General features: G+C 39.4%; 3 protein-coding genes across 11 annotated transcripts in view; 2 read left to right on the plus strand and 1 right to left on the minus strand.

Moving 5' to 3' along the window:
* Nucleotides 1-177, plus strand: part of POLK (DNA polymerase kappa) — a 31395-nt gene extending 31218 nt beyond the window's left edge. For all 7 annotated transcript variants that reach the window (XM_037373329.1, XM_037373332.1, XM_037373334.1 and 4 more), the window contains one exon: nt 1-177. This exon is cut by the window's left edge and continues 1664 nt beyond it. The gene's annotated coding sequence lies outside the window, so the exon portion shown is untranslated.
* Nucleotides 178-2752: 2575 nt separating this feature from the next.
* Nucleotides 2753-31555, plus strand: ANKDD1B (ankyrin repeat and death domain containing 1B). 2 transcript variants are annotated; one of them, XM_037373599.1, is made up of 15 exons: nt 2753-2911; nt 6447-6550; nt 8597-8695; nt 13192-13290; nt 13379-13483; nt 14062-14160; nt 16593-16691; nt 18521-18619; nt 19535-19633; nt 21156-21254; nt 22295-22393; nt 25123-25218; nt 28771-28969; nt 29655-29786; nt 30109-31555. In XM_037373599.1, exons 1-15 carry the CDS (start codon nt 2824-2826, stop codon nt 30165-30167), a joined length of 1575 nt encoding a protein of 524 aa, XP_037229496.1. In that variant the 5' UTR covers nt 2753-2823; the 3' UTR covers nt 30168-31555. The 2 variants fall into 2 exon arrangements, with proteins under 2 accessions (XP_037229496.1, XP_037229497.1); XM_037373600.1 differs by lacking the exon at nt 6447-6550 and having other exon boundaries at nt 2763-2911.
* On the minus strand, nt 31535-59991 carry POC5 (POC5 centriolar protein). Of its 2 annotated transcripts, none has more exons than XM_037373598.1 (12): nt 59932-59991; nt 56839-56934; nt 52281-52428; nt 45172-45356; nt 44614-44790; nt 41878-41982; nt 40426-40605; nt 39135-39297; nt 35697-35773; nt 34814-34927; nt 33743-33919; nt 31535-31973 (listed from the first exon to the last, which is right to left on the minus strand). In XM_037373598.1, exons 2-12 carry the CDS (start codon nt 56920-56922, stop codon nt 31824-31826), a joined length of 1560 nt encoding a protein of 519 aa, XP_037229495.1. In that variant the 5' UTR covers nt 56923-56934; nt 59932-59991; the 3' UTR covers nt 31535-31823. The 2 variants fall into 2 exon arrangements, with proteins under 2 accessions (XP_037229495.1, XP_037229494.1); XM_037373597.1 differs by having other exon boundaries at nt 35697-35815.
* Between the last annotated feature and the right edge of the window lie 12098 nt (nt 59992-72089).

The following is a 72089-nucleotide window of genomic DNA, read 5'->3' on the forward strand; positions in this document are numbered from 1 at the left end:
CCAGGACATTCAGCATGAGCTGTTCTGTTGACAGAGGTGGGAGCTGGAAACTTTTGGTAGGAAAGACATAAAAGCAACTCAAGGAACTTAAGCTGCCAGTGCTGTTTAGAAAGTGAACACCTGTCCCTTTAATAGTTCATATTTGTCTGATTAAATAAAGTGTAGAATCTTAAGTACTACCTTGTCATTTTGTGTATTTTTTTAAAATGTCTATTTTTACATATGCATTGCTTAGAAAAAAGTAGAAGTAAACTATTGCAAGTGCTTGAACAAATGAGGTTAGTTTGGCTTAGCCTTGGAAGCTGTCTTACCATCTGTTTAAAAAAAATAAGTGCCATAGAGTTATCTGAGTGTCATAAAGTTGTGGAGTATGTTAATGAGGAAATAAAATTCACAGTAAGAATCTAAAGCCAGAAATTTCTGTCTTTTGAGATGTGTTTAAAAATACATCTTTTGGAAAGGTGATTTTGTGTGTTTACAGAAAGTTCACAGTGAGATTATTTTAAATTTTTTCATGTAAATTATTTACTGCAATGCAAACCAGAAGCCTTTATTCCCCTGTTCCTTATGGTTTCTTATACCACATTTTTTACTATTTTTATCTGAAGGCCTTCAATACAGAGTTAATTATTGTCATAAACTTCTGTGACATGATTTTTCATCTCTGTTCTTGTGGAGAAGACTGTAAGCAATGTTATTGTTTTGCATTTTTCCTAGCGTGTGTGTGCATCATATAATTGACCTTAACTTAAAATCAATTAACATCTGTAGATTTCTTTATACCTGTGTTTAACTTAATCTATAAATTATTTCCTTTGTGTGAGCTATTCTGTATTAATATCTGGATTCTGCATCTCAACTGTTAAGTTTCTGCATTGGTCTTTTCTGCAGGTCGCTGGGGCCATTTGAAAGAGTCAAGATCATGAGAAGTGGTTAAGAGAATGTGGTTAACTTGCTATTTGTGAAGTTTGAGCACACACAGTGTAGTTGTAATGGCAAAGTTAGTTAAGAGGCATGGGATATGCTGTGAAATAGTATTGTGTGATAGTAATTAGAACTGGAAACTAACAGCTGGTGTTTCCAGTCTGTATGTAAAATTCTGATCCTGGTTTAAAGATTGAAACTCTTAACTTGTGCTCTGTATGAGGCTGAAAGCTATTCTTCCTTTTGTGCAAGCCACAGTTGTCGGTTGTCTCTCATTTTGAAAAGGAGCATTAATGTTGCAAACAATGGGTCTGTATTACTAGTCTGGTCACCATACACAAAACTCCTCCTCTTAAGAAACTGCTGGAACATTTGACTCACAGGAAGCAAGTAAAAGTGAAACCTCTGTGATTCAGCTATGGCTAAATCAGTTACTTGTTCTTCTCACTCTGGGTTTATTTTCACAGGGTGTTTTTCAGCTGAGTAACATTCATGTACTGGAAATACAGTTGATGAAACTGTCATAGCAGACCAAGGTGTATCAAGTGTGAAGATTCTTATATATCACAGCCTGACTGTATCAAAAATGTTTAAAGGAGAACTGTGAAATCTCATGTATGATAAGCAGAATCTGAGCAAATGGATTTGTATCCAGATTTGCTCAATTTACAGTTCTTGAGTCCTTCAGATCAAATTTACCATGGACATGTATGGTATTAATAATCTTGGAAGTTAAGACAACTGTGTAATTTAATCAAAAATTAAAAGTTATAGTGAAGGAACTCAAATATGTCTTCAGTTGTGTAAGGCTGAATACTGATAGTCCTGCATTCTTGAAGCAACTTCCAATACTTATTTTGAAGTACTAGCAATATCAAAGGCTGTTTTTAAAGTAAAATTTGGCATAGTCACTTTAAACAATTTTTATGCCTTGTCTCAGAAAACCATTGTCTGTATGAAATGAAATATCAGTGCTGGCTTAAGTAGACCAGAGTAACAGTAGACCTCAGAATAAATTGAGAAATAGGTAGATTAGATGGATCAGAGTACATCAGTTCACAAAAACTGAACCTTTTGGGATGTGTGTATTGATTTTGACTGGACTTTGACAAAAGCAAATGAAAGAACCGTCTACCTGAAAATAAAGAGTCCTGTGACTGCATGAATACTGCTTCTGCATGTGTGCATTTCTGCCCAAATTTATAGCAGAAACACCTCAGTCTCTCAGATCCCAAGGCTATGTCAAGCTTGCAGAGGCACAGGAACAGTCACCCCCTCCAGTCCAGTGAGCACTGGTTGATAGCAGGGAGGACAACTCCCAAGAGGCATTTCCCCCAAAAATGGCTTTTAACTTGCAGGGAGAGCTCCATGACTGCCTTGTAATTAGTAACAAAGCCATGGCCCTGGGGTCCTGTGTAAGCTGTGCTGCCTCTGTGTGTCTGTACATGTGGCATTGCTTTTTGAAATTACCTTGCTTGTGCGAAGATTTGGGAAGCACTTCAGGAGCAAACTGGACTACCTTTTTGTCTCCTGTGTGCGCTCGTCGGCGCAAGTTTTTTTGCTATTTGCACGTAGGGCTACTAGCTGCTGGAGAAGACCTGAGTGGGCTTGTGTAAGGATGACTGTTTGCCGCTTAGCTAGTATCAAGAAACGCTGTGTATTTAGTTCCTGGTTTCTTTTAAAATAAAATCCTAAAGCTGCTCCATAGCTCTCCAAAGCCGAGTGCTGGGGGGGTGCTGCTGGGTGCCTGCAGGGTGTGCTGGGCCTGCCTGGGTGCGCCCGGCCAGCTCAGCCCCGCCAACGCCAACCGGTTTGTCAGGGCCAGCGCGGGGCACCTCCCTCCTGGCCCCGGGGGGGGCCCCTTCCCTTGGGTGAGGAGGAAGAGGAGCCAGGGCAGCGATGAAGGGGCTGAGCCACCTGCTCCGCGCCCGGGAGGATGCTGCGCGGGGAGCTGCAGCGGCCAGCCACGAAGCCAGCCACGACAGCCGTGAGTGCAGGGGGGTCAGAGGCGAGAGCCCAGCGGGCTGCTGGCGGCCTTGGGCCCCTTGCTGCGGGTGGCGTGCCAGGCCCTGTCGGGGCTGCCTGGATGGTGGGGCGCATGTAAACCCCCTTTTTGCCTCAACCAAAGACCAAAATGAATGGTGTGAAGAGAAAAGGAGGAGGTTTAAGCATGAGCCGCTTTATGTGTAGCGGAAGACATCGTCAAAGATGTGGATGTGGGGTTGGGAGGTGGGGTTTGGCATGTCTGTCTTCCAGGGCACAGGTCCTGCAGGCTGCCCAGCGCCCTGCTCTAACTTCACCCCTGAAGCCGTCCCAGGGGCTTCGCTGGCATCCCACGTCCCTGGGGCTAAGAGCCTTCCAACAGCTTCACAACCGATGCGGGCTCCCCCCAGTCTCGGGGGGGCACCCAGAAATCGGCAGACCTGCTGGCCTGCTGGTGCTCAGCAGCGTGACTGCCAGTGAAGCGATCTCCAACTTTCATCCCACAAACCGGTCTGTGAAAGAGCAGCCTGCTCTGGCATGGGCTGCAATTAGTGGGAGCGGGTTGTTTGTGGAAACTGAGCCGATGACTGTTAAACCCTGCCACTGCCCTGTCCTGTGATTGCAGCGTGACAGCCAGGAGCCATTCCCCTGGGCCCTGCTTCCAGGCTGGCAAAGAGGGCAGATAAACTAATAAGATAACACGGTGGGACTCAATAGGTAGTTTTTCCCATTCTTTGAATTGGAAAATTGTTATCTTAGAAAAACATTCTTATGACTTAACAAAATACCTACTTCTCCCTAGTCATTGTATTTCCAGTAACAAACAAGAAGTGTAGGGAAAACACTGAAAATGTTACCAAACCTTTAAATACATGATTTGATTTTTAGAAACAATAGAGTAGAAACAAAAAAAATTGTTGTCATTTGAATCTGAATATTTTTATTATTTCTGTATTTTATCTCCTTGTAACTCTTCATTCAATTCAAATTCCTGGTATTTTTCCATGTGTTTTTTGAGGCAATAACAGATTCCATCTTGGGGATGCCACGACAGGAAATTAGAAATAAGGATGGGAGGGAGGTGGAAAGATTTCCGTCGGCTATGAGTACTGAAACCTCTGGTACACTTCCTTACTTCTTTGGAAGTCACTGTTACTTGTGGTTTCACTGAAAGGCAGACTGAGGGCACTAAAATAAGGTGTAAATATGAGGAAAGAAATATTGAAGGTACCTCAAAGCTTGAGTTTCTGTTGAGGAAGACTTTCTGTTTTCAGGTCAACAAAGTGGTTTACTTTGCATCCTTTTACTTCCTTGCCCTTCCAAAAGAAAGAGAAATGTTGAAATGTTCAATACACTACAGACAGGGCTCTCTACAAAGGAAATAAGTGATAAAATTACTACTTCTAGTTAGCTCAAAAGAAAAATTGAATATAACTATTTTATAATTATATAGTTATGATACAGCCTGCAGGGCAATAAGCCAGACATTTTGTATGAAACCAAAGAAAATAACCCCCCAAAAAAACCTGACAGCAACGAATTTGTAATCATTTGCTGCTGTTACGTGAAAGTAGAGTGACTGCTAATAATGCCAGGAGTGCCAGATCCTGGACACCCCAGCTTGGATAGAAAGCTTCCATAAATCTGTAGTCTGACAGCTCTATATCCTGTAATGTCATGTATGAAAAAAACATTTTGCAAGAGCAGTGAAAGGTTGTGCAGCAAGTCAGTCCCTCAGTATATCTGGATTGCCGCTGTTCTTAACTCCTGAATTAAGAGGTGTTAAGAGAGAGAGATTTGTAAGGAACATCATGCCCAGAGTAACAGATGTTTTTTTAACAGCATACAGCCAATTCATGACTTCTGGGCAGGAGAGAAAAGAGCATGTATTTATTGTCAGAACTACAACAAAACTGTCCTTGCCGATGCAGATGCAGTAAAGAAACATCATTTTCTCTTGTTCCTTGAATGCAGTGCAAATAAATTTTTGGGATTGGTCCTGAATGTCCTGAGATGCAACAGCATTTATCTTTGCATCCTCGGGTAGGATGCATGTGTGAGTGTTCATCAGCAGTCAGTAGGAATGAATGTGGCCTAATTGCAGCTGACCGGTGCCCTATGTTTTGTTACCACGCTTGCCACACGTTTGCCTTGAGCAAGATATCCTGCAGCCATGGGTTTACCGTGTTTGAAATCAAAGTAGCGGGAAGAGCTCTGCTAGATACTTCCTTAGGGTGTGGACTATGAAAACTATGAGTGAGGCATTTATTCTGGAAAGATCCCTGTTCGCAACAGATTTAGCTGTCAGCCACACTCCTTGTCACAGATGTATTTTTATTTGCAACTGCTTTGGTTTTGGTTTTGGGGGTTTTTTGGCTGTGCCCCCATGTTGTAAAACAAGCAAATCGTATCGTGTCATTTTCAGATAATTGTGGGAGGATGCTTCTGTAGTTTGAGGTGCTTGGATAATATCATAGCAAAACTAGAAACTGCTTTGCAAGTGTTCAGTTCCATTTCTATCTTAATTTGTACAGTACAACTGTGATTACTCCCACTGAGATTGTAATAATGGGTAATATGTAAAATGCGATTAAGTGAATCCCATACTGATTTTTCTTAGTATGCTCTGCAGCCATACTGCTTCAGGCTGTATTCTCATTATGTGTTAATGAACTTAAATGTAATGCAATAGGATCAACTTGCATGACAGGCCTCTAAGGAGCAGATGCTTGCTGCAGTTTCTCGTTCAGCACAGAGAATGCTGTCCGCTTTGGTGATATCATTGGACAAGTGGCTTTTCAGGCCAAAATATTCTAGACAGAAGATACCTAAGTGATTAATTTTTGAAGTATGATAGGCTAGGAAATTAAAATATCTAATAATATTTTTGCAACTGATTTAACTGTTACACTAATTTCTTTAAGGGATTAATTAAATGTTATGGTAGAGAAATAACTCTGACCTCTAAGTTAGCTAAAACACCAGACACTGGGATTTTACTTTTGAAAATTACTGCGTACAGCAGCTACTTCAGTTCACCAAACAGATGCTAATTACTGGGTTGAGATATTTAAGGAAGGTCCCAAATTAATGGTCATACCATTTGGTTACTGCTATACATTTTTATGTTTTTTGGTAGTGTGTTCTGTTTTAAAACAGAGTAACTTTTCAAAGAATAGGAAATAAAGACTGCAGTTTGTACCATTCACTGCTATGCCTATAAAATACTTTGGGACCCATTTAGATAGTGAAATTTTCATAAATGAACCCTTGTTCATGTGAGCATTGCAAGTAGGGGTATTCCCCGCTGTGAAAAGTCTGCCTCCATTTGCACTTAAAAGTTGAAACTAGAAATGTCAGCCAATGTCTCTAGTGGAGAAAAATGTAATCCTGTAACAGTTCTATGATGAGAAGGAATTGATTCTCATAACATATGAATTCAGGACAAATAACAGAAAGTAAGAACAGTATCGTCATCCTTTAAGTTGGTTATGGCTATTTTTTTAGTAATACAATTTTTTCATCACATTTTTCCACAGTATTGCCAGATGAGAGAGAATTTCAATATGCTGCTAAAATGAACAATTTGGAAACCATGGAAAAGCTGTTTAAAAAGAACGTTAACATAAATGCTGTAGATTCTGTGAGTATGAAGCATCTGACAGATCATTGATCTGAAATGGGACTCCTCGGGGGCTTGCATGGTGGAATCCCAGTATGTTAGCCCCGTCAGCTGCAAGGTGGTGAGGCTGTGGGGAGTCCCTTCTAGGACATGATTAAGAAACATTTCACACATCCAGTATGGACTGTGGGATTTGTGCAACATAACTTGCAGGTCTTGGTCTTTGCATTTAGCCACTAGTCTGTCCACCATATTGGGAACTAAGGACTACTGAATTGTCCCTGCTCTAATATTTGCTCTGTGATCTTGGGTGACTAATTTCTTAAGTTCCCCATCTTTTCGTATAGGAGGACTTAACCTCACAGTCACTTTGAGAATGAATTTACACTGCTAGCATTACAGATTTAAAGGGTGAAGTGTTACCATTCGGTTTGTGTGGAACCACAGGAGCTTTCTACCACATCTTCTGGCACCAGGCTGAGATCGGAGTTCAGGTTTACCCTTGATAGATCAAAATGCATCTTAAGCTGACATCAAATCTAGGCCTAAAATCCGAGGATGTGTAATACACAGTAACAAAATACAGTGCTGTGTTCCACGTGAAGGTTGCTTCAACAGCAATGGAGCGGTTGTGGTGTTAATCTAGGTATTGTGGAGAGCAGTTTGCCTTCAGTGGCTACATATGAATCATCTACCCATGAACATCTGATGTTACTTAATCATGGTTCTAAAAAAACCTTGCTTCCCATGCTTACATCTGTTTTTTTCCCCACTGTGGACTTGAGATAGTACAGGTATATTCCTTGGTTTGTTTTTGAAAAAGATAGGGAGACAAAAATTTCTTTTGAGTAAATTTCTCTTGAACAATGAGAGTGTTGTCATCTGACTTAAGAATAATTCTTGCTTCCTTATTATTTCCAGAATTCAGGAAATTAAACTAAATACTTTTCCAGTCCAGCAGTTTGAATTTTTACTGTCATACTTAGATCAGACATATAGTATAATAGTATAAGGAATTTACTAGCATAGATACATGTGTTGTGCATTGATTAATCCTTCTAGTGGGGATGTAGCTTATACTGGCAAAACCATTCTTTTGTTCATATTGATCATCCCTACCTTTGTACTCCCAAGCCAAATAAGCCAGGCTGCCAAAGGTAAGTTTTGTTGGTAGAACTATTTCTGTGCAAGAGGCTTTTTCTGGCATAAATGCACGTCATAAATCCCACCTTTTCATGCTTCTAACACATATAGCAGTAAATTTAAACTTAGACATGAATAAGTCAGCTGATGTGCATAGAAGCATAAGAGAACAAGTCCAAACTGACTTTTAAAGTTAATTGGTTAAATCACTTACGTATTTTTGTATGGAACCTCTCAGTGAATTATGTTAAAACCAGTTACGTTCACCTTAACTGGAAGTAAAACTCTCTCCACTAAAGTTTAATTCAATTTAACCAATCCCTTTTAAATTCACACCATTAATTACTTTAATGAAAAATTAATCAAGTGTTCCTGGTAAGTGTTGAGCCTATTCACCTGTGTAAAATTACTCACTGCAAGGTGGAAGCTTTCATTTACATAGTAAATGACTCAGTCTGGGAAGGTGACTAATACTGCGTGAGGGAGGAATCTTGTAGTGCATTATAGAGATACAGTCAAAAGCAAATCTAACTGCTTAAGTCTAATCCTCAGCTTTGCAAATCAAAGCATATAATAAAATAATAAACATGGATGCTTCTTGAACTGTATGCATTTCCTCTAGACAGACAGTATATGATTACTTAATCCCATTTTGACTTTTCAGTGAGTTTCAGTGAAGGGATGATGCTACGCAGAGTGACGAAATCATTCTGGTTCTTTAAGAAATCTTTAAGATCAATGTTTAAATCTTATTGAAGGAGCAAAAATGCAGATAAGAACAAGCATGGCTGTTGAAGGAAAAATATGCAATCGTATATATTTTAACAAATACAATTGTTAATAAAGAATTCAGAAATCCTGATCACCTGCAGAAGGAAAAGAATTGCATTATGGACCTGACAGCCAAAGCTTTGCTTATTTCAGCTGAAGCGCACTGCATTCCATTTTGCTGTTGCCAGAAGTCATACATCAGCAGTGGATTTTCTTCTCTGTCACAAAGCTAGACTTGATATGGCAGATCAGGTAAGCTGGTTTACATGTTTTGATTCACACAGTATAGGAACACCTTAGGGGAAAAGTAAAAAAAGATATTTGCCTTATGCTCCCAGTTTTGCAAAGTTAAGTGCTTGCTGTAAATGCTTCGGTTTGTCTTAAGACTGCACACATTTATATGAAAAAAGCATTGTTAAAAGAAAAATGCTTTGCCCAGAGCTCTGGCTACATTGAATACTTGAGTGAGCACAAGGGTGGTTGAAGCCACTTGTGCAAATAAGCTGTCTGTGGTAGCTGTGTATTAATCATTGGCCACTTCATATGAAAGCAATTGGTGAAAGTAAAAATGAACCCTCCTGTTCTTTCCTTCCATTTTTATGTGTGTAGCGTAATGCAAAACTGTCAGCTACTTTGCAGCCTCCAAGATATTAAGAGTTTAGCAGTGTGTGACTGATTTGACTGGGTCAGATGGTGATCCACAGTGCAAAATTTGATTTAGATATTAAAACCATATGCATGGTATGTTATTAATAAACAGGATATTCAAACTAGGAGGTTTCCAGTGACCTGAGTAATGAAAATAGATGAATCATTTACCTTTTTCCCCTTTGTTTGCTTCTTTCTCCTTAACCACCATATGTGGCAGTATTTAAATTAAGACACACAAATTCCAGGTTGTGAGGGGTGGAGAGAGAAAGTTTCCTTGTTTTCATATTGTGTTGGAATGAAAATACGATGAGAGAGATCTGCCAGTTCCAATTACCAGCAGTTCCTGTATTTGGGCATGTTCTTGCAGTGTAGGTAACTATCTCCTCGTTAGTGCTGCTTGAGTTGCTCTGAAATGTTCTCCCAATCTGCCCTGTCAATGAATACCTCACGTGCCACTTTGAAAAAATATGGCTGTCTTTCTGGACCCTACCAGCTCCTAAGCAAGTCTTACACTGCTATAAGCAACATTTCCCTTTTGTCTGACAAGCTCAAAGATGTTGCCTGCATGAAGTACTCTAAAATGATTAGTCTATGATATAAATGCTAATAAGCTAATTCTGCAAGAAGTGGAGAGTGTTCTTTAAGTAGTATTGCCGTCTATAACAACAGTAAGAAATGGATCTCTGGATATCTTACAGAGTATCACTGGGTATAGTGTTAATATATTTATTCTGTAACTATAGTAAATTATTCTTTATAACAAATTATTTTTCAATGGCTATCGTCCAGATTTATTGAGGCAATAAGGTGACTAAAACATTTTGTGGGTCCTTTAATTACCCTAATAGGGTAATTAAATAAATACTTGATGGAAGAGAATAAAAATGATGCAGCCAGACTTTTCTCAATGGTGTCCAGTCACAGGGAAAGAGGCAACGGGCACATATTGAAGTACGGGAAGGTTCACTTAAACATAAGAAAAAACTTTTTTACTCTGAGGGTGATAAAGCACTGTTGCTTATTATCAGTATTAGCAATGATACACAATTACATTACTGCAAATAAATCTTATACTACTAAGCTGAAATTCTGTCACCTGTCCTGCATTTCATATCCAGGCACAAATTTACCCCTTCTTATCTGCCCTGCTATCCCAACTTTATCAGACGTGGACCTGACAGGAAGACCAGCAGGAGACTATATCAGGGGAGCTTGTGTCTGCAGGTCACCTCCACCAGTGTCAGCAGGAGTCCACAATGGCAAGATTGTGGACATCACAAGATCCTTCCCTTTTTTGCTTTTCATATGATTTTATACCTTATTTGTCCCTCCCCTCTTTTTTTCCCCCCTCAAACTCACCTTTTTGCTACCTTTGTGCCTCTTTTTTGCCTCCCAGACTCCTCCTTGTCAAACAGCCCCCCCACAGAATCACACAGAGTGGCTGAGGTGAGAACCTCTGGAGATGACCTAATCTAGCCTTCTGCTCAGAGTGTGGTCATGACAAGCAGATTGCTCAGAGCTATGTCCGGTGGTGTTCTGATTATCTCCAAGGATGCAGACTTCATAACCTCTCTGGGCAATCTATTCCAGTGCTTTATCACCCTCAGAGTAAAAAAGTTTTTTCTTATGTTTAAGTGAACCTTCCCGTACTTCAATATGTGCCCGTTGCCTCTTTCCCTGTGACTGGACACCATTGAGAAAAGTCTGGCTGCATCATTTTTATTCTCTTCCATCAAGTATTTATAAACAATTACAAGATCCACCTCAGCCTTCTTTGCCTAAACACTCGAAGGTCTCTTGGGCTCTCCTCACATGTCTCTTAATCATCTTTGTGTCCCTTTACTGGACTATGTGCAGTATGTCCCTGTCTGTTCTCTACTGGGAAGCCCAGAACTGGGCATGGTACTGCAGGTGGACTCACCAGTGAGCAGGGGGAAGGATCACCTCCCTTGACCAGGTGGCAGTGCTCTTCCTAATGCAGCCCAGGATACCAATTTCCTTGTGTGCTCAAGGGCACATTGCTGTGAGACATGTCCAATTTAGTGTCCGCCTGAAGTCCCAGGTCTGTCTCTGCCAAGCTGTTTTCCAGGCAGTTGGCCCCCAGGCAGTACTGATGCCTGGGGTTGTGCCTTCCCTAGTACTTCACATTTCCCTTTGTTGAATTCCTTGAGGTCCTTGCTAGCCCATTTCTACAGCCTGTAGAGGTCCCTCTGGATGGCAGCACACCAATGTGGTCCATGAGCCACTTCTCCCAATTTAATATAATCTGTAAATTTGATGGGGCACTCTGCCCCATCATTCAGGTCATTAATGAAGATGTTAAACAGTACTGGACCCGAGATCAATGCCCAGCATGCATTGCTAGCGACTGGTCTCCAGCTGGACAGCTGCCTTTCAGTACACCTTGGCATATCCATTTGTTTACGCCTGTACTTTGACAGTTTGTCTACAAGAATGTCATAGGGGGCAGTGTCAAAACTGTTAGGAAAGTTGAGATCAGCATTCACTTCTGTCCCCCCATCTACCAGGCTAGTCTTCTCCTTGTATAAGGCTATCAAGTCTAGTTACTTTTTCTCCTGGGTCATAGTTGGGAAGGTTTTTCAGAGCAGACTTTTGAGCCACAGTCACAAATTTTGCCCAGATTCAGCTTTATTCTTGTAGCCTGTGCATCAGACGCATGTTCTGTATCGCTCCGCACTGTTTTCCAGCGCTATTTCTCCTTGCTGTGCCCAGTTTGGGCAATTTCTGCCTCAGTACAGGAAAGACATTGATAAGCTGCTGTGAGTCTGGTGCAGAGCCCCTAGGATGGTTAGGACTGCGGCACATGGTGTATGAGGAGGTGCTGAGAGGGATGGATCTGCTCAGTCTTGAGAGGAGAATGGTAAGGGGCAGAACTTATGGCTGTCCACAGCTGCATAAGGGGAGAACGTAGAACAGGCAGAGACAGCTTCTTGTCAGAGGTGCACAGTGATAGGACAAGAGGCAACGGACACAAATTGCAGCACAGGAAGTCCCAATTAGGTACAATGAGAAAAAAAAATCATTGTCAGAGTGGATAAATACTGGAACAGATTTTCCAGAGAGTCTGTGGACTCTCGATCTTTAGGCTGTTCAAAAGTTGAAAGGAGAAGGTCCTGAGCAACCGGATCTAGTGGGACAGGCTTTGAGCAGGAGGCTGTAGAAGTGTGACCTCCAAAAGCCTCTTCCACCCTGAACGTTGTGTTATTCAGTGAAAAGTTAGGGAGAAGTAATCCTGAAGTGCCTGTCACAGCAAGCATCCTGCTATCCAAAGTGTTATACCAACATGCATAAAACCTCCACTAGAGATGGGAGTCAACCTATTTATTCCTCATTTACACAGGAGAAACTGGGGAAGGGTTAAGGAAGTGCCTTGATCCCCCTTGCTTCCTTTAGGTTCCTTTGACTCATCACTTAGGCCAGATGCTTTTTACACAGCACTTAGCACAATGAGCCATGATTTAGGATGGTGCACCTGGACAAAGTACACACAAATTGAGGAAGAGGTATGGAGAAGCTAGAGACATCTGTGGCCATGACAGAAGACACTGGCTGGAAGTTCTTTATCTCTATTCCATTTGGCTATAAGAACTTAACAACAGTGTTCTTTTTTCCTATAAGAAGAACTTTTTACAGAATTTGACAGAAGAAAAGAGAACCTTAAAAGGAAGACTAACTGGAAAATTATGGTGACTCATGGAAAGACAGTCATTACGAATCGTCACCTGAAATTTCATCCACCACACCCAGCACTTAACTATCTATGTAGTTTCTGGAGAGGGGGAATGACTTTCGGGTAGTATTTAATCATCCCATCTTAAAACAGGATCAGTCCTTCTCTGGAGATTCCAGGCCTTCTGCCAAGAAGAGGGGCAGCCTGAACGTCTAGCTAGGTCTTGATGCATGACATTTAGCTTAATTTAAGTGAGATCCCACTCACACTGCCAGGTGTTAATACTGATTTTCTAAGAGCCTGCAGAGCAGAACCCACTCATACACTGAATTAATCAAAGAAATTTAAAGAAGTTTGGCATGAGGTATTTTGGTGATAATTTCTGCCTTTATCACTTTATTTGAAGCATGGCCTGACAGTGATTCATCTAGCAGCTTGGACTGGAAATCTAGATATAATGCGAAAATTAATTAAAGCGGGTGCTGATCAAAAGGCTAAGAATGAGGTTTGTTGACAAATTTTTACCAACTCTAAACATATTTATAATGGAAAAAATCAAACATATTCTTAGAGGGTTGCTTATGTTTTTTCAGGAAGGAATGAACGTACTGCACTTCGCAGCTCAGAACAACAGTGTTAAAATAGTTGATTATTTTCTGCAGGATCTTCACCTGAATGACTTGAACAAGCCTGATGGGGTACAGTATGCTTCTGTTTACTTCTTTGGTGTAATGAGGCATCTGTTGTGGGCAAAACAATCTTGACTTGGGGAAATTAAATGAATTATAATTTATTGCCAGTTACACAAAATTTCAATACTGATTCGGTATGGAGAAACATGTAAGACAAGAAGTCAGACAAGCACTTAGGGAAAACACCTTTCCTCCCTCTTCGCCTGTCTCAGTTGAACTCCAGACACATCTTCCCTGCTCCCGTTGCCTTTGCTGCACATGATGCTCAGTCCCACTGGGGAGGTGACGGCAGGCAGAGGCGGCTGAGGTCAGTCCACAGTGGTTACCATTTCTGAACAGTTTGCAAATATATTCTTCAGCATACGCAAGACATATAATCTGTTTCCTTACCCTACTTGAATAATGCATCCTTTTTTTATATTCTTACTATTATTGTGTATATCTACTTTTTTGTTAATCTACTTAGATATATGATAGATAAATTTTTATGCAGAATACACATATGCATGCCATATACCTAGTAACTGGAAGCAAAGTATTTTTACTTTCAAAAACACTGTGTTCCTTTCATGATTGTTTTCTAGAAAGGTAAAAAGCCATTTCTTCTGGCAGCTGAAAAAGGCCATGTTGACATGATAAACAATTTGATTACTCTGAAGCTGTTTACACCTGAAAAAGATAAGGTAAATGTTTCTATTTCTTAGAAGTGCAACTGAAAATGTGTTTATGAAAGATTACTTTGTTTCACTGTAGTTACTACACAACCAAGTACTGTGAATAAACTGTACAGATGTCACAGTGCTTGTAGTGATAAATACTGGACCAACAAATATACAAGGATAATGATTTTGCAGTAATCAAGGGGAGACAGTGGGATATCTGGTCTTCTTGCTAGGAGGCTTTTCCATACGTATTCGTAGTTCACATAAAGCAAGACTACATATGCTGTCTGCTGGGAGAAGTGGGGAAGTCTTGTGATTAAGGTGTCAGTCTCTGTACTGGGAGATTGTATTTCCCAGTTTTTCACCCTGCTCAGCTGTGTATGTGTGTGTCACTGCTAAGTCCCGCATGAGTAATTTTTCAGGGTGTTTAAATACTTCAGGATACAAATAAACACCTAGGGGGATTTTTCAGAAGTGCTTTAACACTTCAATCTGATTGACTGACTGTGCTTTTGACACCGCATTTTAAGGTATCTAAATAGCTTTCAAAGTCTGCCCTTAAATTTCCTTACTCCTTACTTGACTGTATGTGGAGTGAGCAAGTTGGTATTTCTCTGAACCTGTGAGGCACTGCAAGGATAAATATATTAAAAACTGTGAAATGGTCAGACACTGCATTTATAGAAACATGTAAGCACGCACCCAGGAAGTGACTCTGTTTTCTTGGTATTCTGGTAATAGTTTAAAAGTTGCAGTGCAACTGAGAGCTCTGCTGTGCTAAACAGTTTATCAGCAGAAGTTAAAAGACAGTGTTGTCCCAGACATCTAGCACTCTGAAGCTATGATATCTAACAGCAGTCTAACAGCAACAATGGGAGGCAAATGCTGTGATCATACAGAGTAAGCAGGTAAGAAGCCAGGACAGAAACTCATCTGCTGGATCACTAAAAGCAACCACAGCATATCCGTCATTTCTAAAAGGGATTTGAATTTTCACCCATTTGCCCAGCACACACCACCCCAGTGCTGTGAATGAAAAGCTCTTTTGGACTCCCATTTCTCTGAGGTTTAGGATTCTTCTCCTAATTTACAGCTTCTGTTTGTTTTTAGCCTGTTTTGTACTGTTTCTTGTGCCAGCATTATCTTTTAGCTCAAAACCCACTGCTCTTCCTGAACCTGCTCTTTGTTTTTATTTGCTTGCTGGTGTGTTGTTGGTTTTTTTATTGGGTTTTTTTTCCCCTTAATTAGCTAGTGAGAAATTGTGCAGATGGTGAAAGAGATTGGGAATTGCCATGTTGGCATGATGTACTGAGGCCTGAGCAATAGGCCTTGAGCCAAAGTTGACCTCTAGATGAACCCACCACCTGAACATTATATGTAGTTAGTATCCAATCATAGCGAAATATGCATGGTCATTAGTGAAATATGTATGATCCTTAGCGAAAGATGTAACTTAGATAAAATATAATCATTAGCAAAGATATAGTGCATCCTTCCTTGCTCAGAGGCAAGTGGTCAAGGATATGAAACCAGATATATGGTCTTGTTTGGAAACCAGCGGTTAAAATCAAGTAGATAAAGGAAACTCCCTTGGTTCCTCCCTGAGCCCTGGCCAGGCTTTGGTGGGATCTAAGAGGAAAGTGAAACCAGATGTTTCCACATTTGAAATTATGTGAGCTTGTTTATTCATCAACATAAAAGCTGGACCTTCTTATGACTTCGGAGACCTCACCTACGAGTGGATGCACTGCACAGGACCTCCCAATTGCTAGGAAAGGTTCTCCAAATCCTCACTGTAACTGGGGCTCCCAAGTGAGTGTGGGTCTGCGTGATGGTAAAGTATCAGGGCAATTGGTGATGTATCTTTCTTAACCACTATAGTCTGTCATGTGCAGTAGCCATTAGGTGCATTACTGTGGCTTGATTTATTCTTGCTATATTATTTAACTTAACTGTTATATTGCTTTAAACTTAAGTAAAGGTCAACTCGCTTCTTTAACTAGGTGTCTGTGTCCTTTGTGCTGACCCCATCTATTGGCAAAACGTGGCATCAAAGCTACTACAAATTTCTATATACTTACTATGTTTTGACCATTAATCTTTAGGTGATCCTGGGGGCTTGGTGTAGTCCCCTTCCCTGTAGAAGCACGCAAAGTTTTCTTCTGATTCATTCTTTAGGAGTTAGAATTTTTGATCTTTTCACTGGTCATACACTGCAGTTTTCAGCATATAAAACAACCAACTAGACCAGCAATGTCATGTCTGAATACATGTGAAAAAGACCTCTTTTGGATTAAACTTAACCTTGGAACATGCTGTGTGGATCTGCCTCCTTCTCCTTGTATGCAGAAGAGAGATGTATGTGAAAGACCAAAGGCTTTGTGTTGGTTTTACTTGATGTTTTGACTTTATTCTGGGTTTTAAAGTAACTTATTTGACATTTTGATTTCAAGGAGGGGAACACAGCACTGCATCTAGCAGCCAAGAATGGTCACAGTGAAGTTGTAGAAATCCTGCTTAAACAGTGGGAGGAAATAAATGACATAAATCAGGTAAGGACACAGAAATTACTGAAAGTGGTAAAGTTAGCGATTGTAAAAATCAACTCCCCCAAAAACATTTTAAAGGAATAAACATTGCATTGAGTAAACTTAACTAGTTCTGCTTTTCTATGTGCCTTCATATATATGCTTTTCTATGTACCTTTGCATCCTGTTTCGTTGTCCCTTCTCCAGCAAATGCAGGTCCATTAACTCCTTCAATGTCCCTTCATCTGTCCTCTGCTCCTCACACAACAGCCTCCTCTCCATCTCATATGCCCTTAGTAACTACTGGTAGAAGGAAATAGAGGATGACCTAATCTCCACCTTGCTTCCTGTCCTCCATTTGTGGCCATGTGATCCCATTCTTTTTACCATCTCTGGTGCTTTTCAAGATATCCACTGAGCCAGTTCAGCATGCATACCCAGCACATACCACTGCAGGCACCTCAGCAAAGAGGTCTCGGATTTGTATCCTGTTCATCTGATCTCAATTGACTGCCCAGAACTGGCTGCAGACATGCCTACCCACATTTTCTTTCCTGGGTGAGCTTAGCCGGCATATTCATGAACTGCATATTAGCTGTGGAGGTTGTATCCCTGAGATGATGCACTCATGAGCTTAATTTTCAGGCTTAAAGTAGGGGTGGAGGAAGGAGATACACTCTAACCGCTCAACTCAGCATTCCTGATTTGCAAAGGGTCCTTGAGCCTTCTGCTTCTTCTGTGGGGAGCTGGAACGAGCCAGGCAAGTTAATTCACTTCGTTGCCCCCTGTGGGAACCTGCCATGTGGTTGATGGACTGTCCTGCTGGCCCAGTGGGCGAAATGAGTGAAGGACATCTGCTCCTACCCAAGTCACTCCTCTTCCTTAATCAGGTTCTGATTAAGATCCTGATCCTTAATAAGAGAGATTTTATGCAATTTATTTCCAGCTATGCAAGCTTTGAGGCACACAAGCTTCTTTGAAATGTGAGGACCTTGTGTTTCCAATCTTTGTCCAACAATGTTGCTTCTGCACACAAAGTTTGTACTGCTTGTGCCTCTGCCTTGCCGTGACCCATGGTGTGACCTTCCTGTCCAGCTGAAGATGTTCTGATCTGTGGATAAATGCGTTTCTCTTTCCCCAGCATAAGCAAAGTACTAAGATATGTGAAGTTTACCAGGAAAATGGTGGCTGGAGTTTAAGCAAACAAAAATCAGGATTTACTGATGCTTCTGTGAATGCTGAAACACTAATTTTCAGTAAACCTTTTTGTATTTTAGGAGTTCAGAAGCAGAGATTAGGTCATTGTGCAGCTGATGTAACTTTAAAGACTTGCTGTGGAGACATGGAAAATTTTTTCAGGGGGAGGAGATTTGAAATAAATATGCAACATGATTATTTCTGCTAAAAGTGCTCCTTATAACTAGCACTAGAATTGGGAATTTGTCAGAAATGCATGACATTGGACTGACAGCAATTAGTACTTATGGTATGTGCAAACATGCTAGCCATGTTGCCTGGTGTTGAATGGCAGCAATTGCTACCCACTCTTTGTTTCTGTGCTGGTTGCTAGCAATCTTCTTTGAAAAGAGCATGATTACTATTTATGAAATAGTTATCTGTATTGTAAACTGTACTGTACATCTGTCCATATAAATGTTATCTGTCACTTAGGTGTTGGTGAATTGCTATTTCTTTTAAGTGTTAATTTAGGAGCATTCCTGTTGTGCTCTCTTGAGACTGTCTCCCCTTTTCTGTTGAGCTGGATGAGTCTGATCAAGCTAATCTGTTTTGTGTCACAGCCTTATAGTCACATGGCTTAAATTGGAACAGACATTTTCTCTCTGTTGGTCTAGAACGGAGAAACTCCATTTTACTTGTCTGTTGAAGGAGGTCATGAAAAATGTGTTGAACTCTTACTGGAAGCAGGGAGTGACATCAATGTTTTAACTCAAGTATGTACACATTAACCCTCCAGCACACAGGTATTGGGACATCTTGGGCTGTAGGAAGGACCTTATCTTCTCTTTTCTGTGTGTACTAACAGTGTATTTGCTCTGCTTATTTTCATGAAATGGTAAATATATATAACTATAATAATAGTTAATAAAATAGAACTGGGAATATAGAAATTTCTAACAGAATAAAACCGATTTGGAAGAAATATAGCATAGATTTATTTGACAGAGTACTGCGGTGGAGCTGTTTTATTTACTGTATGTCCAGTATGTAGTAAAACATACAACTAAGAAACTTAACCAACTAGAGTAACTGAAAATCCTCCTTTCTGGCAGTGTATATGACTGAACTGATGACAAACCTGTTCTCCACATCTGGACTGCAGTCTGGCTCACATCTGTTGAATGGCCTTGGCTTGCCTGCTGCAATAAGTTTATGATTCCAGCAGACCGAGAGCTTGTTTGTTTTAGCAGAATTATTGAGTGAAAATATTCTATTGATTTACTTCTAAAAGTTTGTTAATGCGACTGTACTTGCTTGTTAAAGTTCAAACTGAACTAAAAGTCTAGAAGACATGTTGGCATTGTCGTTGTCCATGGTGCAGGATAGCTGACAATGCTGATTTATCTTTTTCTTCAGACTGACTGAGAAGGACTGTAGAATATTGGTGGTTTTAGCATGTTTGTTGTGATGTGGTAAAAATAGGAAGTTCCTTTAGTGTTTACAAAATCACATCATGCTAACTGCTGGTCCACCTCAATTTATATCATTTTATCAAAGGGTATTTTTTGGAGGGGAGGGCTAATAACACAAGTTTAAATGAAAGATTACCCTGTATTGATAGCTCCCTTTAGTACTGTTTTCCCAGCAACAAAAATGTAAGTTTTTGCTGTCTATACCCTTTCTTTCAGAACAATAGTAGTGCTTTGCAGATTGCAGTTCAGAACGGACATCTATCCTTGGTTACTTTTCTTATTGATAAGAACATTGACCTGATTCCTAAACCCGAGGTGAGTGTGTATCAGTAGAACTGTCCTGATGTGGATTCAGTCTGTCCTGTCTTTTATGGCCTTCCTTGGGAACTGAGACAGCTGAAGAGATTGTCTAGTTCCTTAAATGTTTTTACTATACACATTATTATGTGGTTTATGGATGTTGGTTAGCAAGATGTATGGACCAACAGAGACAAGGTCCTGTGGCACAAACCCAGTGAGTGCCTGGGCAGACTGGTGCAGTGCAGTGTGAAGGTGGCCAGGCTAAGCCAAGGACCAGGTGACAGGAGAAGTTGAGCATTACCCTGCTTGAACTAAGCAATAATGCAGGCCTCCCTGTGTGCCATGGGAAAAGAGTTAACATTTGTAGCTGATTTTGAATAAGGTAATCAAAAGGTAAATAAACACTTCAGTGCTTTTACCCTGTGCATTCAAAGCATATGCCTTCAAAGTCTGCATGCCACCATTCTTTGGGGTTTAAAAAGAAAGAGGTATTCCTAACTTTCAAATATTGTCTCAATTTAGCTATTACAGTTTTTGTTATGTCTGAGATTTTCTGTGAATAGGAAGTTATGCTCCACTTCTACAGTACAGGATGAAAACAGAAAGTGGGCTTTGTGATGTGCGCCATGATCACTGGCCTGTTGTGTAATGTTACCAGTGAAGAACAATTTTTTATGTGCTTGAAATGATCAAGCTGTTGTGTTGCTTGTTCTCATTGGCTTTCTGTAACAGAAGCCACTCACAAAGTTGTAACTTACATTTTGGAAACATTTCCAGTACAGCATTGCATAAGAGCTTGCTTTATTTTTCTGTAGCCCTGAAAAAATGGCTGTGGTTTATAAAGACACTAATGAACTGGTGTCAGGCACCTGGGAATGACACTGGTATGGAATTATTCTTTAGCTGTATTTAACAAGAAACTGATGACTCACAGGTTCAACATACAAAGCGATCTTGCCAATCTAATGGTTGGATCGTGACGGGGGTTGGATCGGTGCCCCAGTTATTTTAACAAACAATCACTCATATAAAAAACCATCATTTCTTTCTAGCTGTAATTTGTTTTTTGTAAATATGACAGCAAGTCAATTTAGTATGAAGAATATTTCCAGCAATAATATGTGACAAGATATTATTCCTGGAAAGTAGATTTGGACATCTTTTACCCAATACAGAATTAATCTGTCTCCAGCCTATTCAACTAAGGGCAAAGCCAATTTTCTGAGGGAACAGAAACATTACCCTAAGCTCTCTATTGTTGGCCAAGGGAAGGCAGCACATCCCAGCTATGATACGTGCCCCGTGCACTCAGCATTCTCAGGTTTCTCGGCTGTATTTGTTTACCTGCTGCTGTAGGTGTTGCAGGAGCAGGCTACCATCTCTGGCATAACTCCGCACCTCAGGGTGTGTCTTCTGCAGTCTTGAACCTCTGCTAGAGCTTATCACCTTTGCAAGGGCAGTTTTAACAAGAACCTTTCTTGTTCAAATGAACCAATACCGTACCCAAGTATAATCGTTTATTGTTTTCCCTCAACAGCAGAAGAATTCCCCTCTCCATTTAGCAGTCATCAATAATCATCTACCAGCAGTAAAAAGCCTCTTGGATGCCAGTCATGATATAAACTCCTTAAATCATGTAAGAAAGACTGGGAATTAGCATAACTGGTAAAGAGGAGATTATGCGGATTTTGCTTGAAATGTTCTTTTTTTTCCTTCTGAGCTCAGGGTACAAGAAAATAGGAAGGAAGAAGCAGTTCCCTCCTTATATTTTTGCGTGTGTGCGTATGTATTATGGTACTTGCTGTGCTAGTATTGTTTGAGCAAGATAACAAATTCCATAAATGGCAACATATCTTATTTGCTGCTGCATGCACCCTTAGATGACTGGAAGTTCTTATTCTAATATTCTGTAGAAGGATAAATAAATCAATAGGTGCAGCTGTGTAGAGATCACACAACTCTCATTTCAGACCCAAAGATGAGACTTGAAGCTGAATGTTGCTTTAGTTGTACTGCTTGTTAATGGTTTGGGTTTGTTTCATGCTTCCCCCACCACCTTTTTGTGTGTGAGTGTGTGTGTATGCGCACGCACGCGTGTTAATGTTCACTGAGACCATCATGGAGCAAGTACACTCCCGCTACATATTATCACTTTGTGGCAGTGCTGGCTAAGAAACCCTGTTGTGGACATGGCACAAGGTACTGCTGAAAAAATGACAGATATCCAGTTATCTTTGCATGAATTTCTGCAGGGAAAATGTTACTCAAGAGGTTAGTATGGGTGGGGACTGGCAGTCACATGGAGCACTCTGTCTGAAACACCTTGCTTTAAGAGGGAAAGAGAGACGTCATTAGGTTACAGTACACTAGAGGGGTATGAGAGCAACTTTTCCCTGAGCCAGCTGGTTTTCCAGCTCCTGCCTGGTTTTCCTGTGGAAAACATCCCACATGCTCTCTTGTTTGCCTGAAACAGAACTGGCAGGTAGGCCACTCAAAAGTTAGCTGATTTAATTCTGTTCAGTGTTCTTTTGCCAATACCATCTTGTGAATATTCTCCAGATTCAGATTGTAAACATTCTGCTTCCAAGAGAGAGTTTGGCATACTGTATTTATTTGTTGTCACTAATTCCAGAGGGAGGATGGCTTTCTGTATTTATTTGGTGTCATTAATTCCAGAGGCAGGAAACCCCTCTACATCTGGCAGCTGATCTTGGCAATGTGGAGCTGGTGGAAGTGCTGCTGAAGGCAGGCTGCGATCTCAAGTCTGTGGATAAGGTAGATTGACTTCCTCACACCTGCAAGTATTATGTGATTTTATTTTTTGTTTTATAACCTTCTTCCCAGAGAAGCAGGAAGCACTTGTTGCCAGGTAAAGCTGTTAGTTGTTACAAAGGAAATCTCCTTTTAACATTGCCACATCTGCAGCCTGCAGAGATCTGAAATGGTTTTAGTGAAGAGCCGTAAAAATTCCAGGCTCCGTTGTTTGCAGGGTAAACCCTGCTGCCAGAGACCTCTAATGGAAAAAAAGGACTAGGCTCACAGAGTGGAAAACAGCCTGTGGCTGTTGTAACTGTGCACCCGCAGCCAGGTTCACTGCCAGGAGAGGCGCGGGTACTGCCAGATTCACTAATTGCAGTGATGGTGAGTTTGTCCTTTAGTACTTTGGGCCATCTGGAAATGATGGTCCTGTGTCCCTGAGAAGCTGTCCCAGATCCGTTTAGGTAGGTGCTTAGATCCTGTTGCTGATGTTCAGCCTGGAAGGACTAAGGCAAAAATGGCAATGGCTGGAAGAACTACTAAAGCAAAGAGTCTCTGGGGAAGTGCTTTTGAAAGGACAGCATACCAAATCCAGTTTGCGCAAATGTTCCTAAATTACTGCAAGGCTGAGCTTCCCCGTTTTACGCTGTTACCACTATACTGATTTTCTGTATGATTGAATGGACAGATCTGACGTTTATCATAAGCAAAATCTAGGTCTTTACTAATTCTGAAAAGTTACTTTTATGTACAAAATTGTCCCAATGAGAACTAAAGCTTTATGGACTAGGATCATCTTTTTTTCCCTAGCCTGGTGTGAGGCTCGGGACTCTGAGTGTGTGTGACACAGTGTATGTGTTTTGGGAGGCTGAGGTAAGATGCTACATTGCAGTTAAACCTTCCCCTTCAGAGTCATGCTTACAGCGGCTGGAGAGCTGCAGTCTCATATGGGTTAACACGGACTGAAAACTTGTTCTCCTTAGACAGTGCCTTAGCCATTGGAAAATTGTCTCTACTTATTTGTATTCCAAGGGCAGGCACAGAAATTTATTTCTTATTGCCTGTTTTGACCTTAAGCACCTGCAAGTCTTTGGGCTGGGTAGTGCCCTGGTATTACAGTAGTGTTGACAGAGTCCTGGGCACATTATGAGAATATGGCTCTGAGCCAGCCCACGTTCTGTCACTTTTCTGCAATGGTTTTATTTCTTGGAGTAGTTTTTCCCTTGCCCGTTTGCTGGATGACCCCTGAGGCCACGCTACTGCTGGGAACATTTGCAAGTACAGACCTCTTTGAACTGAGTTGGTGCCAAGATGCAAAAAATGTTCCCATCCTTACTGAACAGCAGGCAGGAGAAAGGAGAGCCTGCTGCAATTGCTGAGTTTTCCTGGCATCTGTGCTCTGGCAATAAGAGCCTCCTCAGTCTCCAGAGCATGTCCTAAATCTGCACGAGTTGCAAGCTGTTATAGCTCAGGGATTGGTCTCTCAGGAGATCTTCCTTCCTCCAATCCGCAGAAACAATTGTCATCAGTTGTGATTGATAGTGCACAGAGTGCTCCCTGTGTGCAAGACTGCCGTGCTACATGTGCACGCAAGAATCCAGCAGTGTTTGCACTAGCACAGGAGGCTGGCAACACCTCCTTTTCCCACTCCCTCCATCTCCCTGTGAAATGCAGAACATCTTTCCAGATGTTGGACCCAATAAGCTCTTGTGGTCTCTGGACTCTTCACATACAAAGTAGGTCTACGCTATAAAGCTTCTTTGAAATGTAAATTCCTTGGCTTCCAATGTGATGCTTTTCTAAAGCAGGCTAGAATGATCTTGAGCAGAGCCAGGAGCTAGAGCTCCAATGGTATATCTTAGGGAACTTTAAAATAGCTGGAGAGTTGAAATGCCTTGTATTTTAATTACTGAACTTTCTGATTAAGAGAGTGGCTTCTTTTAGGTCTAATTTTCTAGAACGCCTAGCTTGATATCCCTGAATATTTAAATCTGAGGTGATTCCACTCAGTACAAATCTGCTGAAAATAGACAATTGCAGAAAAAACCCTGCAGAGCCAAAGAGGTGCCCATGCATCGAAGTGCTGATAGCAGAGACAGGTTCAGATAGACTGAGCAGTCTTCTGCAGCTGGAATTAAAGCAATGGTTTTTAATTCCTTTGACTGCCTGTACTACCTGGCAAACATCAACTTCAGTTGCGCTCACTTCAGTTGTCATGAGAAACTCAGTCCCACACTCTCCTTTCATTCTGTGAGACAGCTTCTCTTACCGTCCATAACAAGATGCAGTTTTGCCCTTAAAAGTTGTCCCTTTCCAGCTTTGCCTGCCTACCCATCTGAAATGCCAGTTTAACAATAACACGCCAATGGACTGTATTTGTGGTAGTTTTCAGCCTGTTTGAAACAGGGGCTTGCACGAACTTGGAAGCCGTTACTGGAGAGGGCAAGCTAGTATGGAGTAGAGAGCAGCCCGAGTGCTGGAGGTTTCTGAAAGCAATTGTACCTCACCAGAAATTCTTTAGCGGGGAGTTCAGTGCAGGGGGAAAAATGACCGCCTCTGGGCTGGGGGGATACAGCTCGTACAAAGCATAGAACTTTGTAGCTACCTTGAAGCCATAAATCCACAGTAATAAATTTTCTTGGAAATAAGGGATAGGGCTCTGTGAATGAAACTCCTGCTTTTTTTTTATGATATACATATCATCATACATATGAGATAATGTTCTGATTCACTCTCTCTGCTTTCAGAATGGAAAAACTGCACTAGCTGTAGCATCAAGGAGCAATCATGCCCTTATTGTAGATATGATCATTAAAGCAGAAAGGTACTATGCCATGAAACAGGTAAGATACATCTTTCATTACAATGAGGAGAACTATAAGGGAAAAGCCAATTCTGATCTTGAAATGCCTTTTGCCTGAGGTGGTTTATTTTGGCAGGTTGCGAGACTGGCTTTGAGAAATTGGGGTTAGAACTGGGAACAGCAAGGTCTCTACCCCATAAAAGTTTTATTTCTGACTAGCTGTTAAGCTGTCAGTAGATCTTACCAGTTTCCTGCATCATGCTCTACACACAGAAATAAAGGGGTGGGGAGAGTTTCTAACCCAAATTAAAACTGTGCCATCAGCATCAGGTCTCAGATGACCTGAATCCACACCTGTGTACTCTGGTACAGCAAAATATGTGGAGGAGCACAGGTGTCCATCACTCCTTGACTAGCAAGCGCTTAGCTGCTTTGGCAGGAGCTCCCTCCTCTGTTCTATGTGTGTTAATTATAAAATACAATCAATGAAACGGGAAAGAATCAGGCAACAAGTGTGAAGGACATGGCCTAGATTGACCTCAGATTGTCTGAATTTCTAACCATTTTCCCCTAGTTATTTAAACATAGGCTGCTTAGTGATGGCCCTCCCTAAAGGGCTGAGAGGCAGATGTATTAAAGTGTAGGTGACAATTATTTTGGCCTGTGTTAATTATCCTGAATCACTTATGAATCTGTACATGCTTTATAGGCAGTAAGTGTCTGAGCAAGAAAAGCTGAGCTTAGTACCTCTTAAATTCAAAGGAATATTTGGAGCTGGGCTGCTGGTGAGGCCGTGCCCAGAGACACGCCTTGAAACTCAGACCAAGCCCAAATGGGTCTTGAAAATTCAGGACATCTCATGTCACGAGGGACATTCAGAATTCTAAGAAAGTTTATTTATTCCACCAATGACAGTTGTAGTAGAAAGCCACAAAGCACCTGCTGTACCTACACACTTGAAGAAAGGGAGGTATTTCATAGGATGGTGAAGATTAATTTTAAGGCATATTAATGCTCCACAAGTCAGTCCTGTATTAGCTTGCTCAGTTTTTCTTGTTTGGAGCCATAGGTTTATGTGGGCTCCCTGAGAATTGATTAAATTTGCTGGGTTTTGACACAATACAGTGTAAAATCTCCACACTCTCAAATAAACTGCAGGTTGGTCCTAGTGAGGCAGTGAAAGACATCTCTTATAGCATCCACCAAAAAAACTGCAAGAAGGGAGATGCTGATACAATTTATTTATGTAGAGCAAGTACTTCTGTGAGCACCAGAGCTAGCAAACCGGGGCAAAAGGAATTCACTTGACTGTCAGCTCTTGTGTCTCCTTGCTGAGCTGCCACACAGACCTGTGAGGTCATTCTCATGCCTGCTTCCTGCTAGGGAGTGTTTAACAGGTTAGCCAAGCGCCTCCGGGGGCGGTGCAAGCGTACTCGTCCTGCCCGAGAGCAGACACATAAATTAGCTGGTTTTACTGCCCCACTCCAGCCCTGCGTGTCCAAATACATGAAGCTTAATGTTAGAGGGAATTGTGCTGGTAAATCACATATCTACATTAATTATAATGAAAAACACCTCTACGAACTCCTTGCGTTGTGCATGTTTGATCTGCATCAGTTCAACTCGAGTTGTCAGGTATGTTATTGATTCTTTTGGCTTAAAGGAGAATCAGAAGTGAAGTCATGTGTTGCCAGAGAAGACATGACAAGTTAGACAGCAGCAGTGAGCCCATAATGCTCCTAACCTCTTGGCATTGTTTACTGAATTGCCTGAGGAGAAGAAAAGGTGTTTAAGTAGATAGTTTTTTTGCAAGAGTTCCACAGATGCTGGGAAATGGAAATATAAGTGTTTACATTCCATTACCTAAAGCTAAGAGCACAGTCTTTAGGAGCAGCTTAGATCTTACAGTTATGGAATATGATGCTCAGATGGTGTTACCATATATGAAATTACAGCATTTTTTAACCATTTTTGTAAGAACTCAATTGTAAGAACTGTCATTTTGTTACATTGAGCTGACTTTTCATCTGTGACAAGGCTTTAGTTACAAAAAGGAAATGTCATGTTGCTGTGAGGAAGTGTATGATACCAATGTGTGAGTGCCTTGTTCTCTCTGTTTGCCCTTTTTTCTATTTACTGCTTCCACCCAACCCTTCCCTATCATTGCCCAGGCTCCAGGCTGTTTTTGACTGGATTTGAGGGCTGCTGTTACTGTTCCACCCAGCCATTGCCTAGACACACAATTAGCAGCAAAGAGAAGCTGTGCTGCTGCAAAGGGAGGAGAAATAAGTCTGGGGTTTTTTGTTTGCTTGTGGTTTTTGTTTTCGTTTTTGGAGGAGGTGAGGGGTTTTAACCTCAGAAGAGAAACACTGAACTGGGGAGATTCTGAAGCTGTCCTGTAGAATGTCCTAAACCTAAACCTTGCATGTGTCAGGAAGCATGAAATAAAGTCTGCACCACAAAAATGGAATCAAACATAAATGACAATGCTTAGTTACCGAACTAAGATCTTTTTTTTCTTGCACAACTCTCATAAAGTTAGGAAATAACCCTGTTGTATTTTTCTGAATTTAATCTGGAATGAAGTATTTTATATTTTGTACTTTTAAAAAATGTGGCATGCTGCCATTTCCTTTTTTGCTTAGTATCTGCTTTGTAATCCTGCATCAACTTCCTGAAGACATTTTTCACTTTGGAGACTGATTTGAAACAGGACTAGCAAGTAAACAAAATTAAATATAAAAGTAGTTTGAGCTTACCTACATTACGATTGAGGCTTTTTCCTGGGCACTGCTTAGCTAGGGGTGAAATCACTGATAGGCATGGCTTTTGCAGAGGTGCTCAAACAAGAAGCAACCCCATCACTCCTGTTCCAGGTGAGCCATGCACATGGTAGCAACATCACTTCTAATCTGTAGGGTAAAATGCTTGCAGTTTTGGTTTCTATCTGATTTTGCTTATGCAGGCAATAAGACTAGATCCAGGTTCAACACACGTGCTTATTGGTGCTTAGACACTTTGCTGAACTGGGTTCCACATACTAAACCCTATGGCTCATGCTGCCATCAAATGACCTGGTAGCACCCGCTTCAGCCAAGTGGAGCTGACGGAGCAGAGGTGGTGACAGCTTGAGCAAGTGCCATGCCAATTGTGCCTAGACTCTTCTCAGAGAGATGTTAGGACTTTGAGGAGCAAAAGGAAAGCGTTAAGAGCTGTGGCTGAATCCCAGCCATGTTCAAAATGTGACATATAAAGTAGACAGAGCCCAGGAGCACTGCAGTGGTGGCGTAGTACTTGCAGTTACTTGCTGCTGTATATCATGTGCCAAAGAAAGTGGTTTATTTTGCATTTAACTTAGTAAGGTATAGCAATAGACACAGGAAGGCTTTGTTTCTGTTCTGTTATTCAGACTCTAATAGCATCATCCAGACTGAGTTCAAAAGAGTTCTACTAGCCAAACATGGTTCCTTTACCTGCACTGAGCAAACCACCTGTCAGTAGCTACATATGACTGTACAGGACAGTGTTGACGGCTCACTAAGCAAAGGTTCCCAGCTTTGTTACAAAATTTATCATCTGCTTTCTTCTTTAGGAACATCTAGCTTGTAGTGATGATGGGTCAGACTTTGGCTTGTCCTTCAAGCAAGATCATAGTGCACAGACCAAACAAATCCGTTCCTCCCTTTGGAATCTAGCATACAACCAGTTAAAACCCCAGGAATGGAAAAAACTAGCCCAGTTCTGGAAGTTCACAGATGAACAAATTAAAGCCATTGAAGAACAATGGACAGGTAACAATATCTGGATGGCTAGACATAGTATTTGAACTATAAAAACCACAAGGCAGAGTTGCTTTTTAAACTAATGTGAGTATCACAGATACATGCTGGCCATACTGCTCTTATTCACATTATGAAAAAGAGCAATGAATGGATACAAACTTTGTCCCTGGTTCCTGGGAAGTGGTCCTGTAGAAGTAGAGGCCACTTCTGTTCTCCCTCTTGGCCTGGAGTAACCTTCATCTTTGGAAATCAAAAACAAGAGCAGTAAGCAGCACGGAGGGTCTTGTGGGTCATGCTGCAAGTGAGGACCTGGGGAACCGTGTGACTCAGGAAGACCTTGTTCATGCTTTGTCTTCACAGCTGCCATTAAACAGCAGTTGCTGGTTTCAGACATCTCAAGTGCTGAGAAAGCAATCATTTTATAGCATGCATTGTACTTGTTTACTACTGCTCCATGGTATATTTCCACAGGTTGAGAAAAAATGAAAGGAAAAAATTAATTTTAAGATGTATTAGCTTTTTTTCTCCCTTTACAGTAGCCTGAGGATAAAATTAGTATTTTTTTTTTAACCTTTATAAGGAAATAAGAGTATAAAGTAGGTTTTAAAACATCTTGAAACTCTCAGAAGGGTAAAAGCACAAAATACGCTGTTTCCAGCATGTGGAACAGACAAATGCTTTGTGTATTGCATAGGGAAAAAAAGTTATAAGGAACACGGAAACAGAATGTTGCTCATCTGGTTACATGGTATATCGCTGGCTCATCAGAATCCTGTCAAGCATATCTACGAAGAGCTGGTGGAAGCAGGATTTCCGCCTTTAGCTGGTAAGTTGTTGTAGAGCAGTTTATCTTCTGCAAGATTGCAGTGTGGTGCTGAGGTCCCTGCTGGTGCTGGGAAGGTGCAACTGTGGCAGAGCTGGAAGACACTTTCTTTCTGGGACTCTGCCCTTGCTGGGGGGTGAGGTTGCTTGAGGAAGAGCATTTAAGGGAGACTTGAGATAAAGGACAATAAAAAACGTGCAAGCTTTGCTTCCCTCCTTTGTCCTTTAAACATAGCTAAAATGTGGCTGGCCATTCTCCATTAGAATAGTCTGACCTTGTAAAAAGCAAAGTACATCAAGCACGTACTTTTCCTTTTACTTTACAGAGAAGATCAGAGCTGCAAGTAGCACTGACATGGTCTCCAGAAAATGTGCAATTTCATGAGTTCATAAATAAAACATGGCATATATGATGGAATTACCTGCCAAACAGAAACTGATTTTCAAATACAAATAACATCTTCCCTGGAAAAAAACACCTGTTTTGAAACTGTATGATTTTTTCAAGCCAGAAGAACTTGCACCCTTGAAACACTGGTTAGTTCGTTCTCGTCTGTTTGCTATACAATATTTTAAATAATTTAAAAGTGAATGGCTGGCTGGTAATTTATGACAATACCGCTAAGCTAGACCCATTCCCCTACAATTTCTACATCTGGCTTAACGCCGATACACTGATTCTATATTGGAACTGCAAATTAAGGTATTTTGTGTTTGACATGAAATGTAAATGAGATGTTTTCTACCTGAAAGTAAACTTAATTTACTAAATGAAAATTATAAATAAACACTTCCAAAAATAGGTTGGCACCTGGCCTCATTTGGGATTCAGGTTTTTATAAAGTCTTGCTAGGATTATAGTGTTCCTGTCTGAACAGGTCTTTTCTCTTGTTTAATCAGTGTTAGGATTAGGACAAGTCTTTTTCTTCAGCATTTGATTTATGTAGTGAAAATGCACAAAAATTTCATGTCTAAAATAACGTGTGGCTGCAGAATTTTGTATCAAGGCATTACCTTATATACATACTCAGAACAGAGCATTTGCTCTTTAATAAACACATCTAGCAATTATTTACCTATTTCTTGTTCATGTCTTGAATTAATATTTGGTAGTGTCTTGCTGAATATTTTTAAAGGTTTTCTCACTACTAAATAAATTTCATGTCTAAATATATTTCATATACTAAATATATTTCACGTAGTCTTCTCTGTAACAAAACGGCAACAATTTTATCATGTAATGCAAGAATTGAATTGTCTTGTCTGTCTCTACAGAGCTAGCATTCTCCTGCAATCAATATTATTGTTTGTACTAAAAAGTTGATGATCTGATTCTTAGTCTGAAGTCTTATCCCCAACTGCCCTCTTATGTGCAACCTGTTTTGACAGGGCTGCTGATCATCACAGGAACATGAAGAACAGACTGCTAAATCCTCAGGTTTTGGAATTAGGGATCTAAGATCACAAATTCTTAAGATGCTGATAGGTATGCAAGATTAGCTTAGAAAATGAGAATGTTTAACAATTTGATGGACTCAGTACCTTAGCTGGCTTAAGTCACACCCTGAGTGTGAAGGATACCACCCTGTTATTCTTCATTTAAGAATGCTGTTATAGGATATAATTAAAATGCATGTCAACTACACCTAGTTGCATAAGCAACCGAAAGCATATGTATCAAAAATAAATGTAATTTTAACTTGAAAGTAGATGTAACACTGGGACAAGACAAACTGACTCAGAAAAAAAAAATAAATCACATTCTATCCTTTATTTAGAAGTGTGTAAAAGACTCCTTAAATAAAAAGTGTTTATCTTAATCAGTTCTCAAATGGTTTGGAGGTAGAATAAGATTTCAAATTCTTTTTTCCCCTCCTGCTGTTTACTATAAAAGCACTTTTACTTTAAAAAAAGTCTTTTTTTTAGAAAAGGGTTAAAGCATGATACATACTTTAGGCCTTGCTACATCAAACCCGAAAAGACTGGGAAGAAGTTTAAGTTGTACTTTGATAAAAACCCCACTGGTGAGAAAAATATTCACTCAGTCAACAACTTTTATTGACTGAACACTGGTATCAGTTTGGCCCTGAAGCATTCGCCCAGCTTGTCCTGCAGGTCTCACAGTGGTAGAACCAGAAGAATGGAGCACAGTTCGAGGATATTTAGCAGCAGTTGCTTGGGATACAGTTTGCTGAAAAGTAACCAGATACATCAAAACGCTTAACAGTTAAAAAAAAAAATCCCCATTAAAATAGCTCTAAGTGAGCTATAGCTTAAACAGAAAGATTTGCAATCTGAACTGAAATACACTTCTCCAACAAACAAACCCCAAACCTTGGTTACTTTAAGACAATGACAGTAATTTTTTTCCTTCCTTATCTGTAATATACTTTTCAGAATATAAAGTGCTAAACTTCCAGTTAACTGGGTACCCTGAGCTTTTATCACCTCAAGCTTATTGCAAAGTTGGTTTGCTTGGTTTGTTTTTGGGTTTTTTTGTTTGTTTTTGTTTTTTTTACAAACTGTTCGGAGTTTTCCCCTGTAGTGCTAACTTAATCATGCCAGCTTTCCTTTTGAAGTTCAGTATTTGCTACGAGGAAATCTCTGAAAAGTCCCTGGTCTCTAAAAGGAAAAGGTTTGCATTTATTTAACAATGAATTTTTCTCCCCAAAACCTAGCCACCTTACCGCCATAAACAGTAGTCATTCTGCTTTTAATCAAGGTAAACTCTCTCCCCTGTCAAATTAATTCAAAAGAAATACTTCAATCTGATCAACTTCCACTTAGGCTTTTATTTGCAGAAAGAGTATATGGAATATATCTCTGGGACTGTCACATTTATTATTTTCCGAAGTCAGTTTTTTTTGTACAGTAGTTCAGGTACTTTATTTGTCATGCTAGTCACACAATCTGAATCCAGAAATTGTCTTATGAAAGAAAGAAATTTCATTAAGAAATCTGTCTTAATGAAAGAATTTCCACACCAAACCTCTAACCCCCTAAGGACATACAATTTAAATATGAATTTCTGCTTAGGAGCCCAAATTCTTGAAAGCTATGTGCAGCCTGTCACAGGGCTCTGACTCACCACAGGAAATGAGTGAAAGCAGAAATTCCTCACACAGACAGCTACCAGTAACTCCAGCTCAAATTAAAGGAGCTGATGTAGGTCTGCTTGTTCCAGCAGTATCTCTGAAGAGAAACTGGACTTTCAGATAGCGCAAACTCAGATCCTACTTTACAGGTTAAAATAGTGGGGAAAAAATTATTAATAAAAAAAAAATCTTCAACTGTCCCATACACCTCCAGTTACAACCATTTTTTGCTCAGACTGGTCTAGACAATTGCTACACTTTTAGACCATGTAGGTCACTGTTTACAGTCTTCTTGTATGTTGCTTTCATACCTTATTAATGCACTTCCTTCAGTATTTTCTTCAGGATGAACGGGGGGACTAGGACTCAAAATACAACAGGCAGCAGGCTTGATGAAATTAATTGCCTCTGGACAAGGGTTTTACTTTCCCCAACCCCAATAATTTGCTACCCTCAGCCTGTCAGGCTAATTTATATCTCTGCCACCTCTGGTTCAGTCACTATTCCTGCTATACACCATGAAGCTTGTCTTTAAACTGTGGTTGCACAGTGATGACACCAAACACTGCTGTACCAGCTTCTCTTAAGAGGAAGACTTACGGAAGAGCTGGCCAAGAGAGAGACAGCCAAGACTACTATACTTATGAAATAATTACTACAGAAACAAGACAAATAGATTGAAGCGGCAATATTTACTTTCTCTCCTCACTAGCACTTTCTACCCAGCCCAAAGACAGTACTGTTATTTTAAACAGGCCTCAAGACTGAGCCTTGTGTAATACCTCTTCACGATGGCTGTTTTTCTTTAAACTACTACCAGATGTGCTGTAGTAAGAATACTGTTACAAACTTAACTCTGACTTACCTGAGTGACTGGATGATGTTTTTCAACAATGACAGAACTCACGGGTGGAACAACTCCCATCACTGCTAAACTACCACAAATTCTGGGTTTTTGTCCCATATCAGCTCGGCCTGTGATTCGAGCAGTGATTGTTCTTCCTGCTTTCTGTTGAGCAGATGTTATTACTTTTGCCGTGGGCTACAAATAAATTAAATATTAGTTGGTAAAAAGTTCTAAACATAGTATTTACAGTGGTTTAGATATGTCTGCTTAGATATGTCAGCCCTGTGCCTAAGTGGAACATGGAATGTTGCAGGTAATCCAGTTATGTTATACAGGACTGAACTGGCTCCATCTAGTTGCAATCTAGTTTATTCCACCTTTTTCCACATAAAGATGAGACAGCATTTCAAGCAAGCGACTTCTATCCTGAAGGGAGTATGGCTAATTTAACAAAAAATCAAGCAGCATGGATAGCTTAGTTTTGCTCACTGGCTGCATACTTGAGTGACAGCTGCAGGCACTTCTGTCACCCTGGAAAGTCTTTCTAGCAATGACAGAGCAGATACAAAAAAGCTTCCATGCAGTAAAATGCTGAATCTTTTTCTGACAGCTGGTAGCAAACTGTATCAGATGGGAAAAAGAAAGGAGAGCAATGCAGAAGACAGCGGAGAAAAGTAAAAGGCCAGTTTAGTAACAAATACAGCAGAGGGGATGAGAGAGACATTTCAAACAGCAGGATGCTAAGGCAAAGCATATTCTTTCCAGAACAAAATGTTACCAAGTGAAACATCAATTGTTCCTGTTGTGCTACACGTTAAGTGTACGTGCACTCCTCTGTTCTTCATTTTGTCACACCTCCCCCTCCCCCTGCAAAAACAATTTAAAATTTTTCCTAACATAAATGGGTTTCTGTAACATTAATGAGCATTTGAAGCTAGTGTCTTCACACTGTGATGTAAACTCTATGGCAGTTTCCTCAACTACATACTTGTTTTGCTCTGAAAAACATGGAAATAATGACACCCAAACTAATATTTGTTATAATTATGCCTTAAAATAAAAAAAAGAAAGTTAATTTTATCATGTTACCAGTTTCTGAGTTGACACCACACCAGATGCTGTAGTTGTGCTAGTGACAATTACTGGAGAGTCAGAATCTAGCCTGGTCTGGTAAGTGCTTGCGTGACCCAGGTGGCTAGAAAACTGTGAATAAAACCAGAATTTACAAAGAATGAGAAAACTTTCTAGAAAACAGTTTTACTCTTCAGATAGATACTCTTCTTTAGACTATTCCAATTACCCTTCTAAATGTACCTTCTTTGCAGATATTTTAGGTCTAGTTTTACTGTTCTCTGGCTAATTTAAAAATACTTGTTTAAAAATTGTAGAAACATATGAATAACATTTGATAGTATCAGAATGGAAAATCAGGACAGCGGCAAGCACAGCTCCCCCGTTGTAACCTGTACTCTAGTGTGAAACTGGTTTACAGTGGCAATGTCTTCAGGATGACTCTAGGGCAGGTGCAGAACATCCAAGGTACCAGGCAATAATCTGGCTAAGTTGACACAACCGAGCCAGCTTTCTTCTTTTCAGACTATATTAAGCTCAGGGTTTGTTTTTTTTTTTGTTTTGTTTTTTTAAACCCAAAAACCTTCTAACAGCTTTTCTTCCAGAAAGAATCTTAGAGAGAAAACTCTTCTTATACTGACCTTTTCTTCATTAGTTTAACACATTTTCACTAAAGTAAAAAGCAGAGCTTAATGAAAGCATAGTGAGACACAGCAGCTGTGCCTCAGTCACTTCACTTACACCATGCAGTCTGAACACGTCCATAGGTTTCTTTTTACACTTAGACTGTCTTAAAATTTCTTCAATTCACAGGCTACGGCATTTATTTTTATAAAGCTCCAACCAATGAAGTTCATTTTTGTCACCAGCAAACACAGTTCTGTTCCAGCTACGTGCTTACCATGTCTTCCAGCTGAAGAGTAGTTGCTGGTGGAGGTGGTGGTGATGGAGTATTATATTGCGAAGGAGGTAGCCTTCCTGCAACAATGGTACTGTTATCATTTCTCCTACTTCCTACATCTATTATTAGAAACACAAAGTAATGGGATCAGCACATAATCTAGCAAACCCTAAGGGGAAAAAAAAAAAGAGATAAGCACAGTAACAGCTTTATTATTCCTTTGGGATTTCTGTATAGTCTAATTGAAAGGATCTGCCTGTTCTTTATAGGGGGTATGTTTGTGTACACACATATATATATATATATAAATATATATACACACATAAACATTCCTGTACTTGACCCTTCTTTTCAGATACTTGGAAATAATATTTTCCAAGGGGCTTGTTTCTGTGTTATGTCTCAAAATCCCTGTGGCACTTGTCACATACTTGTAGTGCAAAGAACTGAGGTTCTCTGTACTGCTTGACAATAGTAACTCCACTGTGCAAGAGCTGCTTTTACTCTACGGGACAAGATCCAGTTCAGGTGGAGAGCAGCAAAACACAGAAATGCCATACTGGACCTCTGCAAGGGTGTAAGATCCTTAAGGGGGCTCACTGTCAATAACGTAAAATGTTATTTTAACTTTCCTGAGAACATACTGCGATTTCAAAGACACAGATCACGCTCAGCAGCACCTCCTCTCCATGTACAATAGCTGGACACTGGCCACATCCTGGCTGTAGGGCTGGGATGATCTCCAGGTGCCCTACAGCTCTCATCACCCCTGCATAAGCTGGGTAAGCCTGAGCTTGTGCAAAATCCATCCAGGATTTTTTTGTCTTGCTATGCAGACAGCCTGGGGATGTCACATCTGCAGACTAAAGCCCAGTATCTTTTCCAAGCAGTTTCAGCCTTTTCCTTTTGAATACAAACTTCCTTAAAGGAAGCAGAGACATATTCTTATTTATGTCCCTATTTCTGAAGCAGATGGTAGCAGTTCCAGGACAAGGGAACTTAGCTCATTCCAGGGACTAGAGAGACACCATGTGGTAGCTTGTTGTTTTTTCTCTTGAAGCATGCAGGGAAAATACAAGGAAGGTAGTTCAAGTCGGTGCATTTACTCAAAGATTTCAAGAGTGCCAGAAATATGCATTCTGTACATACGTATGTGTGTACACACACATTAAGCTTCAGCACAGACAGGACCAATGCATAGTTACATACCAATCAGATCTGATGTATGTTACTTAGAAAAGCAGTGTTAGGTTTTTTAAAGTAAAGTTACGAATTCTTGTGGCTTCAATGTTCCTTTAAATACATAAAGAGGTTAACAATAATGTTAATATAATAAAAGTTGTTAAAAAACAACCAACCATGTGTTAGTAAATCAGCCAGATAGATTTTAGACCATCAGCATTGGCTACAAATGTTACAGACCCATTAAGCTTGTGATACATGCACACTATAATACAGATTATAATGTAGGTTATTAAAGTATGTTATCTGTACATCGTATACACACTAAATGATTAAATGTACATTATAATAACTTTGTAAATCTGTAAAAAGGTCAAATTCTGCTTTTATTCCCAATGACAGTAGGAGGCACTGCAGTGTTCCTATAAACATGTAGTCGCTGACCGACTGGCACACGAAGTTCTAGAGATTACAAGACTAGAACAAATCACAATAAGCATCTAATCTGACGTTTGAAGTCCTCTGATGTCCTGATTGCTGTTCTGTTACACCTGAGGAAGAATGGTAATAAGCAGTTGTACAACCATATTAAATTATTATGTAATTCACTTCCTGAAATGCACCACCTGGCTGTAGCCAGAAATAGTGTGCCTGGGGCAGGGGAGAAGGTGGTATGAGAGGCAGTGGAAGAAGATGGCGAGCATGGGACCAAGAGCAACAGAGAATATGAGACGTTATGAAGCCTGATGAGGACTACACCGACCACAGAAAATTAAAAAAGCATGATGCTGGACACCCAAAAAGTTAGGTACTGCCACCCCAGCTGTCCAGCGTAGCCAAATCTCTAGGAACTGTGCCCGTGTAGTGTATAAGCTCCTGTCTCATGGTAACAATCAAGCAAAAACATTGGTCCGTGAGTCCCAGTGGTTGGTTACAGCAGCTCTAGAGCTCGGTTTTCTTCACTTCCTACCTACCTACCCTCCTCTTTGCAAGTTTACAGAAACAATGCATACCTATTTCACACCACTCGGTTACCCAACAGTATTAGGTACACCCATTGTCTGTTGTGTATTTTTGGAAAACAATAAACAAACAAATATAAGATAAAGCCTCAGGAGACAGTACTTCTTAATTTATAACACAGTGAAAAATAAAAAGTAGTTGGGCAATGCTCTATAACTTTATTTCCAAACTCAGTATCTTGAAGACGTCATTCATTTTTCACCTTCCCCAAATACCGATCATATTTTCACTTGCACACAGCTACCGCACTTAGCCAATGTCATATTCTAATTTCCTAAGTAACTGCACAAATACCATGTATGTTTAACAGGCTCAGACAGCTGCTCCGGTAAGTACCATCTTACACCTCTTACACCTTCAGGTTTTTATCTCCTCTTCCTACCTACATTTTTGGGGAAGAATTACTCTGAAGTATTTCAGAAACTTCTCGTATAAGGATTGTTAAGTTTAGCAGCTGAAGTTACTTTCCTAAGGCCATTAACAACTGCGCCAGTACAGCTGGTTGTTAAGCTACCTGTACAGCTGTGCCACTCCTGCTGGCACAGCTGTTTTCTCTTTAATGTAGACTGCTGCACCAGCATGATTATGCTCCTACAGCTGTAGACAGTCTCACCCCAATGGGGTTATTTCATTACGTCAGTAAGGGTGGGCAGCTCTTACCTGTGTAGCTGCACAAGTTTTATGAGTGTGCTGCTGATATAATTAGACTGGTGTTTCCTGTTCTGGCACAGAACTCCAACTAAATACAGAACCTGAGAGACTTACTTGCCCTTTTAGCCTTAAAAGGCAAGATTAAAAAAGACGACTCATTGCACACTGAGTAGAGGTGGGTTTTCCAGGATTTCCCCCTCACTTCCCCATAATCAGGGTGCTGACAAAATGCTGGGTAATCTTCCACAGCAACTTAAGAAGTTCACCATCCCCATCTTCCTTGTTCTGCCTTCAGCTGCAGGTTACCACCCTCCCAGCAAGGTGGGATGAAGAGAACATGTTCCATCTTCCAACTACAGCAGTACAAAATTCAGCATCAGAATATTCTCAACTTATTCAACAGGACTTTGTAAAGCAGTATTTGATAAACTCTGTATCGCCACAAGTCCTCATATTAAATTAAAAAAAAAAAAAAAAAAAAGAGAGGGGGAGAATCATTCAAAACAAACAAAAACCCCCAAACCAAGAAAGCCAAGAAAACCCCACACAGACTACCAGGTTAGAGCTGCTTTTTATACTGACCAGGTTCTGTCCTGCTGTCCTTGCCCTGAAACATGGTCATTGCTTCCAGATTCAAAGCACACACACCACGCATAAAAGCTTTCTTCATGGTGTCTTCATACTGTTCTCTTTCACTGTGCAGTCGCAGAACCTCAGCTTTTGTCTGTTCCAAAGTAGCAGTTAGCTGCGAGAATAAGGAAACAGCCTCCTGTACTTCTGAATGCAAACTACAAACATATTCAAACTATGAACATACTCCTCAATTAGCTTCAAAAGTCACTTCCTATGTTTACAAAGATAATGCATTTTCACTTCAAAACGTCTGGTTCACCAGAGATGTGCAGCTACTTGTCATTTCTTTGTACCACCGCACATTTGTACTAGAGCAAACCAAGGACAAGAATGAATTCAAAAGAATTGTCAGAGCTACCTAACCAGCTAAGCAGAAATTTATCTGACAAGTTTTTGTCTTTAGACATCTGGCACAAGCTAGACTTCCGCAGGAACATGGATTGGCTCAACAGAGGAATAAGTGTTCCCAGAAAACTATTGAAGCATAGGGTGAATTGTCATCAGCAAACTCTTTCCTACCTACTGTAAAAAACTAAAAATGCTGAGAAAAGACACCAAGTTACCTTTGAAACTCACGGCTTACTGCTTTTTTTTTTTGCTGGTAAACCACATTGGTAAGCCTGTTGAAATTCTAGGTTTAATGTCTTGTTAAAATAGAGTGTCTTTACAATATATCTTTTAAAACTTTATTTACTGTGTATCAATTCGTATGTTGATAACTTCAACTTAAGCTCTGAAAATTCTTTAACAAGCTTATTTGGCAAGTTGAACGCAAAACTAAACTTAAATTCAGCCTTTAAGAGAACAGCTATTGAAGGAAAAAATATTGTACTCATCATGATCATTCATAGCAATAATGTTCTTCTATTTCCATTGTCTTCTTCAGTAAGACCTCAAAACGGATAGTCAATATTAACAGTGTGCTCTTAGTACACAAACACCACAAATGTTCCCTATTGTTGGGCAAATAGAGATTTGTCTCATTTCAGGAAGAGTCCTATTTACTTCACCTGTGCATGCAGATTAGCAACATTTTGTATCAGATGCAGGAAAAAAAAGATTCCCATCTAGAAACCAGTGGAGATCTTAGATCTCCTCAGATCTTCTTGTGTACTTGGGAGCTCTGTTTTGCTGGGAAGCCCTCGTGTTTTACAAGTCTGCTGAGAAAGAGATACTTTGGAGGGATAGGGGGTGGGGAAGTGAAGGAGAGAAAGAATGAAAGACAGGAACCTTATTTTACCTCGGCAATTTTGGCTTCGTAATCATTGGTGAGCTGAACACAGACATCTTCTGCCCTTAACTGACAGGCTTTTGCTACTTTTTCTTTCCATTTTTCTTCACTAAGAGTGCGCCATGCTGCCCATACTTTCTTCATCAAACCTGTCCGGAATTGTCTGTCTGCTATTCTATTTGAATATTCCTTAGGAAGCAAATATAACAACAAGACATGCAAGTTCAGGTTTCTTAAAAATTTAAGTATTGAAGAGAGTGTGGATGATTGTTTTACAACTTATTACACAGATGACAGTAGGAACGCCTAAATGAGTTACACATGCTGTAGTGAAGTGGTATACAAACATAGCATCAGCAGCCCAATGTTTCTTCCTGCACGTGTCACAGAACATTACTATGGCTCGGTATGAGAAAGCATATTTGTGAACTCCTAGGTTAAAAATCCAGTGTTTTCACTCTTAGATTAATGACACTTAAACAACCACCTCACGTATATGGTGTAACCATGAATGTTTGAAGCAGTTAGGGTATGTGGCACATTTTGATTCACTGCAGGAACCATGTAAAACCTTCAGACACAAAGATTGCAGATGATTAGCATAAAATACCTACATTTGTAATAAATTTAGAATTCAAGATGCTTTAAAAAGGCCTTTAAGACAGTTCTATTATTCTACTCTATTTCAAAATAGTCACCAAACTATGTATTTCAGCATTGCATTAGTTTTTCAGAAATTAATTAGGAAAAATAAAAAGAGCCGAGTAAAAACAAGACTCCAAATTATTAGTAAATTCTAAGATGGGAGGGAAGGGAAAAAGCAAAGGCTATTCTCTGCAAGTCAGCAGTTTTGGATAGAGTCAACACACCTGAGTCTACACAGGAATCTGGCTTCTCCTTTTTAACAGCTTGAAATGGGAAAGGTTTGCAGTCTTGATATGGGATTCTTCTTTTCCATCATACTTCACTGAGTAGACTGTTTATTGTTAGATGCCTGGCACAATACCCAACATTTTGTGTGCAGCTAGCTCTTAGCTACTTCAGGTTTTGGCAACATGAGAAAAGAGGGCAGCAGAAGTTTTATTGTGGAAGTGGCTTTTCCTCCCAAAATGATATTGTATCACATCACTGTTCAAATTATTTTGTTCAAATTTGTTTGAAATTTAGATACAGATTCCCTCGACACCTACTTCAAAACGCAGATACTGTATTTGTTGTGAGCTCATTTGCTGTGAGCTGATCACAGTAATTGGAGCAATCCAAGACAAACATAGGTTTGATTTCCCTCCCTGCCCCGCCCCGAGAGTATTCTGACAGCAGGGTTCTTTTTAGAATTGACATTGTCAAACATCAAAATAAAGACACTGTCATTTCTTCAAACTGTAACAGGAACTGCAGCAACTCTGACCCTTTTGAGTTCAGAGGTTTCATTCTCATTGCATTTTTATTTTGCGCACATACCTCTTGTTTGGTTTTAACATGTTGAATTCGCCACACTGAAAACCTTCTCATCAACTCTATTCTCTCCTTTTGCCTCTCTAATGCTTGGGTCAAGTTATTAATTACCTGCAAAAATATTAGTTAACATTTTTTAATAGCTATGATCTTTGTAAGGTCAAACAGAATATACTTTATGCATCAGTTATTTTTCACTTAAAGTATTTGCTTTTTACAGATGCTTTCTACTGAATCTTCTCCTTACTCTAGCATGCAGGAAACAATAATCAGAATTAAAATCAGAAGTAAAATTCCTGTGGCTTCAACACTCAGAATGTGTCACTTAAACACTTCTACTGTATAGTTTAAGGAAAAGTTCAGCTGAACTGTTATTTCATCCTACATCTGCAGGCTTCTGTGCTACTTCCTCATAATTAAATGTCATTGTAGCACAAGGTCAGAAGAATCACTTATTTCAAAGACAATTTTGGTCAATCAGGAACGTTTATATTAAGTTTGTTTTAGTGCATTATTAATTAATTGAAGTGTAAAGAAATTATTTATCTGCAGAAAGCTTGTTCAACCATCTGAACATAATAAACAAGGTAAAGAGTTGCTAAGAACTAGAAAAAACTGGTTAAGAATTGTTATTCTCTTTAAAAGTTCTCATGAAAGGTATCATATAGGCCTACAGCAATCAAACCATTTGAGAGGCAAGATGGTCTACTGGACAGAGAATGCAACTAAGTACTTTTACCACCAATCTCTAAATATGCTTTAATTAGTATACAGAAACAGCTGAGGTTCCCTGATTAGAAATTAGTCCAGGTGTGATGCAAATTTAATACACAAATCACTGAGTAGTTCTCTATTTTTGCCTGACTTCTTCAGCTAGACTCTGCCACCACTAATGTCTGAGCAACTTCAATGGCCAACAGTGACCAATCTCGGGACTTTCAGGAATGATGTCAAGTTACTTTAACTACTGCATTAGAATTGTGAAGAACAATATTCTGTGATGTTATATACTAACATATCTTAATATATTCTATGGCATATGTTACATGCAATACATTTTGAACATATATCAATTAAATGAACGATACTTAAAAATCTACCCTTAAATCAACAAAGTTATCTAGCAAATAATAAATATCTCCTATTTTCTTCAGTACAGACTTTCACACAACTTGTTTCAGTCCATCTTCTGCATGTTTAATGAAATATTACTGGGCAAAAGCTTAGTTTAACATGTTCAAATTCAAGAAACAAATAAATGCTGCTCTGATGTATTTAAAGTAATTTAAAGATAATCCACCTGTAAATTTTTAAGAATGAGCTCTTCCTAATACTATACTTTAATCTAGTATAAGCTACTTTGTTTAAATATGACTCGTCTTAACTTTTCAGTTCCAGAATTGAATAGTCTCAGCTATATAAGTAACAACAAATACATCTAAAATTAGAAGTAAATTTGCATAAATATCAACTAATCAATAAGCAAATAGAAAGCAAAGGAATACAATAAATTACTTCTGTTGCAAGTGTCATATACTAATATAAAACACCAACAACTGTTGATACACACTAGAAGTCTCAGCCTAAATCATCATTTGTTAATTAGTATATTTTTGCCACTAAAAAGCGTTGGTGAGATTTACAAAGTGAAAACAAGAATCCGCAGTATTTGTAATATTTGTGAGGCTGATAGATATTGTCTTATGCCCTTGTCAGAACACAGCAGTTCTGGTAAATACAGTGATACATGGAAGCACTGACACCTCCCGTTAGGGTGGTGGCAACAATAATTTTCTACTGAAAACAATTTCTCTTAGAAACAGAACTAAAAAATTTAACAAAGAAACAATTTCTTTGGTAGCAGGAAAAAAAAATACTGCTTTCCAAGTATCATCGAGAATTATGGCACATTAAACGTAAGCGTCATACAATGATATCCAACAGAATCTGGTATGTTTGAATGATGTATGCTGAAATAACAATGGCTCTGCACATACTTATTTAGATAAATGATATTATACTAATCCTGTTTTTGTAATGTTACAGTATTTATATTTGCTTGGTCTGTAAGATTAGACTGTTTTCTAAATGGATACAGAACATCATCTTCCCCTGTATTTTAACTACTTCAATGGATGTTTTTTTAAAGAAGGTGGTAAATGGGAATTAAAACCCAAATTCCATTAAGTGTCCTAAAGTACAAGTTAAAAAAATCAGGATTGCAATAAGAAGATTAAATTACATTATGTGATCATAGGGCTGCCAAAACTTTATATCATCTCGTAATTCCAGTTAATTTTGCAGTTGTTGATATTGCTGATAGCAGAAAAGCTTAACTCAAGAGACTCCAAAGGTACAATCTTAAGAATTCTTACAAATGTACAATTCACAAGAACCCCAAAGTAGAGACATTTAGGAGACTGCTGCCCATTTAAAATTAAAGAAAACCAATCCAATCATCGAAAAATTAAAGGCTTTTAAAGTGTAAAAGCTAATGGATTCATCTAAGCCTGTGTGATCTTCGTGAAATAAATAAGGAACAGGAGAGCCTAGATTTAAGAATCAAACAATGCAAAATATACACGCAGCATGTTAAGTTTCCATTGTAAGTATGGAGAACGTAATTAGCAGCATTGATACTTCTACTATACAATCTAAGTACATAAGAGATGCACCCAAAAATTCAGTGTGGATACTTTTAGAAAAGACAGTAACTGTTGAATTATGAAATTGAATTACTACCTCATCTTTCCTTCCAATAGATATTTCATAAGTACGTAGCAACTCCTTCATGTTTTCCATCTCATTGCTCAACTGTCTCACGTGTGCAGCATGTTTCTCTTTTTCTTGCCTCATTTGAAGCTTGTGATGTTCAATCACACTAAGCTTCCATTTTCTCAATTCAGTTAGAACGTTTGTCTGAAAAGTTAAAGAGGTGACAGTAGTGCAATGATTAAAATTATTTTCTGCTCCCTAATCTTTTAATCTTAAAACACATAGCAATTAAGGAGACATGAATATTTACAGTGATGCCTCCATTACACAGGCTGTTTATAAATATTACTGGACATAATGCACTATTGAATAACTGATAATAACTGAACTTCCCTAATGGAGAAAGTTACTCCAAAATTCTTGAAACAAGATGTTGTAGTGCTTATACACAATAGACGACAACAATCAAAAACAAAACCACCACTTCCCAGTGCAATCACACTCAACTTTTGCTGCACTCTCACTTACTCTACAACACACTGATGTCTGTATATGATATTTAAGGATTCCACACAAAATAAATACCTTAAGACTTCCACTCCAGTAATCGAGTATGTTTTCTATTTCAGTTACTTTTTCATCAGGTAAATTCAATTCAGTCACTATGATTTCGTTGATTTCTCTTGGACCACACGTGGACTCTTGTGGAGAAGCCTCTTCTGAAATAACTGTGCTGAGTCGGTCCATATTGGCCTCAGAAAGCTCTTTCACTGATATTAAGACCAAAAATGAAACAGGCAATAAGGATTGATACTGTGGACAGGGTAACTGGTCTGTATTCTGGATGGAAGTTAAAACCTGGATAGAAGCCAGGTATTAAAATAACAAACAAAGAAACAAACGAACTCCCCCATCAAAATCTTAAAATATTTCTGCCATCAGAAACCTCCCTTCCCCAAGTAAAACAAACAACCCAATTCAAATATATGTTTCAAAGATATATGTATATTTAAACCAACAGTCGTATCGTAAACAGTCAAATCAAAACTACCTGCCCCCTTAAAGAACAGAACCTTTTAATTTAATTTTGTTTTAAAGAGGATGATTACAGCAAGTCCCAAAAAAACCCCTAGCATTGCCAGAAACAAAAAGTATCTCTCTTATGTCGATTAACATCTCCAGTCAAAAACGTAAAAACTTTTGCCATTTTCCTTAATGAGACTGTAAACTCCTAAGGCCAGGGGCCTGTTTGCAAGATACAAAGTAAAAAACAGAACAAAATGTTGACAGCAGTGATACCAGAAGTTTAATGTATAACCTTAGTATAAGTATAACCTTATTATAATTATTAGATTGTAATCGAGAAGTCCCTGTGTTAGTATAATTATTAGATTGTAATTGAGAAGATCTAGTATTGTACGGATGAGATTTATGATCCAACTTGAAAAGAAAAATATAGGATGAAAGAAAAGAACTGATTGAATCTCATGGAAACTTAGTAGGTTTTGCCAAGAAACATCATAAAAGGACCAACATAACCGGGTCATGGAGTGTTTAGGAGCCAACAGTGTCTCAGTCGTCACAACAAAACTATGCATGTGCAAAAGAAGGAGGGACTAATGTAAATGAATTCCAGGAAATAATCAAATATGTCTGGATTTTGGGGAAATGTAATGCATATGTATGATTATACAGAATAAAAGCGACATATATTTTAGGACAAGGTGAGCACGTTAGGAGGAGATATCTCCCGTGTTCCTGGTGCTGTAATAAAGAATGCTGCTTTCTGAACTTCAAAAAAAGTCTCAGAAAGTTCATTCGACTGATCTTTCAGTAGCAATGTAACCAGTAAAACCAGGATATTAAAATAGACTGACAACTGTCATAGTCTGACATCATAGTTACAAGTTCATCTCTCCCTTCCCCTTAATCCTATGTACAGATTATCTTAACTCTGCTTGCAGTTTTCTCATTTATCATAGGATGTACCTTCACTGAATCCACCGAGTGTATTTGTTACATGTTTCTATGATCATCTATGTCATTTATCTTGGCCTTTCAGATAGGCCATAATTTTCCAGTTGTATACATATTAATTTCATTCTTACTCCTACTGCTCTCCTGTCACCTCTGTCCCTTCCGCTGTACTACATGATGCATTCAGCTACAGTGCACTCAGGCACCAAGGACATGGAACCATTTGGATATGATAAAGTATAAAAATGTACTTCATTAAATAATTCTGAAATACATTTATTCTGACAAATACCTAGACTGTATTCTTGTTTATAGTAAAGGTAAAGAAATAAGTCATTTTTCCATATGTTTGTTATCCCAATACTATCATTTGGGATTTTTTCTGAGTTCTTCTAGTACCTGACTTTTTCTGCTTTTATTAAGTAAATATGCTCTGACAGACTGTTCTCACGCATGATCTGCTATCAGTGGTCAAAGCTGAGGGTAGAAATTTGTTAAAATGTATAGTTTTTAAAAAGTCTTCTCAGAAGTTTTAATGAATCAATACTGAGGGCTGGTAGCCTGAAGAGAAGGAATTTTCCCACTGTTTGGATACGAGTCATCTTTAGACATCTTTGTACAAATTATTTACTGCTCCAGTCTTACTCATTTTCCAATTTAATCAACTGAACAAGAACAGGAAATTAAGTTTTAGGTTTCAAAGTTAAAAAGCATTTGGACACTGAATCAAACAGTACAGCATGCTTCATTTCAATTATTTTTCTTATTTGACTGGAAGCTTTTAGTGAAGGTATTATATATCATTAAATTAACTGCAATGAATACAGGTTACCAGCAATTAAGACTTCTACCATCGTAGTGGAAACATTCAATTCAGTTTCAAAAACCTGAGGAGGAAGTAAAAATGCCAAACAAGAGAATACTTCACAAACAGAACTTCATTTCAAAAGGCATAACGTGGCATTGGAAACTTGGTTGGTCTCAATACTAACATCACATGGAGAAGGCGAAAAAACACTGCAAGCTTGAGAAGCTCTGCAGAAGATTAAACTTTTGTTTCACAAATGTATAGAACACTACCCTAATAATTTATGGTTTTGTTATTTTAACATAGCAACAGCATGAGAGCCAGACAAGGAAAGGGCAAATGTCAAAGAACCTGATACTTAGTATGAACATGAAGCAATGCCAAAAGAATGGAGCTAAACAAAAAAATTAACAGCCTTCAGCAACAACCTATTGATCTATCCTATCTAATCAGCATCAGAGGTAGAGGACTGAACCTGAACTTGACTACTTTCTCACTGTTCAACTGAAGTCTTACTATTAGTATCATGGAAAAAAACCCAAATATGCAATCACCCTTGCTCAGTACTAGAGGTTATATAGAAGAGTTGGACAGATTTTCATTGAAATAACCTTCTTTTTACAAATTGTTTTAAGCTCTGTCTCAAAGAAATATAAGACTTCTGTTTCCTAGACTGACAGGACATAGAGACATTTTGAACATAAACCTATGTTTTGACACAGCAGCAAAGCACCAGAAGTTTAAAGCGTGTAATTAATAAAGCATGATGGGGCCATATAAACTTTCTTGCCTCAGCCTCTGAGATGATTAAAAGCACCTTCTTTACTGTTTTTAACCAATGTTTTCATTTTGAAAATACAAGACAAGTTGTACTTTGCAAAGTGGTGCCCTTTGCAAAGATAATAAACACCTGAGCATATGTAACTGAGGGGAACGTGTGGCTTCTTGTAATGAGCAATACATAAAACTGTGATGCCAAATTTTGTCACCATCAAGTATAAGCGCATTTCTTTCCTGTGTTACATGCTAATTACCTACAGCTTGCAAATGACTATTCTTATCTGGTAATACCAAGCACAGTAAAAGATAATTTTGTTCAAATATTTCAAAAGAAACAATCAAGGGAATGGAAATTTGTCCTTTCACTTCTATTGCATACTTTTAGACAGCAAAAAGGAATAAACACGTCATAGGCTACACTATTGGCCCCAGAGAGGGGAGGGGTATGGGGAAGAAAAGTACAACCCCTCTCACTAAGAGAGAGACAGCAGACAGTGCTGGCTAAGATCTTCTCTTCAGACAAATATGGTTGAAAATAGAGTATACAGACAACAACCAAAAAAAAAGTGCACAAGTCTAGTGTTTTGATTCTGATCTGCTTTTGTATAAGCACAGTAACACACATCACAAATACTCCCTTACAAAACAATGTTCCACTCAAACTGGGAGACAAAATTCTATGCAGAGAGCACACTGGGGACAACACCTGAACTAGAATTTGCTCTGTAATATAATTCCACATAGCTGGATTTAAAATTTTCCACTTTTAAGTGGAAGTTCTCTTTTAAGAACTACTCAGGCTGAGAAACATTCCCAGCAGCTGACCTGAACCGCTTGCGATTCAAGAGATTTGCAAGTGTATTTGAATCCTTGCAATCTGATAGTGCAATTGATCAACTGCCTGCTACAATGGAGGAAGATTCAGAGGAGATGAGCCCTATGCTCTTGAAGTTCAGGGAAGAATACAGGGAGTGACCAGAGCTGTCGTAAAGAAAGCTGCACTTACCTGAACACAGGGAGGGGCAGAGACTGGCCTTTGTTTTTCATTAAAAGGCCGCACCAGCTGAGTAGATCAACTGGTTGTGTAAGTGGCCTTAGTGAATCAAGAAGTGTGAATGCATCCTGTGCTAGCCAGACAAGCATGCGGAAAGTGTTGGCTCAACCCAACACAGTAAAAAACCTGAGCAACCAGCAAAATGAACTTTCAACTGAGGTGCGGGCTTGAGCTGGCTTTAACCCACATAGTCCTTCCTGGCAACCGGGGACACCCTAAGTCATGATGGTTCTCGTATAGACCAGTAACAGGAACCACGTTGTACTGTGATCTTACTGTCGATTACAATTACTCTATCATGCTCTGACTGTTCACTCAGGTCCTGCTCAGATTTTGGCTAACGCACAGCTCATGCTAAGGCTTGGTGTATCCTGGGAGCAGTGCTATTAGGTCAAGGCAAGAGCAGTGTGTAGGCGGGACATGATGGACAGAAGGGCTAAAGGTCACTACGCAGCCATTATCACCTGCAGCTTGCTGTCTCCTGCCACCCTAATCCTTGCACAGGGACTGTCTGACAGTTCCTTCAGAACAGAAATAGCACAGATCAAACTTCCAAGCTGGAAGGTATAAATAAGTCAGCTTACACAAAAAGCTTTTGAAATGTATCCAGCAGCAGCCAGACTGCCAAGATTTCTGTGCTTTCCGCTGTGATACAGGGGAGTCCTGCACTGTGATGGGGAAGGAAGGATGAGCACTCCCTCTGTCAGCTAGGCAATTCTGCTCATAGGGGCATGAGCTATCAGTTGCAAGTTATGATTGGAGAACTTGTGAGTTAAAAACTTCATGAATTAAGGGATGAATTAGTGAACTTGAATTCGTTAGACTGGTCTGTACAAATGGGATTGAGCCCATGTTCGATGTGTTTGTTTTCCTTCCTACTGAGCTCAGAAAATAAAGTTTAATTCATGGAGTATGCTGACCTGTTAATTTGAGAGATCCAAACAGACCATGACAGGTGCTTGTATTGCAATTTCAATATATTGCTGTATCACTCTGCTAAACCAAAATCCCATTTAACAGCAAATATTCAGACAAGTAAACTGGTACCAGAAGACGAAACCCTTCTCATGAGCATATCTAAAGGAACATAGTCAGACAGTATTGGACTCCTGACAGTAACCACACAATGCTCTTCGGTTGTGGGAATCACAGACAGCTTAAACATTACCTTTAGCTGAATCTACCAGACTGCAATTTTTGGTACCTCAACCTGATATAACAGATAAGGATTTTTTATTCTTCCAATCAAAAAATTTTGTATCATAATTTTTTAAAGCCCAAGCAATTGTTCTCACTGTAGGAGTTGCAGGAATACTTATAACTGTTGTGGAATTTTTCCTACTATGTTTGACTGTTTGAGAATAATTCCATAGTTCAAAATACCAGCGGCTTCTATTGATCTGATTCTTATGCAGCTTGGTACAATTCCCACACAGAACATAACTACACTAGATCAAGTTAATAAAGTTCAATATGTAATACCAAAATGCAAAGGCTGCACTTCAAACTTTTCTGTTGAGAAAAGTTTTTCTAACATCATTCACACTCTTAACTCCAGATCTACTTCCATTACAGAGTATTTTCTCTCTCCAAACTTCCATTCTCATGATTTCAGTGAACTCAGAATCGTACCTTCTAAATTTCTTATGGCAGTCTGATATTCAGAATAACCACCACCCTAATTCTGCATGAAGAGAAGTTATGGATATGATGTCCTTAAGGACTAAGATTCTCCATTAGTTTATAAAAATGATAAAACATTTCTCCTTATGGCATACTGGAAGTAGAGGATTAGTTTGGGTGTCTGAACATACCAAAACTCCACTGCACAGACTCACTGCGGAAGGATACAGAGCATAACCAATACTACCTCCCTCACTTTAATCACATTCCTTATTTTAAGAACCCGTTTATAGATAATTTATTATATGGTATTAACATGAGTTAACTAAAAGATAATTGACAGCTTACAAAGATTTCTTTATATTCAGTGAAAACAACAACACAATTTAAGAGGATAGATTTATTTTTACTCATGGTTCTTTTTCTAATACGAAATTAACAACTTCCAATGACTGCATTGCCCTTTGCAATTCAACTGGTAAATTCCTGCTAGCAGACTGTTATTTAGTTCTGATCAGCATGGCCAAGAGCTCTTGCATACACTAGCCATGAACAACATTTATTTCAAGGTGACAATTAGCACCAGATTTACACAAGCACTTCAAGGCTGCTTAGTCTTTAGCAGTAAAATTATCTACACATTTTATACCCCATGGTCCTCTAAATAGTAGAGATAAAGCCATCCTCGAGGATCACAAAAAACAGGAGTGTAGAAAAAACTGTAGGTAAGTATTTTTATCATGAAATAGCATGATAAAGAATAGAAGTTAATTTAAAACTTAGTTCTTCCTGATTAAGCTAAACTCCCTGGTAAAGAAATAATGCAGGTATGATGGTTTACTATTTCTTCTGAAGCAAAAATTAACAGCTTCCTCAATCTAAATGCTAGTGACAAAAGCAAACAACATATAACCGTAAACATCAGTGTTATTAATGCATCACAAGACAGTCTTAAGTACCAAAGAATAAAATAAAACTAGAATAGTGTGATTGAACTAAAAAGAGCAAGAATGACATTCATGTAGTGACATGATTACTCGTTACACAAAGCCCTTTTAAGGTAACTCTTATTTCCAAATAATAATATTAAAAATACCCATTTATCTACCATGGCAGCACAGGTATGAGCAAAACCAGTTGTGACTTGCCAGATTTTGATGATGTGTACTGTAAGCAAGGGCACCCCTTTTTGCACCATTACACCAACCTCTTTAAACGTCTGCATCACAAAACAGAGAACTGTCAGCACATCAATACTATCATCTGAAAGCAATGTCAGTGAGAATCCTTCACTGAATAGGCCTTCCTATTGCTGTGCAAAATGCAATTGTACTATATATGTGCCACCTGTATTTTTCAAACAGAAGTTGTTAAAAAACTTAAGTCAAAAAAGCTGTATCATTGTTCTTGTAATTGACAGAACAAATCAACAAAGAGCTTTGCACATGGTACCTGGAGTCTTACAGTGAATGGCATCACCTGTTACACCTGAAAATCTTCCACCTGCTCTCAGTTCTGATGCAGATTCTGACCACTTTGAGACACACTGTTCAAACTTTGGAGTCACTACAGCATAACGAAGCAGGTCTCCATATTCATCCTGTCACAAAGCGATGACAAATAAACATAAAAATATAATCACATTTCCAAAAATTTTATATATATATATATGTATAGGAAGGAGTGGAAACAGTTTTCAATAATTTGAGACATTTCTAAGAGGATTTCCCATAGAGTTGCAAGTAAGCTGTTTTCCTACCATGATTATAATAATTTGTCTCTCTCTTGTTTCATGTTCACATTCATTTTGACTACCACTAATATAATGCAATAGTTACACAGAAAGACTTTGATAGATGCCAGATTGGATACTAGAATAGGCACCTGAAAAACATGAACTGTGAAAAAATAATAAATTCTAGATCATGTAAGCTATTAATCACCTGATACTATTTCTAAGCGTTACTGCAAAGAAAAATATTTTTATAGCCATGACAATGATGCTACTGAACTCAGTCACGTTTCATATTCCATAACACTACGATTTCTTTGGTGGGAGTTCTAAAGCCAATCACTAAAAGACATTTGATTATCCATTAATTTCTTTTGATTAGATATAATTATTCTTACCTTATATTATGCATTTTAAAAATTATATAGGTATAGGGAATACATATATAACTAACATAAAAGCTTTCCTGTTAAAAAATTATAAATCAATTTAACTGGTATGTTGCATTATACTATGTACTGAAGTAAGCCAACTAACGAGTTTTTTTAAATCTCTCAAAGAGATTTTCAGGATGGAAGTATTTAGAGTTCAGTGTGTAACTATAGACAATTTGTATTATGGCTACATCATACATTCCAGTAATTAACTAAAAATATTCCAGTAGCAGTTAAATGGTGAAACTGAACAAAGTCACTAATTAAACATTTGGGAAAAAAATGCCAGTTGGAAAGTACTAAGCCAGGCCACTAGCAGTCATTTTTAATTCACTTAATACTATTGTATTAATTCTGTTTGGTATCCTAAGGAGGTCAAGCCTCAGAAATCACTTGTGAATTGGAAAATATTTTTGTTCTTCAAGCTGGGGAAAGTTAGAGTGGAAACAATCAGTTAAAGGTACCAATTACATGTTACATGTTTTTGAATCTACCAGCTGAAAAGGATAGTATTTTAAAGTTTCCAGTGAAACTGTTACATTTATATGGGTTTCAACTCATTTGAAAATTTAACAAGCTAGGTTTTGTACATTTTAGCTGAATTCTAGTTTCCTTTCAAATTTCCATCTCCCATATTCTAACCCATCGTGTTAAAATTAAAAGGCTAAATAATTGTCTGTGAAACTATACAATTACAAATACATAGTGTATCTTTTTGATAGGTTAAAGGAAGTATCACATGCCATGTTAAAGGTATAGTCAGCTGAGAATCAACAAGTTATTAATTTTTCCATATCCCTATCTTTCTGAATTTAGATTTTATCAGATGTCAAAGAAGAAAACAGTTGTCTTCAGGTGAGTTATTGATCCAGGAACTGCATGGAACTGTATAAAATTCCCTGCAGCAAAACTTCAGCAGAGTAAAAAAGCCAATATATTCACCTTAACCTTATCTAAATTAAATGATTGGGTTGAAGACATTTTATCACTTCTCTGTCTTCCTCAAAGTGATCATGTGGCCAAATAGCAACTTAAAACTAATTCTTCCCCCCAAAAATTTTGTTTTCAGTCAGAGCTGATTCAGCTTCTTCCATGATTACCTTACCCAACTCAAGGGACTTAGTAGGTAAGATGTTAGGTGCAAGTAGGTGGTTCATTTTGAGTCACCCAATTTCATCACTAGCACACAGTCCGTCTTACTATAGAGATCCTGAGCACTCAAAATATACATATCAAGTTATAGCAGTATATTTATCTTATCTTTCAAATTCTAACACTAACACCCTAAGGATCCACTACGTCCAAGAATACACACCCTCATGCACCAACAGAAAGTGTCAATTGACAGCATCCCGTGAAAAATTACAATATTACAACACTGTTGGAATGAAGAAAACACAGTATCCCAATTGTAAGCAGAAATTCAGACCTAAGAAAAATAATTCCTGGAGACTGCAATAAGAATATGTAACACAGAGCAATGGAAACATTGAATGATTAGCTGTATCATTGCAATCTTAAATATTCCGCAACAAAGATGCTGCAATTGCAATACAATATTGACAAATACATTTAAAATAAAACCACAGTAAAATTAACAATATATCTTCAGTTTACTTACTATCTTTGTTCTGCTTTTAACAAAACTTTCAAGCCGTTATGTCAGCTACAAAAATTCTGTTAAAGCATAAAACTACAGGAATATAGTTCTAAGGCCTGAAAATCAAAGGAGTTTTGATCATAGAATCATAGAAAGGTGGCTGGATGACCAAGCCCAGAGAGTGGTGGTGAATGGAGTTACATCCAGTTGGTGGCCAGTCACCAGTGGTGTTCCCCAGGGCTCAGTACTGGGGCCAGCTCTGTTCAGTATCTTTATTGACACTCTGGACGAGGGGATCGAGTGCACCCTCAGCAAGTTTGCAGATGGCACCAAGCTGGGCAGGAGCATTGCTCTGCGGGAGGGCAGGAGGCTCTGCAGAGGGGTCTGGACATGCCGGACCGATGGGCCGAGGCCAGCTGGATGAGGTTCAAGAAGGCTCCGTGCCGGGTCCTGCACCTGGGTCACACCAGCCCCACACAGCGCTACAGGCTGGGGCAGAGCGGCTGGAAAGGGCCTGGTGGGAAAGGGCCTGGGGGTGCTGGTCGGCAGCCGGCTGGGCATGAGCCAGCAGTGTGCCCAGGTGGCCGAAAAGACCAAAGGACCTGATGGAATCACCATCCCTGGAAGTGCTCAAAAACATGTAGATGAGGTGCTTAGAGGCATGGTTTAGTGGTGGATTTGGCAGTCCTGGGTTAATGATTGGCCTTGATGATCTCAAATGTCTTTTCCAACCTAAATGATTCTATGATTCTGATTCTACTCCTGATGACAGGAAGTGGAAAGAGAGGTGCTGAACTCTTCTCCCTGGGATCCAGTTACAGGACGCACTGTAAAGGTTCAAAGCTGTGCCAGGGGAGGTTTAGACTGGACATGAGGAAACATTTCTTTACTGAGAGGGCAGTCAAACACTGCAATAGGCTTCCCGGAGATGTGGTTGATGCCCCAACCCTGTCAGTGTTTAAGAGCTATTTGGATCACATCCTTAATAATATGCTTCGACTTCTGGTCAGCTCTGACTTGTTCAGGGAGTTGGACTAGATGATTGTTGTAGGTCACTTCCACCTGGCTATTCCATTATAGACATGTTCTCAGTTGGAAAGCAGTCATTAATTTAGTTTATCATTCTCTAAAAGGTGGCCTTAGAACCTCCTTGATAATCAACCAGATCATAAAAGAAAACTGGTTTTTCAAAATATGTCACACAATGCCTTCATCCCATTTTCCAACTATAAAAGGCACTGGAAACACAGATTAATTACTATCGCTGAACAAAGATTAAGAAAACTTATCTATGAGATATGATCACAAATAGAGAAGTGTATGAACTGCAGAAATGAATTATTCATGAACAGGTAGTTTAAAAGGGCAAAATCAATCCAAATGAATCAAAACCCCCTTAATTTAACAGTGCTTCTGCTGTGTATGACCATTCCACCAGGTGACAAAAGTGGAGATACATTTCTACAGGGCAATTAGTAAAAGCTATTTTTCTCAAAACTAGCCTGTTTTGGATAGAATTCTATCAAAGGAAAAAAATCCACTCACTGCTCAAATAGGAATAATCAATTAGTAAAGGATGAAAATCTGCTGCTTTCAGAAGCACAGGACAAAGACTTTGTCTAGTACCTTTGCATCCTTTCAAAAGAATGCTGAGCACAGAAAAGGAAAAAACACCACCATAGTTCCAGCATATCTTGGTATATTTGATGCTGGGAGGAAAAAAAAAACCAAAAAAAAAAGAAGCAAAAAGCAGCATTTCCCTTCCAAGGTGAACTTGGCCACAATTGTACTCTATGAGAAACAAATCCATTAAAAAAAATTCAGTTCTTACATCATGTAAGAAGCATAACACAGTTACAACTAATCCTGCAGAAATAATGATTTTCCATCCTACTGTGTCAAATTTATGCTACTTGATAAGACTTACATAAAAAATAACACCAGAAAATAAAGAGGTAAGAAAACTGTATGATTTTACTTGTAGCTATCATTGATCAGCCTCTTAAGTTTACAGAGGAATTTTCACATAAATTAAAATTTCTTGTGAAATGCACAAAAGGGAATTCAAGTGAATATATTTTAATCTCGGGGTTTTTTTGTCTAATTTGTTTCTTTTCACTAACATTTTTATTTTCCTGTACACATAAAACAAAAAAGATGCAAGTTTTGTTAATTTCCCCATAATCATCCTTTGCTAAATAAAATACCATGACAGTGAACTGAATGAGGTTGCCTCTTTCCTACCTGAAGATCTGAAGAAACAGAACTGCCCCCAACAGAGTCTTTTGGCAAAACTGGACTTGTGCTTTTCTCCTCATCTGATGACATTCTGCACAAAGTCTATAAAACAGTAGAAGCTGAACTTCATTTTTCAGTTCCAGTATGTTTACTGTATCTTCACCAACATTCTCCCCAGAAACAGAGATCCTGCTGTAGAAATTGCATCAATGCATTCTCTGGGCTAAACTGATCATATAGTTTCATTATATAATGCCAGGTAGGAAACTGATCCAAACCATACTGAAAACATTGGAAACTCTTCCATTTACTTTAAAAGAAAACTATGGAAGATCAAAAAGCAACAATATAAATGTTTTCTCTTATATTTTACATTGACTGAATAAGTTTAATACCAAATGCTTCATGATACACAATATAAAGTTTTACATCAATTGTAACTAAAACACACTGCTAGAGGGGGAAAAAAAAAGGAACAGATGATAAGAATAACAGAGGCCTTAATTTATAGATAAAATCCTGTGTCAATCCCTCCTCCTTATTTACTTATTAGTCTTGTTTTGGAGCTTGTTTCACTACAAAATTTCTACAGAGTGACTAAGCTATGCTGTGATTTTTCCCCCCCTGAACTACCTCAGCCACTGCCCATGCTGAGATAATCATGAAGCATCACCACCTTTTTTAAAAAATGTCAAAATCCCACAATAACCTCACAGTTCTCTACAGAGGAATACAGATGGAAATTATCTTTTTGTTCTTTGAGTTACTCCAGATGCTGATTCTTCTTGCACCACAAAAGCTCGCTCTGCCACAGATATCTACACCTTGCAGAATGGGTAGTTCATTTCTATGCTTAAGATGGACATTTTTTAAATGGTATAAAGACAATTTTAAATGCTGAGATTTCCTACAGCCCAAGGTTCAAAAGATACGACTACCATCTCACTGCCTCCTGCTGAGCCCTAATATACCAACCATGTTAAATAAGCATTAAATACGAAGTCTTGGGGAGGTTTACTAAATGTTTTTATTGCTGTATTCTGGTGTGTAGATGAAAGAAGAAATAGGAGCTTCCTCAAGTCTTCTGTTTCCATTGTCCCCAGCTCTGAGAATTTTCTTCTTTTCCTTCCCCCACAAATTATTCCCTACCTGTTTTTTCGGTTTTGGCTGCTCTGCCTAATAAAGTAATTTTATACTAGCACTCACCCTTCCTTTAGTTGACAAATTATTTTAATAGCCAAAAAATACTTCTTTAGTAACCTTTAAAAGTCAGCTTCTACTCATACAGTTTCTGAAACTGTGGGTCTTGACTACTCTTAAATTTCCTGGAGGTATTCAAACATGTGTGTGGGCATTAGGGAGCATCACAAAGGATCAACTATCCCGCACTTACCTGTGTATGTGCTGCCAAAAATTAGAAATACTGTTCTCTTCCTCCTCAGCCCACTTAAAAAGAACTAATCTACCATCAATTCTTCTGCAAAACAGGAGGGCAAATGGAGTTTTGCATGAACATTGATGAGTTCAAGGAAGTGAAGGAGAAAGGTTTCTTCCAAAATGTTTGTTCAATAACTTAAGACCACTATCCTGACTTCTATTTTCAGTTTCCTGAGATCCTGCCCTTGACGCTCAGTCTAGTGTGTCTAGTTCTCTGCTTAGCACTGAAACTACGCTCAAGTCTGTGGTCTTCCAAAACTCAAAAGGTTTCTTCACCACAAGTGATGCTACCTCTCCACTCCAGGTCACCCTTCCTCCAGGTTACTCTTCCAGGTCACCCTTCCTCCAGGTTACTCTTCCTTTCCAATCTATAACTGCAGCTTACCTGTTTGACATAATCTTCTAAGAGTCACTTACTGTCACCTCGAGCTCAGCGTGTTTGCCCCCTCTTCCCACCCCTTTTCTTTACACTCATGGACCAGCCCTCCTCTGTGTTTATCTATTGTCCTCCACCTGACTGCCTTTACAGACTTGAATGCTGCCTTAGATTTCACTAACAGCTTACTACTGAGCGTTCAAGCTTTCCCCATGTTTCTACATTTTGCCTGTCTGTACTTCCAATTTTTGTGTCCAGAGTCTAACCCTGCATTTTTATTGCAACATTACAGTGAAAATCCCAGTAAAGCTAGAATTCTAGAAATCTGCTTATATATTAAACAACAGACTGGATTACTGCAGTAAATCGAGATAAATACACTTCTTTTAAGCTGATATTTATAGACATCATTGCCATGTCATGCTAAGAATAACCTGTCAGCTTTGATCTTGGTGAAAAAGCATTAAGTTCAAGAAAATACCGGGTACGTTTCTAAAAGAGAAATCAATGGATATTAAGTAAGACACCATCACTGGGGCAAGAAGTTGACTTGCTAAGCTGCAAATCATTATACCATGAGAGTGACAGGAGCAACTTCACACTTACCATGTTATTCTAATCCTACCCAAGCATCTGCCAAAACATATGTCTCACTTCATCACAGAAAGATTCCTGTTGACAGCAGTAGTCCCTTCCAAACCATAAGCATATAACTACAATGCTAAGGCAGCCACTTTTAGAAACAGGATCCTAAATCACAAATATGAAGATCTTCGGTTCGACTCACCATGGCTGCTCTCACCTTTGAACTGCTTGGGCTGGGCTCAGAATTTTGCGCTTTTCAGTCTGTTTTTGACTAAAAGTAATGCTTTCCACTTAATAATCAGATCAGAGGACTCAACGGCTAGGAAACAGAACTACTCCATCCCCCAGCACACCCGGGGCACGCCTTCCCCTTAACCGCACCCCCTCGCATGGCTCAACTCCCTGTTTTTAAGCTTCTCACCACGCGGGGGGACAGGCAGAAAAGAGCACAATGCCGTACGGGAGCGCGGGGTGGCGGTTTTGTTTTTTTCCAAGGCTGGGCCCTTAAGGCAACCGTCCCGGCCACCCGGAGGCCAGGCGTACTCACTGCTCACAGACCGCTCCGGGGCGCCGGCAGCGGTTCGGCAGTGGGGGCCGACGGTAAGCCGCCGGGCAGCCGCGCCGAGGTTACAGAGGAGGTGCTGTGGAAGCCGCGGCCCCCCGGGGCGCAGCACCCCTGGCCGCCCCCCGCCCCCTCTCACCTGCCGGCACCAGCCGCCCCCGGCCGCGGAGCAGGACGGTTTCAAACCACCAGAGCGGAAGCAGAAGCGGCTCCCTGATAGGCTCACGATGCGCTTACAAGGCATCCTCTGATTGGGCGGTTTGGAGGCAAAATAGCCAATTAACTCGCTCAGCCGCAGCGGGGCAGGCGTGCCGGGCCGTCCCACCGCCGCCCGTGTTTGGCCGGCGGCTGCTTCGCGTCCCGCCGGCCTCCGCCTGCCGCGCGCTGATTGGCGGTAGCGCGCGCGGGGCTGCCGCGCGGGCTGCGGGCGGCCGTTGGCGGGGCGCGCGGGGCGGCGCGGCGCTGCGGGGCCGTTGCGGCGGTGGGGTGGTGGGGTGGCTCCCGTGGCCCTGCCAAGGCCGTGCGGACCCCGAGCTCTGGGCCCCGTCCCTTGCCGAGCTGCAGAGCGGTGGCTAATGGCCCTGTTAATGCGGGGGGGCCGTGAGGGGCCGTGCCAGCCTGAACGTTTGGCCTGGGCAAGGTCGGGGGCTGGTGTTGCCCGTGTTGCAGGAGAACAGCTGCTGAAGGGGGTCCCTGTGGAGAACGAAAACGAGAAAAAGGGGATTCTCTGATGGAACCACTTCATTCTTAAACGTTTCCACCTGTGCTAATTATGAAACTAGAAAACCTCCCCGAGTAGGTGCTTTAAATAATTTTTCCTGTGATGTTACAAAAGGAGGTCTGGGCTCGTGGTTTCCAGTGTTTTATCTCCAATCCAGCCTTTCTGTCTTTTATAGCTAGACACGCTAAATGAATTAAGGTGTTAAATTCAATTTGCCCTGTGGTAGAGTTGTGTGTAGCATACCCCATCTGCGGCAAAGCTGCTGGGTCAGCAGTTGGAGCAGTAATTGTTTGGTGTGATCCCAGGGAGAACTGCTTTTACTGCTGTTATCTCAGGGCTATAATAACAGAAATTCAACACCAAGTTCTAAAGATTTTCTCTCAGGCACAGAGGAGTAGCGAGTCCTTCTGTTTGCTAGCCTTTATCCTGATGCCATCTTAATTGTTCTTTTTGTAATGTAAGCTGTGACATAGAAAATGTTTTCAAAATAATTTACAGCGCAGAACTCTGGCTACAGCTGTACCATCTGGTATACTAGAGACACAGACGTCCTGGTCAAGCTCCTTAATATGCAAATTACCATATATTGCACCATCATTTTGTCTGGTAACATAAGAAAAATAGCATAGATGTAAAATATCCAGGCATCCACAAAATTATAATTTGATCTTTATAAACATTTACAGGAATTTATGTATCTTGTTTAGAATTGTTTGCAACTGTGAAACACAAGTAAGGAAACCACAAAATACCACTTCTCTTAGAGGCGCTAAGTTCTGCTGAAGTAAGCCTTTTTCCATAGTAGAAGGCACACTTCAACATTTGGGGTTTTTTTCCAAAAACTCTTGGCTGTTGCAGCATCTACTTAATTGTCAACTTTCTCTAAAGTGAAGCTTTGCTAATGTGGAGTGGTTTTGCTTCTGCTGCTTTCCACTCAGGTCTGAGCCATGCAGAACACGATCAATCCCAAGACTTCATTTCCTCTTTTTAGAGTACTTCTCAAACTGTGTGAGATACGTTAATTTGTGTAAATGCAAAAATGTCTACTTTCTAGGTCATCTAAAACAAAGACCAGCACAATCTCTAGATCAATGAATAGTTTTAAATTATCCCAGGGATGGTTTTGTAATATTAGTAAGCTGGTAGAAAGATAATCTTTGTGCCTTTTTTTTTTAACTGATTTTTTTCAGGTATTTCAAAATAAATCTTTTCTTATGGCATATATCAGGTATAGTTTTTACATTTTTGTAACTTCCCTATTTTTATATATGTGACATTGTTCACTGTTGTATTTATGTGTTTATGTATTTTTATGCAAAATTGATTGCCCAAATCTTACCTCAAGCTCAGCTCTAATCACAACCAGATGGCTGCTGTCCGTATAGGCATGAACATAAGGCATTTCCTTACCTCGGCCATATGCTTTGATACAGTAAACCAAATTCTTCATTCCTACTTTTTTGAAACCTTATCTTTAATCCAAGTAATAACTTCAATCTATAGCAAGTGACCAACAACTATCAGAAGTAACAAAAAGCATTGCCCCTTACCCGCCTCAATTCTCTATTCTAGCAATCTGCACAGTAACCATCTGCTAACTTGAGGCATTCTGTTTTTCTTTTATAAAGACTTAAAAACAAAATTTCAGTTTAACATTAGCTAAAGAGAGGTGCTGACTTTGTTAATATTAAATGCTTTAGCAATTGCCACTTACCAACATTAGACTTCCTCTTAGGCATAGGAGTTCAAGGAATAAAGTAAATTTCCCATGTTTTTCTATAAATTTGTAACCCTAACTACACCTAGAATCTTTCCCAGGTTATAATAAAACAAGAGAAACATCTTCTAAAATTAAATTTAAATCCTTTGTTACCTACTAATACCGCTGTTGGTTCAGCAGTGTAGTCTGTTGAAGACACTGCAATGAGCCAAACCCTTCTGCTCTTGATTACCAAACAATAACCTGGCCCCAGCCTTAACCCTTGTCTAAGTCTTAACTGGTACATTCATATTTGGTCCAAACCCAAACATAATACATTTTCCTTGGCCTGTGTTAGCTTCCATCTTAGCCAAGTACATATTCAATACTGAGCAATAAACAGGCATTTGGTCTTTCCTTTTATAAAACTTGGCCCAAAGAACATCCTTGCCTTTAGTCTTGGCCATTTAGCAATGTCTGCCAATTTAGCCAATTTAGCAATGTCTGCACCAAAACCTAACTACAAACAATTGGCTATATTGTCATAAGCTACATTTATTGTCTGAGACCTAGGATGCAACCTTTCATTAGCAGAGTGACAAGTGTGTGATTTGCTGGTGATACAAAACTGGGAGCAGTGGCCGACAGCCAAAACTGGGAGCCAGAAGGCTGCACTGCTGTTCAGCAAGACCTGGACAGACTAGAGAGTTGGGTGGAGAGGAACCTAATGAAGTTCAACAAAGGCACATGTAGGGTGCTGCGCCTAAGGAGGAACAACCCCACGCACCAGTACAGGCTGGGGTCTGACTGGGCAGTGCTGCAGAGAAGGGCCTGGGAGTGCTGGTGCCCATGAGCCAGCAGTGTGCCCTGGTGGCCAAGAAGGCCAGTGGTATCATCCTGGGGTGCATTAGGAGGAGCGTGGTCGAGGGAGGTGATCCTCCCTTTCTGCTCTGCACTGGTGAGGCCCCATCTGGAGTGCTGGGCTCCCCAGTTCAATGGAGACAGGGAACCACTGGAGAGGGTCCAGCAGAGGGCTACAAAGACAGTTAGGGGACTGAAGCATCTCCCTGATGAGGAAAGGCTGAGAGAGCTGGGCCTCTTTAGCCTGGAGCAGAGAAGACTGAGAGTGGATCTTATCAATGTCTACAAATATCTTAAGGGTGCATGTCAAGAGGCTGGGGCCAGGCTCTTTTCAGTGGTGCTGAGTGACAGGACAAGGGGCAATGGGCACAGACTGCAATGGAGGAAATTCCAAATATGCAGAAAAAATCATTTACTTTGGGGGCGACTGAGTACTGGAACAGGCTGCCCAGAGGGGTTGTGAAGTCTCCTTCCCTGAAGACATTTAAAACCTGCCTGGATGTGACTGTGAAACCTGCTCTAGGTGAACTGCATTTTGTAAGGTTTGCACGAATAGGAACAGTGTTGGCTTCAGAGCTTGTCTTGGCACTATTCCTTGTTTTTGAATGGTAAACTGAACCTGAAATCCAGCTGCAATCATATCTTAGCGACTAATGCCTACACCGAAGCAAGGCATGATCTATTTTCCCTGCCACAGCTGGCTTTTCTGCAAGGTCACAGCTGAGGGCGAGGATTTTGTAATAACCCAAAGTATTCCTGAACAAAAGACAGAAGGGATATTACTGTACCCTAATAAGAATTTGTAGGATTGGACCATCCTTAAACTCTAAACTAAGGGTCATGAGGAATAATACTGTTTGTCACTGGACTGAGTTGGCCTCCATATCAAAGGACAGCAGGTGCAGTGGCATTTGTAGTCGTGAAGTGTGGTAGAGTGTGTGGTTGCAAGCCTTCCTCTACACATATCTCTAATATTTAAGAGGTATAGTTAAGAGGGAGAAAAAAGCTCCTTCAAAGAGCAATTTTAGATCACCAAATCCAAATGAGCTTTTTTTGCCCCTAGCTACTAAAAAAGAGCCTCCAAATTTAGGTATTTGTTTGGTTTTTGAAATAAGGTCACATGAATGTAGAACCACTGCAATGTTTTGAAATGCTTGCCAGTGTCTAACTTGTCAACACGGCTTATGTTTCGTGCACATTACTGAAACAGAGCACGAGTTCCTTGTCTCAGACCCAATAATGTAAAAGTATTCAAAATAAAGAGATGACATATGCTTCTATCATGCTGTTCATGTTAATTTGTGTTGCACGCTACTGGTGTAAAAAATATGATGACTCTTTCCACATAAAATAGTTTTTTAAATACATGTCATTGGCACGTAAGACATAGCCTTTAAAAAGTCTTTGGGAAAATGCAGACTTTGAAGATCAAAGGAGATTGCACTGGGTACTCAGGCCAGTCTTCATGATGCAAACGTGTACTGCTACTTTGTAATTAGATGGATAAAAAGAAAGGAGATCAAATGGTATAAAGCTGATGACTAGTATAAAGAGATAACTGTATATAGTTTGAGAAAGTGATGAAATGACAATAATTACCCTACTCCTACACGGTGGATTTTATGGAATATCTCATAAAACCTTCTGTTGAAACTTTCTGATTCTGAATTGTATATCAAAAATACCAGTCATCTTTAATGTTGGATTCTATAGTACAATAGAACATACAGTTATTTTCACAGTGAGAAGGAGATTTTTCCATGCTGTTACGACCACATATCTTCATACACTGCTCTAGTCAAGTGAGCCAGGAAAAGTACAGTCATCTGTGCAGACTAGGAATTAATTTTGGACCTGTGCTTTTTTTGAAGGAAACGGGGAGAAGGGAGGCAGAAGGAAGGAGCTGAACTGATTTAATAGCTTTAGCACACCTAATGGCAAAAGGTCATCTCTGTTCTTTGAAACAGTTCTTGAAGGATTCAAAGTACAAAATGAACTTAGTCAAGTTTATATGAAATATCATGATTTTTTAGTGTTAGCTGTAGTTCTATAGCTTGTTGAAACACCTTTTCAATGTTTTCTGTTTTCCCCCCATATCTACCGCAATTACTGTGATGGAAGAGTAATGTATTACAGATGCTTTGTAATAACATAAGTGGATACTGGATTGATTACTGTTTGACACAACCATATTCTATTTGGCTGATCACTGTGTGAACACAAGATCTGTCTCCTTCCATGCAGTGTTAGATGCAGCTCTGGCCTGTAGGCAGAGCTGTGCCTTGTGCAATGTAGTCTCACAGTCTCTCTTCTGCTTTAGGGCTCCACATGCCTCAGACAGAAGCATTGAGCATCTGGAGGCGAAGAGCAGGCAGAAGGCACCAAGCCACGTCTTTTGGGATTTTACATTCAAAGGACTGTCATGTTATGGCTACTGCCTTGTACAGTGGGGCCTCTGTAATTGTGTGGTCCAGGACCATTCCTTTCCCATCATGTGAACTGAAATATTAACTACAGCTGATTGGAAGATCACCCATTTCGAGGCTCAGATAATTTTTTTTTGTTCTAATTGGAATAAAGAAACAAATATTTTGAATACTTGAATACTAGCATTTCATACACAATATAAATCCCAATTTTAGACAAAAAATAATGGCTAAAGATAATGTATATGGGCCCTGTGACAGTGCAGTTTCACATATTTTCAAAGCTACCAGCATTCTTTTCTTGTGATAATGATCATAGTAGTAGTGATGATGAATCATATCCTGTGAATATTGAAGATCTCAATGTTAAAGGGCTCTACCTTCTACCCAATATGCCACTCTCTATTGTGGAAATGCTGTTCTATGTCATCTGTTATATAATGGTTAGTTATATATCAAGTATGTATACTTTTCAGGGAAAAGATGTGAATTGGAATTAGTATTGAGAGACTGAAAATAATCTGGAGTCTAGTATTTGATATGTCTGAAAAGACATTCTCCCATTTTTTTTTCACAGACCTATCAGCTTATAGCTTGACAGACACAGGACAGTGTTGATGAGTCTATACATGCTGTAGGCCTGGTGAATGTGTTCATATATACTTAAAAGTTTCTCCTAGGACATCTGAATTTTTTCATCATCGGTCAGTCTTTTTCCCCATCAGTAACAGAACCTATCATGACTGAAGTTATGAATAGATTTTGCATGAATTGCAAGAAAGGTTTTTCTGCCATAATGATTTATTGGCACGTTATATAAAGATTTTCAGTTACATGGAAAAAAGTGTTTCTCTTACACTTCGAGTGTATTGAGTAACAATACATTCACCTGTTTTTCAAGCTTCTAACTTTTTTCCAACATGATACCAGAGTTGCAACTGGATCTGTAGGCCTTGATGAGTGTTAGGAGAATGCTTTCATCAAGATTATTTGATCTTCCTTTGCCAGATTTTTTCCTCAAGGTAGAGAAATACCAGCAACTTCACTGTGTCTAGTCTGTGGGGGGAGAAGTAGGAGACCAGCTGATTAAAAAGAAGGTGTTTCAATGATTGTTCTGTTCCAAATATTGAAAAAAAAATGGAATGGAAGATGCCTGAATATTCTTGCTTGCCCTCTGTATTCTAAATTCCATTCTGTGACTATATATGAGTTCTGTAATGAGCTCTTCCTCTGTGGCAAATAATGGTAGCAGTACAGTGACTAGAATCTACTGTTTCGGTGAAATAATCCATGTAAAGTACTTAATAGCAATGCATTGTTTATACTTTCAATAATTGAAAGAATAATTCATGTTGCAAACTTCTGAAATGAAAAAAAAATAAGCAGTGTGATAAAATTTTACAGTGCCATGGATACTCTGCATAAACCAAAACCGCATTCTAAATCACAGAGTCGTGGATACGTTCCTGCTATAACAAACACTCTTGAACTCGTCCAAAAAGGGTCTGTCAACAGTTTTGCCAAAAAGCTCCTGGAATATTTTTTTGGTAATGCTGCTTTTCTCCTTTTAAACATAGAGAACAGGAGGTTCTCCCATGAAATCAAAAGATCAACATCCCTAGATATCTTTCAGTGGCAGGGTGCACATGTACAGCATATTTGTGATGACATATTCTGCTGCAGGGGCAGTAGAACACCACTGTGCTACAGAGTACTGAATGACCATAAAGTGCACAGCATCAGCTTCTTTCAAGACTAGCATTAAGGCTGCCCATAAATCTGCTATTGAAAACTGTTATCTGAGGAATGAATACTGGTTTTCGTTTTGTAATTGTTCCTCACAGCAGCATATAGGGTTTTAAAGAAAGGAAAAAACATATTTCTTATAGGAGTCTATAGAAAGCAGTTGGCAGCAATTAAAGTTTTCTTTGAGGGGGAAAAAAAAAAGAGTTTTTCCAAGCTTAATGGTATTAATGATCTATTACTCAGGAAAACACAATCTTTTTAAATCACAGTTGTGATCTTTATCACTGTCTTTAAAAAATCTATGGACTGTACTAGCTTTATGACTTTTAAGAGGTTCTTTGCACAAATGAATACTAGGCAGGTTATTTGAATGAGGATTCTATTACAAAGCACAGATCCGTCTGGTAAATGGTGTGCGAGAAAAGCTTGACACGATTAATGTGAAGCAGGCTTTCATCCTTCCTTTAAGAGCTGCCCATTTACACGAGTGATTTTTATAAGTCATAATGTTTCAGCATCTCTCCTGCACCTTATGACAGGATCAACACGTTGACTGTTACAGCTGTAAATGTGTCTGTTTGCATTGCAGTTTGAATGCTTCCAGCCCCTTGCCTGTAGCCATCACTCCCTCTCTCCCCTTTGTCAGGCAAGTTCTGCGGTCCCGGTGCTTGCCTGCTCCGCATCATCGCAGGCTGAAGGACAATTTCTTTCCTCGGGGCTGATTTCCTCCCAAGACATGAATCAGCAAGGAAGGCAGCTGACGACATTGCCGGGATGGGCCACGCAGAGATGTGCCTCTGCAGTGACGCAGCCTTTCATCATACGAGTCGGCAAGTATTTTTACATCACCTCTACACCAGGTGGCAACATACCATGCTAGTCTGCTCCTGAGCTGCATTCAAAGAAACAAACGCCTAATGTGTAGCAGCCTGTAGAACTCAGCACAGAAAGGAAGAACCATCTTTAGGTGTTGAATGGTCTCTTGTTTGTATTGTGTCCACCGCTGTCCCCTTTGACTCCCCTACTCCTTTATTGACCTTAAAAGGCGCTTTTCTGTTTTAAAGAGCTCTGAAAACTCTCTGATCAGCTTGAGATGTTCTGCAAGAGGTGTTGTGACATTCAGCTATAGGATGGCTCTTTAGGCATGTCGCAGGAATCAGTGTGTACTAGAATGAAAAGATACTAGGCTGAGGCTTGAGCCTGCATTGCTTAAGATGTGTAGAAACACAAAGCTGTCTAAAAGCCACCATCTCTTGTTCCTCTGTGCTCACCAGGATGAGAAAGCAGCAAATGTCACTTCAGTAAGTTTGGTCTCCCTCCCTTAGATAGCAACATACAATATGACCAAGTGTTTTGGATACCTTTCAGAGCTGTAGAATTTTCTAGAATTTGGAGCTTCGTGGAAACCTGCTATTTTGCTGTCACAAGATAAGGCTCAATATTGATACAAGCAATAGTTCATGATTACTGCTAGAATCATGTATGCAGTAGCGATATCCTGGCTCTGCTACCCCTTCTTTTTTTTTAATCGTATTAAGTGTTTCTGGTATTTGTATTGTTATCTAATTATATTATATTACAATTGACAAAGACTGCTGGAATGAATGCCATTAACTGAAAGAAAGAAAGTAATTTAGTTAGATTGTCTAGATGGTGTAAGAGTGTATAGCGAAGGTACCTTTGTAAGTTTGAGAGAGGATTGTTGGCATTCATTTTAAGATGCAAAATACTATATATTGTAACAGTTTTTTCTTTCAAATTTTCTGGAACCTAATTAATTAAAAAGTTATCTCTGCTAATAAAGAAAGATTTTGAAGTCTTTGAAGGATTAGCGTTCCCAGTTCAGACAGACTGTAATCAAAACTGTGGTTGGTATTAAAATGCCTTTCAAGCAAATGTTCAGACAGGCTGCCTGTCTGTGTATGTCTGTGACTTTCAGGCTGAAATGTTTTTCCTGGTATTCACCCTGCTAACTTAAGGCCTTTTTATTGCAGACGTCTTCTGGGTTATTCATTCTGGATTCCCCTTAGAGTTGCTTAAGGGACATCTGAGAGAGCCTCATCTGGAAAGTCTTTTAGTCTTTTATAGTCCTAGCAGAGAAACAAGTGCCTGCAGGGTTCAGCTGATCTCATACCTTTCTAAAAGGTCAGATGAATCATACCACAAAAGTGCTTATCTATTGTGACTATAAAGAGAGTCTGGACAACTAGTTCATGTATCTACATTTTAGACATTTGCATTTGCTTACGTGATTTCTATCTTTTGAATTTAATTGCACTTCAAATGGAACTACAGACTTCCATAGGAGGTGATTATTAAACCCCAGAATTCGTCAGTTTGGCACCCAAATTCTTCAAGCCTGGTTAAATATTGATCTAAGTAATTCTAATCCATTTTTTGAGTAAGTAGACATAACTGCCACTACATTAGGTGAGAGGTGAATCTGGTAGGGCCTGTCTGACTCCATTCCAGAGCACTGTGTTAGCATAACAAAAACACAGTAAAAGCAATGTAAGGGAGGAGTCTTTATTAAAAGTTTAAATGGCTTATTCTGTGAGGTTGGTACAACAAATCTAAGAAGCAAAGCATAGTGTGGTTAAAGTTTGTGAAATTTAATATGCAACTAACAAGTAAATGGACAAATGAGACACTTGCAGAAGACAGTATTATGAAAAAGAATGGGAAGAAAAAGGGTATATGAAATATATTATATAGACAAAATCAAGTCCATGAATATGAACTAAAATTAAGGGAATAAAAGTGCTTATAGAAGTTTTTGCAGCCTTAAATAAAAGAAGGAGGAGAGGGAGGAAGATGAAGGCATGTGTGTGTTGGTAAGTACCAACCTTTTAGGCAGAATGTCAAAAGCTTTGACACTGGGGTGAAGCCAAACACAATCAGTGACAGAGTTGTGAATTTAAGCTTGTATGAGACTAATTTATAATGAATTAATTAATCAGCTACAGAGGCTACTGTTCTGGAAATTCTGCACGAATAATTGGATTTTAATTATTAATTTTTGGATCCATAAGCTACCACTTAGCAAAGTGTTCGGTTTTTTATTTCAAGGAGAGTAGCAGTGCAGGGTAAAATACACTGCCTAACACTCACAGACCGTCTCCGATTATCTTTACAAGACTTCGAGACAATGATTGCAGGTTGGGGTGAAAAATTTATTTAAATGTGATTTTATCTAATACGTATTGTGATGTACATAAAAGCTCTCCCAACTTTAGACATAATATGTGGGATTTTGAGCTGCCCATCTTCACTCAGGAGCAAGGTCTTCAGTTTACAACAGATTTTATGAGAAAATGAGTTTGATGCTTACCAATTGTTATCCACTCCTCCTAAAAAAGCTACAGTTGTCCTGGAGAAAGTTCAAAGAAAGGTGAAAAGGATGTTCTAAAGCATGAAGTGGCAACAATAGGAAGAACAATTAGGCACGCCAGAGTTCTTCAGCCTAGAGAAAAAAAACGTTCTATGGAAGTGAAATAGAGGGATAAAAACCCCAAGTAATACGAAAGTGGTGTGTTAGGGATTTCTTGTTTACTTTTCCAATAAAACAGCTGAGGAGCATCAGCTGAAGCTAACAAAAACCTCATTCAAAGCAATCCAGAAGACTTGGTTCTTCATCTCGTTTTAGCACCTGCAATATCTTTTGCAAGAGGATCCACAGATTCACTCCACAAAGTTTACATGCCTTCAAGAGAAGAGTGGACAAGTTCATGGAAGGAAAATCCACGAATACCTATTGAATATGAAGACATCTCTTCATATTCTCATGAATGACTCCTCATTCCTCATGTGACTGAGGAAGTCTCAATGTTACGTATTTTTGGAGGTTAGGAGATCATTTGAGAGAGGACCTACAATGTGCCATATTGTTCTCTTTTTACTTCAGAGACAGGATACTAAGTTTGATGAAGTACTAGCCTTTGCTGTGACCTAGAATCATAGTTATGTTAGAAACAGTGCTGATTTTAAATAATAACGGATTTAATTAATTGTGTTAGAATAGTTTTACAATAGGAGTATGTAATTTATATTGAGATATTCTTCAGATGAATATATGAAATTTATGAGATTTCATTTAAAGTAGAGTAAATGCTTCTTATTCTCTGTGTGAATTAGTTGTCCTTAATGTCATTTCTGTGAGCACACTTTAAAAAATGTTGAAAGTTTTCAAATATGTCAGTCCAGTAGGAAAAAACAGTGAAAATGATAAATAGGAGAGTAAGTGGTGAAGAGACATGTTAACTTTAACTCTGCTGTTTTCCAGTTTTCTTCCTCAAACACATTTAACTTCTGTTTTTGGTTTAGTTTGCTAGGTTTTGTTTGTTTTCCTGTCTTCCACTTGCTTTATTTAGGTGAACAGTAAATGTAGTTGTGCCAAACTGAAGAACGTTCACTTCCTGTTTTCCATTTTTATCAGTGTGTTTCTTTTCCATTTATGGGACAGTATATCTACTCAGTAGTACCAAATCTCTTGTAAGTGTTGCATTCATGTTTTCCTGCTTCCCTTCTTCAGGACTACAGATTATACACTTTCCATCATGTTACGTGAATACAGATGGCTCTTCTATTTTCAGAAAGAACAGCAGTCTAATGAGGAATTGGACCTGGAAGAAGAAAGCAAAAGGAAACACACTGTTTGCTTTGGTGGTGTCATGGCAATGTATGGAAGACTTGGGAGGGAAAAGACACCTCTTCAATGTAATTTTCACTTTAACAGAATTTTTGAATGTGTGAGCATAAAAGTAGTTAGCATTACCTGCCCTACAGTTTTCTGTCTGGTATGATGCAGAAAATTAGAAGTAACATACAGAAATTAGCGTTCAGTT

Source organism: Falco rusticolus, chromosome Z (assembly GCF_015220075.1).
Source record: "Falco rusticolus isolate bFalRus1 chromosome Z, bFalRus1.pri, whole genome shotgun sequence".
NCBI lineage: Eukaryota > Metazoa > Chordata > Aves > Falconiformes > Falconidae > Falco > Falco rusticolus.

Bases quoted from the DNA above. Each gene is read 5' to 3' on its own strand.
- ANKDD1B (XM_037373599.1), top strand. From the start codon at position 2,824: ATGAAGGGGCTGAGCCACCTGCTCCGCGCCCGGGAGGATGCTGCGCGG. The intron at 8,696-13,191 runs GTAAGCTGGTTT...CTTTATTTGAAG, and splicing joins GACTTGATATGGCAGATCAG to CATGGCCTGACAGTGATTCA. The intron at 21,255-22,294 runs GTAAGAAAGACT...CATTAATTCCAG, and splicing joins ATATAAACTCCTTAAATCAT to AGGCAGGAAACCCCTCTACA.
- POC5 (XM_037373597.1), bottom strand. From the start codon at position 56,922: ATGTCATCAGATGAGGAGAAAAGCACAAGTCCAGTTTTGCCAAAAGAC. The intron at 45,357-52,280 runs GTACCATGTGCA...TCTTAATATCAG, and splicing joins CATTCACTGTAAGACTCCAG to TGAAAGAGCTTTCTGAGGCC. The intron at 39,298-40,425 runs GTAAAATAAGGT...TTATTCTCGCAG, and splicing joins ACGAAGCCAAAATTGCCGAG to CTAACTGCTACTTTGGAACA.